Source organism: Centropristis striata, chromosome 19 (assembly GCF_030273125.1).
Source record: "Centropristis striata isolate RG_2023a ecotype Rhode Island chromosome 19, C.striata_1.0, whole genome shotgun sequence".
NCBI lineage: Eukaryota > Metazoa > Chordata > Actinopteri > Perciformes > Serranidae > Centropristis > Centropristis striata.
In genome coordinates, this window is record NC_081535.1 from 28,580,042 (window position 1) to 28,641,240 (window position 61,199).

General features: G+C 37.2%; 3 protein-coding genes and 1 non-coding gene across 4 annotated transcripts; all 4 read right to left on the minus strand.

Moving 5' to 3' along the window:
* Positions 1-1,870: 1,870 nt before the first annotated feature.
* june (JunE proto-oncogene, AP-1 transcription factor subunit) lies at positions 1,871-6,951 on the minus strand. Its single transcript, XM_059357289.1, has one exon. It carries the CDS (start codon positions 6,827-6,829, stop codon positions 5,798-5,800), a length of 1,032 nt encoding a protein of 343 aa, XP_059213272.1. The 5' UTR covers positions 6,830-6,951; the 3' UTR covers positions 1,871-5,797.
* A 12,718-nt stretch (positions 6,952-19,669) lies between these two features.
* trnae-uuc (transfer RNA glutamic acid (anticodon UUC)) lies at positions 19,670-19,741 on the minus strand. Its single transcript has one exon. It is a non-coding gene; the product is annotated as a tRNA-Glu (tRNA).
* Positions 19,742-23,506: 3,765 nt separating this feature from the next.
* On the minus strand, positions 23,507-36,359 carry LOC131991979 (leukemia inhibitory factor receptor-like). The gene is made up of 17 exons (XM_059357293.1): positions 36,225-36,359; positions 34,612-34,763; positions 34,351-34,501; positions 33,262-33,525; positions 33,027-33,159; positions 31,618-31,757; positions 30,200-30,336; positions 29,941-30,091; positions 29,792-29,853; positions 28,739-28,961; positions 28,058-28,228; positions 27,868-27,969; positions 27,605-27,769; positions 26,932-27,060; positions 26,699-26,792; positions 26,521-26,572; positions 23,507-25,759 (listed from the first exon to the last, which is right to left on the minus strand). Exons 1-17 carry the CDS (start codon positions 36,316-36,318, stop codon positions 25,274-25,276), a joined length of 2,706 nt encoding a protein of 901 aa, XP_059213276.1. The 5' UTR covers positions 36,319-36,359; the 3' UTR covers positions 23,507-25,273.
* A 6,031-nt stretch (positions 36,360-42,390) lies between these two features.
* On the minus strand, positions 42,391-59,361 carry crata (carnitine O-acetyltransferase a). The gene is made up of 14 exons (XM_059357288.1): positions 59,258-59,361; positions 56,435-56,731; positions 56,135-56,253; positions 54,899-54,952; positions 54,552-54,717; positions 53,707-53,881; positions 52,657-52,835; positions 50,391-50,491; positions 50,050-50,172; positions 49,815-49,937; positions 48,183-48,318; positions 47,751-47,813; positions 47,220-47,357; positions 42,391-45,262 (listed from the first exon to the last, which is right to left on the minus strand). Exons 1-14 carry the CDS (start codon positions 59,282-59,284, stop codon positions 45,047-45,049), a joined length of 1,917 nt encoding a protein of 638 aa, XP_059213271.1. The 5' UTR covers positions 59,285-59,361; the 3' UTR covers positions 42,391-45,046.
* Between the last annotated feature and the right edge of the window lie 1,838 nt (positions 59,362-61,199).

Sequence of the window (61,199 nt, forward strand, 5' to 3'; positions counted from 1 at the left end):
TAAACCACCCCAGCCTCCAACCAAACATGGGAATCCACCTTTTTACTTAGCTTGGCGGTGAAATGCGTAAATACAGCTCGTCTTCGCTGCCTGTACACACAACTCTTTAGACCTGGCATTAACATTAACATGAGTCCTTGGTGACTTTGGTGAACACAGTGACGACGCATTGAGATCCAATTGATCAGACAGCATGTGGAGGTGGTCTTTAGCAGTGTGAATGCAGCTATATATTCAATTCTTATATATCCAGGCTAACTTTATTTCTTTGAGTCACCCTAAAGCATTTTGACAAGATGTAATTTGTGTTGTGGTGGAATATGAAAAAGCCCTTGGTTACATATTGTGGCACCAATAGTTTCCCCCTTGGTCTTGATGTGTCTCTAAATTGCAAAAAATCCTAACAGATCTCGCTTAAGACAAAAAAAAATGCCTTAAATCACACAGACATATTTATATGGCTTGGTCACATATTGGTTAATACTAACATGATCGCCCACAGATAAACTGTAGTACGTCAATTAAGTTATAAATGTTGTTATTTTGAACTGAACTGAGAATGCATTGTACGCTGTTTATTTACACAAATGCCTATAACCTATACTTGTTTTTGAAATCTAAATTAAGTATGTTATGAATGCATAAAAGAGTCATATTTTGGGTTCCTTGTTGGAAGAAGGAGTGACAGAGCAATTCTGTTGTATTAATGGGGCTGTACACAACATTCAAAACATCAGTATAACTATTACACAAACAACAACAAAATGCTGTGGTAGCCAGTTTGACTGTTAGTGAGTAAGTGTATGTCCCACTCAACATGGTTATTGCCAATAACGCCTTTCCGACCCACATCGTTCTTGCAGAAGCCTAACACCTACCAGGTTACACTCTTAGCTCTGTCCACACTGATGCTGTTTTGAAGGCCATAATTTATTATTCCCTCTCACAAACACAAAAATTACCTCTCACATTCACAATTTTACCTCTCACATACACACTTTCACCTCTCACATTCACAGAAATACCTCTCACATTTACAGTTTCACCTACAGTTTTACCTCTCACATTCACAAAAAAATTGTATTTTTGTGTATGTGAGAGGTAAAATTGTGAATGTGAGAGGTGAAATTGTGAATGTGAGAGGTGAAATCGTGTATGTGAGAGGTATTTTTTGTGAGAGGTAAAATTGTTAATGTGAGAGGTGAAATTGTGAATGTGAGAGGTAAAATTGTGTATGTGAGAGGTGAAATTGTGAATGTGAGAAGTAAAATTGTGAATGTGAGAGGTGAAATTGTGTATGTGAGAGGTGAAATTGTGTATGTGAGAGGTATATTTTGTGTATGTAAGAGGTAAAATTGTGAATGTGAGAGGTAAAATTGTGAATGTGAGAGGTAAAATTGTGAATGTGAGAGGTGAAATTGTGAATGTGAGAAGTAAAATTGTGAATGTGAGAGGTGAAATTGTGTATGTGAGAGTTGAAATTGTGTATGTGAGAGGTATATTTTGTGTATGTAAAAGGTAAAATTGTGAATGTGAGAGGTGAAATGTTGAATGTGAGAGGTGAAATTGTGTATGTGAGAGGTATATTTTGTGTATGTAAGAGGTAAAATTGTGAATGTGAGAGGTAAAATTGTGAATGTGAAATTGTGTATGTGAGAGGTATTTTTTTTTATGTATGAGAGAGGTGCTAACTATCGTTGAAAGCTGTGTCCATGCAATCATTATGCTCTGAAATCTGTGTATTTTTGAAGAGCATTATGGCAGAATCACTTACCTGTCACTTATGGGAGGTGTGTGTATCCATTTGGGGAAATTGTAATTCATTTGCTTCTTTGTATCATGTATACATTACACAACAACGTGCAAAAAGGACATTTAAAGATATTGAAGATAATTTATGCTGGACTTCAACAGAAACTAAATATCACAATAGACAGTTGCTGTGAGTAGACTTTTTATGAACATCATGTTTCTTCTGTTGTTGTAATTTAAAGAATCCCTAAATTTCTCAACATAAAACCAACATCTTTTTTTTAACCTGAAATCATGGCAGTTTCAACAGTGAACATTACATTTTGATTGTTGAACTTTTAATCCTTCATACTCCCAACATGTGGCCATTGTCACATCGACAACTCTGAACTCTGATTTACAAATGGCAAACCAGCAGCAGACGAATATTTCATATTAAGATATATTGACACAAACACCAGCAGAACAGTGTGAAGGAAAATAAACTTACTGTATAACAAAACATACTCATAATAAATAGACACATTAAGTGTTTGATTAAATCAAACAGCTCGTACACAAACATCATTTCATAATATTAATAACAACATTTTTTTTATACATTTGTACAAAAATAGAATTAGAGACATCAAAAGCCTCATTCAGAGTCAAAAAATAAATATTTCTTTGACGCTCACCAACAGTATTTTTGAAAGTCTCTCATTAGACAAACAGAACACATGTAACTGCAACTGCAACTTTTTTTTAAATAATTAATATTCAGTTAAAGCTCTGATGCAATGTTTTCTAAGTAATGGGACTTTATATTTTTGTTTTGTTCTTATTAACAACTTTCTTTGCAGTTATATGTTTTTCTATTTGACAGTTAACATGATACAGACCTGCTGACTGGACAGTAAAGTCAGGACAAAACAGGGTCCAAAAATAGAAAGGGATCATCAGCTTCATGGTGGAAATAGTGCGAAAATATCAATAAACACACTGCATAAACAACACATTGACATTATTTTCTTTTGTGGATTTGCCAACATATTAAAGACCCAATCAATATTCATTTTCACCGTATAAATGTGTATAAATAAAGTTCATAACTTAAGTACAAAAATCCAAAACAAAATGTGCAGTTATCAAACAATAACACACTCTCAAAAGTAACTGTGGAGTGTTTTCATTATACAACAGTAACGGTACATCCTGCGCCCTGATTGGCTGCAATGTGTCTATTAAAATCTTATGTTTACCCAATATGTGTACTGAGTTCTACCTACCACGCCACTATCTACCTTTCCTGAGAGCCTCCTTGCTAGTTGGAGACCTGTAACCATGGTAACTAGTGCCGAACTCACCATCACTACCGTATTACATTGTGGTATACTGAGTATGTCCACTGTATGCATACAGTAATATTTCACTTGAAATAGTAAGCAATTCAAAAGCAGTTTGATATTCAGGTTTCACACAAATAGTACTAAAAAACCTAGAAACAGAGCGCCATGAGTCATGCTCTGAAGACCACGCCCAAACTATCGCTCTCCATTGACTTTGTATTGGTCCTCCGTACTACCAACAAGTTAAAGAACCCAGAACTAAGTTTTTCAAATCTGACAAACTGAACTTTTAAGAGGACAAAAGTGGCTGCCAATGCAAAACTTTACAGCCATTACATGCGCTGACTGGACCGCTGAAATCATCCGATATATATGATATATGATATATATGTATATATATATATATATATATATCATTTTGCAACATGGTGAGTATTGCGATACAATATATTTTGTTGTTTGTAACTGTTTAACTGCATTTTGTGTCCACAAAATTAAATTAGCCTAAATAGAGAAACTTTGCAGCGTTATTTCGACAACTTCCCGACACGATATCCTGACGCACATGGTGCCTATAGATTCCCTAGTATATTCCTAAAAGTGGAACGCTAAATATCGATACTTGGCAGCCGAAGCAATATAATATCACCACGCAAAATATTGCGATACTATGCTTAATAAGATTATCTTTCTTTTGATGACAAACAATGAAAATAATCTGGAAAAACATCTGGATGATTCACATTATTTGGTGAGACAACTGCACCGCTTGTACCGCTGGAGTAGCATCTAACCGTCACTTTCTGCCACCAGTTAGGCTCCGCCCACAGAATACATCATCAATGTTGGTAAACAGTAGTGATGCTTCATGAACCATTTTCATTGTTTTCTGAGCCCACTAGCTCTCTGTTCAACAAAGAGCTGAAAGCACAGTCAGTCACCAATTACAAGCCTTTCCCTTTAAACCAATAGCACCATCTAGTGGACTCAGAAAATAATATAAACGGTTCATGAGGCTTCATTGGCACATCACTAGTAAACAGTAAATTGGTCTATACTACACTGCAACCATGGCAACGGTGATGCTTCCGTTTCCGTTGAGCTCAACTCTCACAGCCTCCCCAAAGACCTCAGGAACCTCTTCAAGGACTCCTGCTACGTTCTCCAGGATCTCAGAAACCCCCTAATGGACCTTTATAACTTCCTCAAGGACAATTGAAACCCCTGCAAAGAACCCTATGACCTCTATGGAGAGTGCACTATGCTTCATAACAGCACATCTTGCAGTGGATTATCCTTCAAATACATTTTGTTTACATTTATGTTTACTGGTTGGTCCTTCAACTTCAGGTTCTTTAACTATAAGGTGGCAGTTTGTGTCATTTTACACTGTAAAAATATATTCAATGCATTAAAAACAATTTAACATGAAATTGCGTCTTGGTGGAACACATTTGATATTCCACTAAAATCATTTTTTTTGCATATAAACAAAATCAACTTTCTTAAGAAATTTTCTGTACACCAAAACAAGCAGCTTTTTAGAAAGTCTTTAACCTGTGGGAGCCCATTTCTTTAATAATGTGAATCATTCTAATATAATGTATCAATTATGATAAACCTTATTTAATAGTCATATCTTATATGCACAATACTGAAAAGAGATATGAAATGTTTAATCCTAATTTATGTTAAGTAATATTTCTTTCGTAGAAAACACTGAAGTCAGTCATAACATGGGAACAATTAAAAAAACAAAAAACCTGCCATTGAATTGAAAGTAAAAGACTCTTCCCACATCAGGATTGTATTTCACAAGTTTAAAAGTAAAAAAATTGCGTCAGTCCTGATTCCTGAACGATCCAGAGAAAGCGAGAAAAGTTTTTTTCCAAACAGCCAGTCAGCTGGAACAACAACTATGGAAATCAAACATTTTTTTTCAAAATCATAATTAAACTCTGAAGGTTTTTAACTTCCAGCAACAACAGACGAAGATATTACACAGAAACATATTTGAAAAAAACAGTCCCTGGATTATTATTACAAACCACAGCTCAGCTTTAATCTCAGAAAACACACATCTATTACAGTAACCATGCAGAGTTACTGTAAAAACAGAAGTGTTTTGTGTAAAGTGATTGTTCTTATGCTGTGTTGGATTGTAGTAAATATAAGTAAAGATATTACAATAATCAGATTACAAAACAAACCACAGCACAAGCTGTTAAAAAAAAATCGTATTTAAACCCATCATATATTCACACAATGTTTTACAAATTAAAAGAAAATCAAGGGTGGGAAATAATAAGTTTATTTACTGAGATGTATTGACACCTGAAGATAAATCTAATGGACTTGTTGAATATATGTGTAGTTTCTGTTCACACGTGCAGTGTCTTTAGATGCAATGTGCCCTTTGTCTCCTTTAAAAAAAATTCAATGTCAAAATTTGAATTCTGCTCATTTTAGGGATTTACCCCTCCTTCTGTCTCCTGTCTTTCTTCTAAGCCCCGCCCCCTCCGGCTGGATGATTGACAGTGGTCCACGGGGCTACATAAATCCCGTTAAACATCCATCTGTCCTTTTGAGGCGTGTTTGACGCCTCACTTTCTGCTCCTTCTGACCTTAGAGTGTGAGCAAAATGGCAAAATGGTCAAAGTAAACCCTCAGCCTCTCAGCTTGTTGTCACGCGCTTGTTCTCCTGATGTCCCGCCTCCTCAGCAGCTGGAGTCCTCGCTGGCGGTGCCTCCCCCTCCTCCTCCTCCGGACTTGGTGGCACCAACGGCGATCTGGCAGCCGTTGGTGACGTGACTCATGACCTTCTGTTTGAGCTGTGCGACCTGCTCTCGCAGCATGGCGGCGGTGGAGGCCAGGTCTGAATTCTGGTTTTTCAGGACCTTTACCTTCTCCTCCAGCCGCGAGATGCGCTCCAGCTTCCGTTTGCGGCACTTGGACGCAGCGATGCGGTTGCGGAGCTTCTTGCGTTCTGCCTTGATTCGCTCCTGTGTCTCCAGGTCGATCGGGGAGAGGGAAGGTGGGGATGTGGGGTCGCCCGGTGGGTGGGGCACCTCAGGGACAGTCTGAGGGGCATCCAGGCCTCGGCCGTGGGACTGAGGGGCTCCACCGCCACCGTGGCCTGAGCCGCTACCGTACGGCATCTGGCCCCCAGGGTACACCATCTGCCCCGGGTTGTAGCTGCTGAGGTTGGTGTAGACGGGCATGTCTCCGCTGGACATCAGGTTCCTCTGGTAGGACGCCTGCAGGGACACGGCGGAGGACGAAGGCGGGGACATGGGGCCGCCTCCCACCAGCTGGTTCTGCTTGTGGAGGTCGGCGAGCGCTTTGACAAATCCGTCAGCAAATCCTTCTTGCTCGTTGGTGGCCTGGTTGCGGTACATGAAGGGATTGTTGGAGTTGGACACGGGGCTGGTGGTGACCAGTCCCTGGTTGGACTGGATGATCAGGTGCTCCAGGTCGGGGGACGCCAGCTTCAGCAGGTTCATGTCCGCCCCGGGTGGCACCGATGTCATGGAGCCGTTGCCGAGCCCCAGGTTGTGGTGGTTCCCAGCCCTCCCTCCTGCTGAACCGCCACCACCGCCGGGGAAGTGATGGCTGCCCACCATCGACATGGCCTTCTTGGTCATCAGCATCTTGTTCCCCTGGTAACGGTCGTACTCTGCGACCTGGCTGTAGCTGGGGACGGCGGGGGAGTCGTCGTGGTAGAAGGGAGTCTCCATCTTGGCCGTCATTGATGAAGAGGCGTCTCAGAGGGAATCTTCATAATCAGATTAACCTGAATATCAGAAGGGATTGAAACGTTCCACTGACGTCGGCGGCTGGAGGATGAAGGCAGGATGATGAGAAGAAGAAGAAGAGAAGAAGAAGAAGAAGAGAAGGCGAGTGCCTGCAGGACAAAACAAACATGTCTGTGAGAGGAAAAGGAGGAAGAGGAGGACTGAAAGATTAAACTGGGAGCTGGTGCTGACACTTTTAATGCCACTGGTGTGTGTGTGTGTGTGTGTGTGTATGTGTGTGTGTGTGTGTGTGTGTGTGTCTGTGTGATTGAAGACAAACAGCTCTGATTGGACAATAAAGCTCTACTGTAATAAATACTGTAGCTTCACTGTTCCCTCTCTTTACCTTGATCAGCTGAATTCAGTCTTTAAAAGGGCTCATTACCATAAAGAGGAGAATAAAGACTGCAAGATATTTTTGAATGCTCTGAAAAAAAGCTGTGGATGCCTACATTTCCCTCAGTGCTGGTATCCATCCATCCATCCATCCATCCATCCATTGAATCAAACCTCCACACTGCAGAAAAAGGTGTGTCTAAAAACAAGATAAAAACACTAAATCTGAGGGAAATTATCTTGCTGCATGGACAGATTATTTCATTTGACAAGACTTCTTAAATTAAGATTATTAACTCTAGAAATAAGCATGTTGAACGCTTAAAATAAGAAATGAACTCTTAAAACAAGATAAATTACTTCTGACTTCTAAATCTAAAGTTTTTTTTTTATCTTGGTATAAAACAAATAATTGTCAGGTCACTCTGCTCGGGCCAGTTCATCGCTGCTTGCAGCTTTAATTTATCTTGTTTTAAGAGTTAATTTCTTATTTTAAGTGTTCAACATGCTTACTTCTAGATTTAATAATCTTAATTTAAGAAATCTTGTCAAGTGTAATTATCTGTCCATGCAGCAAGATAATTTCACGGATTTAGTGTTTTTATCTAGTTTTTAGACAAACCTTTTTTGTCAGTGCATCCATCCATCCATCCATCCATCCATCCATCCACCCACCCACCCACCATGTGAATCTGGAGTATTGTTATTCCCAAGGTAAGGGAGAGCTTTCATACTCAAGGATCATTCATGTTTTCCTTGTTCATTTTAATGCCTAGTACAACTAAAGGTACATTTTTTTGGACAAATATAATGATAACAACTAAAATAGCCCATAAGAGTTTAATTTAAGAGCTGATATCTAGACATTTTCCATGGTTTTATTGATAATAACCAAAATCATTATTAAGAAAACCATGGAAAATGTCTAGATATCCTCTCTTAAATTAAACTCTTATGGGCTATTTTGTATATATATAAATGGGGAAATAATGTATATGCAATTATATGAAAAGATCCTGAACCAGATGTCTTTGCCGAGCATATTTGCTGCATACATTTCTACTTCTGTGGGTTTTTTTGAGAATGCATACTACTTTGAATAATCAGTCTTTCTCTGGTCAATGTTTACCTTCTGAAAGGGAATGTTTGTTTGATCAACCAATGTTTAACAGGACATGTAATATCCCCATACAACGCTGCATGTACAGTGCTGTTTCCAAACTTTGTTTTCTTATTCTATATTTTCCCTTAGTTCTATACAGTGCGGTAAAACTGACTTATCTGTATTACAGCAAATTATATCAAATTACAGCCCAGAGGGTAAAGATGTAAACATGAATCTTTTGCAATCAGTTTTTCCCAAATACAATAATTTATATAATTTTATATTGTTACTAATATATTTACCATTCAAAGCCACATGAAGTGCAGTCTTGTGGATTTTCAGTCACTGTAATCAAAACCTTAGCCATCAGAAAATTCTTACTGTTATATTGACAACACTGCCATCATTTTGACTGTGTTGTTTGTAAACAATGACACAAGGACTTGTCATTCTGATGGCACTGACATGTTTATTGAGAGATAAATGAGAAGATGAATTGTTTGGAGATGCACTACCAAAACGTACCAAAGTCACTGAGAGTACTGTAAATAAGGAGCACATTTTCTTAGTTATCTTTTTTTTTTTATACATTATTTGCTAAAGGGCCTGTTAACATGTGGACAGGTGAAGGACCAACTCTGCTAACAGAGCGACACCAACAATGTTAAAAAAAATATGTCCATGTCTATATTCCTTTTCTAATGATGTGAATATGTGCTGGCATAATTAATAAAACATTTGTAATTATCATTGTTTTTATCAGTATATTTTTCGATTTGTACGTAAATATGCAATTCATGTAGTAAAAGCCCCTGGAAACATTAAGTATAAATATTTTAAAGATTCTGCGTTGAGGTTTTTTTCCTTCTTCTTTCAAACAACAAAAATAAACAAACAAAGGTTTTGTTTACATGCAATGTTTCTCACCAACACAATGTGTGTTTCTTTCAGGTCTCAAAATTTTTTGTGAATGTGCTCCCTTCAAAATATAAAATTTTCAAGGCCAATATTTGGAATATCTTAAATTGTGCAGAGCTCTCTGCTTGCTAGCTTTTTGCTAATAGGATTATAAATTCAGACACATTACCACTACCAATTACTCATCAGTGAAATAGTCTAAAAACAGTGACAGGACTGTGTTTTACATGTATGAGGGGCTGTATAGGCCATAATTCATTCTTCCCTCTCACATACACAAAAATGCCTCTCACATTCACAATTTTACCTCTCACATACACAGTTTTACCTCTCACCTCCACAAAAAATACCTCTCACATTCACAATTTTACCTCTCACATACACAATTTTACCTCACACATACACAGTTTTACCTCTCACATACACAGTTTTACCTCTCACCTTCACAAAAAATACCTCTCACATTCACAATTTTACCTCTCACATACACAGTTTTACCTCTCACATTCACAATTTTACCTCTCACATACAAAGTTTTACCTCTCACCTTCACAAAAAATACCTCTCACATTCACAATTTTACCTCTCACATACACAGTTTTACCTCTCACATTCACAATTTTACCTCTCACATACAAAGTTTTACCTCTCACCTTCACAAAAAATACCTCTCACATACACAATTTTACCTCTCACATACACAGTTTTACCTCTCACATTCACAGTTTTACCTCTCACATACACAGTTTTACCTCTCACAGTCACAATTTTACCTCTCACATACAAAGTTTTACCTCTCACCTTCACAAAAAATACCTCTCACATACACAGTTTTACCTCTCACATACACAGTTTTACCTCTCACATTCACAGTTTTACCTCTCACATAGACAGTTTTACCTCTCACATTCACAATTTTACCTCTCACATACACAGTTTTACCTCTCACCTTCATAAAAAATACCTCTCACATTCACAATTTTACCTCTCACATACACAGTTTTACCTCTCACATTCACAGTTTTACCTCTCACATACACAGTTTTACCTCTCACATAGACAGTTTTACCTCTCACATTCACAATTTTACCTCTCACATTCACAGTTTTGCCTCTCACATTCACAATTTTACCTCTCACATTCACAATTTTACCTCTCACATACACAGTTTTACCTCTCACATAGACAGTTTTACCTCTCACATACACAGTTTTACCTCTCACATTCACAATTGTGAAATGTTTATATGAGAGGGAAGAATGAATTATGGCCATACGGCCCCTTATACACATGCATGTGCATTGTTGCACATTTACAAAAGATTTACACTTAAAAAAACCTCCTTGTAAAAAAGCTCTTAATGGTGACCATGAATATTGATTCATGTGCAAATAATTATAATCAGCTTTCTCCAACTGAGCAACGTCGACTTCAACCCAGTCTGAATTGAGAGTAGCAGTGTTTGTGCTGCCTGCTGTGGAGGGGGTGGTTCCTAAACAGGTGTGATTCCTGTGATTCCCCATTTCTTGCTTTTTTGTCAAGTGTATTTGAATTCAATACTAACATTCTTATGAGTATACTGAAAGGTTTTTTCGACATTTTTTTCACATTGGCTACAAAGAGGTTCTTTCCTAAAGTGAGACAAGAGTAAGTGTCCCTCTTTATCCTTCAGCTGACAGTTTTTGGTTGATACCAGGGCAGACGAATGGTAACACAATGAGGGAGTTTTATACTAAAAAGACTGTACTGTAGCTATTTTATTACATTTAAAGCTTCTACTGAAGGTTTTGACTTAGGCTTTGATTATTTGTCATCATATTTTACAACATCATCACCCTGATGAAATCTTTAAATACAATTTGGATACGGTAAGTCATCAGAACAAAGAGCTGAAAGCACAGTCAATCACCATTGCTTCAGCCTTCTTCTTTAAACCAATAGCACCATCTAGTGGTCTCAGAAAATAATGAGAATGGTTTATGAGGCTTCACTGGCACATCACTAGTGACCACTACATATCTGTTTGTTTGTTTGTTTGTTTCTTGTTACCATTTAAAATAGATAAAATCTTATTTCAGTTTTGCAAATTCACCTGATCCAGCCCATCGGACGGTCATTGAAAAAGCCTTGTAGAACCCTATAATGTAATAATTTCCTTATAATGTAATAAAACCTGAAAATGTAATAAAATTTGCACTTAACTCGATCGAACATGTAATAAAACCCAATAATGTAATAACTTCACCAATAATGTAATAAAATAAGCAAAAGCATCATTTTTATAATTTAACTAGTGACTGTATAATGGAAAATCGGATATAAACATGTTACAGACATTACCAGCAGATAGCGTTGCAGAAATATGTCATGTCAATAAAACGCAATGTAAATCTTTATTCTTAGAATCAACATATCTGAAGCTGTATAAACACCAAAAAGGAGTTTGAAAAATAACCATGTCGGTTGTCATCAAGTGTTATCATTTTGATGCTGACATTTTTATTTAATCTTTATTTATACAAGTAAATCTCATAATATACTATAAGTATGACAGTATGTCAGCTGACCACTATGTCACTTGACATAGAATAAGATGTCAATTTGACATCGAAAGTGATATAACAACCAAATATCAGTCAGGATATTTTATTACATTATTGGTGAAGTTATTACATTATTGGGTTTTATCACATTTTCGATCGAGTTAAGTGCAAATTTTATTACATTATCAGAAAATGAATACATTATAGGGTGCTACAAGCCTTCAGCCGGGCCAAAAGTCTTCAGGTCCTGCAAAGCATAGTTTTTCAATGCAATAGCAATGCAATAGCTGAGTTCAATGCAATTAGATTAACTGTAGTTCAAGGTGCAATACTGCAAACCAAGGGCTGCTCCAGGAAGAGCACACAGAATAGAAATCTCAAATGAACTGAATGAAACCAATCCAACTCCTCTTTGGAACTTGTCCTTATCAGTTTAGATATTTCTACCATTACTACGTTATGAAACTTCTTCATAAAAAGGGTTTTCTCTAGTTAAGACATGTACCATAGGTCACAATGACCTGTACCACTCCTCAACATGCCCCATTGACAGGTCAGAGTGATCCAGACACACCTCATGGAGTTTTAACAATTACTCTGCTCCACCGTTATTTTAGGACTGTCCCAGAAGTCAATCAAATAATAAGTGGCTTGTGGTCTTTAATGACTTATTTTACCCTTTGGTTCATTGTCATGTTACTGTGATTGTTCTACCAATACAAGAAAGATCCTGAACAAACACCAGACTTTCACCTAAGAGAACGGCATTCATGTCCAATGTGAAAAAATTACGGAGGCGGGGGAGGGGGGTAGTAAAAAAAAGTGGCAAATCTAGGAGAAAAAAATTGCAATTTTATGAGATTAAAAGTGGCAAATCTAAGAGAAAAGAGTTGCAGATTTATGAGATTACAAATTGCAAATCTACGAGAAAAAAGTAGCATATTTATGAGATTAAAAGTGGCAAATCCCAGAAAAAAAAGTTGCAGATTTATGAGTTTAAAAGTGGCAAATCACCAAGAAAAAAGTAGCAGATTTGTATAAAAACAAGAAGAAAAATAGGCTAGGGTTTGTTTTTCATGGAGCTACATCACCAAAGAAGATGCAGCATGCCGTGTGCTCTGTCTGCTGGGAGAGACTTCATCAAATTATACTTTGCAATCAGATTTATCAATAAGGAAATACTCGTGGTTTTAGCCCAGAATCATGATATTATCAGAAGTATCCAGACTTTGAAGAGACATTGCTGTGAATTGGGCCTATTCAGAAGAAAACATTGTACTGATCTGGATAAGGTGAGAGCTTTTCTGCAACAGGAACTACTATGCAATGGACAGATGAAGGATATCTCTGATTGCATGTTTGACACTTCTTATCTAAACTTAACTAAACGTGACTTTTTTCTTGTAGATTTTCCACTTTTAATCTCATAAATCAACTACTTTTTCTCTCACAGATTTGCCACTTTTTTCTCAAAATATACTACCCCCCTCCTCCTTGGGTCCGTTTTTTTTTGTGTGGCCCTAATACGCCTTCATACTTCTGGCCTTTACAATCATTTATTTACTTTTTAAACATTTTTTTTAAAATAATGGCTTACCAGCAAGTGTTTGCCTCAAACCTAGATCAGTGGTTTTGTAACGAAACTGCAGCCTTTCCTTTTTTACAACTCTGAACCGTACGTGCGTATATTGACGTGTGTGTTATTTTACAACACTCTGCTCCGCTCTGTACCAGCGAAACGATCATAATAGTGGGTTTTAACAGAATGAATATACAATATTCATGCAAAAAAAGCTGCTTGGCATTGGAATGTTGCAAAAGGCTGTAACTTTAATTTGTCTAATTCATTCTGCATTTTCACACAGAACCAGGACTGTGCATTGTGTCCCCCATCGTTTCAGTTATTATTGTTTTAAGAAGCAAGTATGAATTGGAGAAACAGTTACAGTGACCAAAAGCTGTTTCAATGTACATATGGGCATGTGTTGGTTTAACCCTTGTGTTGTCTTAACTTTCTGTATGCACCACTTGTCCTAAGGGTCAAAAATTCACCAAACCACTTAAATAAAGCAGCTTGATTGAATTTTAAAACCCAAATCTATCTTGCATGAAGAAACAGCCTGTCACTCATCACAAACTTTGTGAATATCGAGGTTTCCCCTCTTTACGGTGCAGAAAAACTGGATTTTGTCATAATCTGTTTACTGTTTTACTAAAGGGGTTTACTTTTGTTATTTTTATTGCTAAAGGTACTGCATAAGGTGTAAACATATATTTTTTTTTTTAGCAAGCATGAATGTGTACGTGCATGCATGCATGTTTTTTTTAAAATGTTTTTGTGGTATGAAAATGGTTTTATAGCTGCCAGGTCGAAAATGACCCCTAAATCAAGATTTGTACCCTGTTGGTGAACAGATTTCATATATGAACAAAGACACTTATTTTTTCTCATGTTTGAGACATTCTAGGAAAAGTCATTCAATTTCAAGTTGAAAAAAGATCGTTAAGAAGATTTCCTCTGCTGTTAAATAGCGACAGGTCATTTTTATCCACTCAGACAACACAAGGGTTAAGACAGACTTAAAGAAAACTGAATCTTTCCTTTAACCTGAGAGTTAAAAGAGCAGAGTCAAACACTACGGCCACACACTCAGGCATCTCGTAGCTTAAGTGACCAAGAAAAGCATGAGGATCTGATTCATCATCTCTCAGATTCAAAGAGAAACTCCTCTGAGTTATGATGAAAAAAAGCCGAGACAAACAGCTCATAATACTCCTCATGCATTCCCTCATAAATAAGAGTATTTATGAGGGAATGCATGGAGTATTTTACAACACGAGCAGTCAAACACCAAGCTGAAGTTAGTTTCTATCAATGAACAAAGAGTTATTAGAAAGAAGATCCACATGTCTGACACTCACAAAATCTATATATCACATTTTTATGATTTTTTCATATAGCCAAAAATATTGTTATTGTAGGTAATAACTTGCATATCAGGATTTCATCATTCTAAGGCCATACTATTGCCACCACAGTCAGTGCTCTCTGGTGGACAAAGCATGTAATGGCAATAGGCTGCTGTTTTTAAATTACCTTCAAAATGTTTTACTCATCAGCCAACACTAACTCCAGCTGTGACAATAAGCTATATCAGCCAATATATATCACTATATATCACTTTATCAGTCTAATTCTGAACTTAAGTAGCAATTCTCAACATACTTCTACACCACAACACTTCAGAGGAATATATGTATAACAATTACTCCACTATATTTATTTATCATAGCTGGGATTACTTTTCAAATAAAGAATTCACATACAGAATAAATAAATATATGATGATTTATTATGAACTGAACTGTGTTAAATAGTTCAATCAGTTCCACCTCTAACTTGAAATGCTGCTTGCATATTATATATAATTTATGATAACATACCAGTGAACTTTAAATCACATCTAGACAGATTTCATTATTAAATTATTAATATAAAAATGAATCACATAATGGTTGTTATAGCGGTTTGAAACAACAAATGAGAATAACTGAGAGCTTCTCTGTAGATAAGGGAAATTCAAAGTCACAAAGTGGAAACAGTAACATTCACACATTGTGATAAACGGTGAGAAGCTGGTTTTTACGTGCTCAGTTTGGTCCGTCTGCGGCGCTCAGGACGCGCTTTGAACGCCTTAAAGTTCCCGGTACGGCCGTTAAGTTCACAGATGCGTTCACACAAACAATCATCTAATAAAAAAGACCAAAACAGCGGACTGTTGCACATCACAGACTGGCAATAAATGATACCACAAAGGAACAATTAATATGTTTGATGAAGGTTAATACTCACAGAGAGACGCAGAGAGCTGCTGAAGCACCGAGAACAGACAGAGTGAGTCAGACTCTCTCTCTCTCTCTCTCTCTCTCTCTCTCTCTCTCTCTCCGGTATAAAGTGACTCACTCTGACGTTTGATGTTAACACATCTCTAATGAAGTCATTTATTTACAGAGCCTCGCTTGAAATATGATATTAATATGTGTTTTTCTAATTGGCTTTGCTTTACTTCAGTGGGATTAGTTCTCCACTGAAATTGAGAACAACAGGACTGAAAATAAAAGTACGTCACCATAACAATAAGGAGCTGTCCAAACATAATACACATTTTCTTTGGGCCCTCTGCTCGACTAAACAAGACGAGGTCAAAACCTCATATATGGCCTATCACGTTTGGTTAATGCAATTTTGTGGGTAAAAAACACACACAGCCTCCTCGATTTTTGTCAAAATGGAGAAATTTTAAAATGCCCAAAATGCTTAAAATGGGTCAATTATAGTCTGTTGATACATGTGGTAGTATAGTCTTGGTTAAAAAAAAAAGCGAATAAAACACCATATTACGGGGAGCCCAAAAATAACATAAATAGCCTTGTAGCACCCTATAATGTAGTAATATCCTTATAATGTAATAATATCCTTATAATGTAATAAAACCTTAAAATGTAATAAAATTTGCACTTAACTCGATCGAACATGTAATAAAACCCAATAATGTAATAACTTCACCAATAATGTAAAAAAAATAAATTAACATGTCAAAAGCATAATTTTTTATAGGAAACTAGTGATTGTATAATGTAAAATCCGATATAAACATACAGACATTACCAGCAGATAACGTTGCAGAAATTATGTTTAAATTATGTTTTCTTTAATTTTAGAAACACCATACAACTTCATACAACCCCTCAAAAAAGTCGTACTAGCATGTCCATTTTTTTTTTAAAATGCCTAAAAATGCTTAAAATGAGTCAATTATAGTCTGTTGATACATATCAGAGCATGATATTGCCAGAAATGACAGAAAAACATCATATTATGGGATGTCCAAAAACTGAAAAAAGTCCTAAAATATATATAACATATAAACATACATGTAAATTGAGGGTATGAGTGTGTACGTGTGTGTGCATTTGTGATCTGTGTGTGTTTTTAAAGGGGGAGGGGCCACAAAAAGGACCTGATGTGAGGGGCAGAAAAGAAGTGGGACTTTAAAAAAAGGGGGGGGGGGGTTGAAGGGGAAAACTGCACAGCACACATGTCGATTTTTGTCAAAATTTTCACAAAATTGTCACAAGAATAGCGAATATGTTACAGGAATAGTTAATGGTAGTGTCTATGATACGAATTCTTTGGATATTAGTTAGTATGCTTTTGTGCTGGTTACAATCAATTAATCAATCAATCCACTAAATGGTATAATAAACCCTACATGTGTCACTCACTAAGTCAAATTCTATTCAATTAAATGTGTCAATCCACACTGTTTTAAACGTATTAACTGCATCCACATTGACTGATCCATGTTACCAGTCCGGTTGTGGTCCTGTACAGTGTGTGGGGTTATAAAATCAATCAATCAATTAATAAATACAAGCATTGTTGATTTCTTCCCATGAAGATGACATGAAGCTCACAGACAGACCAGGAGCCTACATTAATAAATAATACATTCAATATGAAATAGTACTAACTTAAAGATTCACAGAAAATACCTCACATTCACAAAAAATGTGTGAATGTGGGAGGTAAAATTGTTAATGTGAAGGTTAAAATTGTGATGAGAGGTAGTGATAATGCCAATGAAGCTTCATGAACCATTTTCATAATTTTCTGAGCCCACTAGATGGTGCGATTGCTTTTTTGTTTTTTTTAAAGAAAGGCTGAAGCAATGGTAATTGATTGTGCTTTTAGTTCTTGTTGAACACAGAGCACCATCTAGTGCGCTCAGAAAATAATGGAAATGGTTCATGAGGCTTCATTGGTACATCACTCGTGAGAGATAAAATTGTGAATGCAAGACGTGATATTATGAATGTGAGAGGTATTCTTTGTGAATGTGAGAGGTAAAATTGTGAATTAAATTCCGTTTATACAATTTCACAGTTATAGGAAGGTCTAAATGCTGTCTCAAAGAATTTTCCACATTCCCGGGAATAGTCCTTTTTAATCTAACTGAATTATTTAGGTTTTATTGCCAGCCAGTTGAGATACTGTCTCAAAACAACAACCTCATGAACTTAAAGAGAACCCATGTTTAAAACAGGTGTACATGTAGAGAATAAAGAGCCTATGTGCAGTGTTCAATTAGCTGATTGAGACAGATTAGATCCGGATTTTAATCGGTTTTATTTAGGTCATTAAGCTGAGGGACCACAATATCGAGTGTCCAAATAATAAACAAGTAGTACACTGTGTGTGTATGTGTGTGTGTGTGTAATGACAGCGCTGTGTGTTTACTTTAGCAGGGCGAAGTAATTACAGTTCTTACTGTAGGTGAAGCAGCCGACGCACACACACACACACACACACACACACACACACACACACACACATACAACAGATGAGTTCAGGGTCTATTCTGAAGGAGATTCATAGAATTGTGTATTTGAAAATAAAGGTGTGGGAGAAAATAACTGAACACAATATTAATTTTATCATAAAATCAAAAACGTGTTTTGTTTGAGTTCAGTGTCATGTCAATTATTGTTGAAATTTGATGATATTCTTCTGAAGTAACCCTACAAAAGACAAAGTTAATGAACCAACACAGTGTGTAAAGAAAATAAACTGCAGACAGAGACAGAAGGAATCTACATGCTGCTGCTGTATTAAATCTCTAGTGTGTTAAATGTGTTAATTTATAAGGACAGTAGAATGAGCTTGAGGTTATAGCAAAAAGATTAGCTTTGCATGCCACACAACCAGACTAAGACCCTCTATAGTATGTTGATTTTTGTAAAATGTAAAATTTAAATGCCTACAAATGCTTAAATGGGCCAACTAAAGTCTGTTAATACATACTACAGCACAATATGGGCAGAAATGACAGAAAAACAGTATTTTATGCTATGTCCAAACACTGAAAAAAGTCATACTATAGCATGTCAATTTTTTTTAGAAATGGTCAAATTTTAAAATGCCTTGAAAATGCTTAAAATGGGTCAGTTATAGCCTGTTGATACATGAGGTCATATAATGTGTGCAAAAATAGCAGAGATGGCCTTCTCAAAAAAGTCATGTCGATTTTTGTTAAAGATTGTTGAATTTTAAAAAGGATCACTCAAGTTTTACCCTTTATTAATACTACAACTGGGAATTTCAACAAATCATTGTCTTTTTTCACACAAGTGAAGACCAGTGCACCCAGGGGTCAGGGGCATGGCCAAGGGCACTTCAGTCTCTGTCCAACCAGTAACCCACTGGCCTGATTCCTAACCTCTAGGAGACCATAACTGCAATTCCCATACCGGGAGTCGAATCCAGGCCACCTGGGTGAAATCCAGGAATCCTAACCGCTCTCCCATATGGGAATATATACAAAAGCCCAAAATGCTATAGTCTGTTGATACATATCAGAGCATGATATTGCCAGAAATGAAAGAAAAACACCATATAATGGGATGTCCAAAAACTGAAAAAAGTAATATAAATGTATATAACATATATACATACATATAAATAGGGAGTAGGAGTGTGTACGGGAAAGTCGTACTATAGCATGTCAATTTTTTTTTAAATGGTCAAATTTTAAAATGCCTTGAAAATGCCTAAAATGGGTCAGTTATAGTCTGTTGATACATGTGGTCGTGTAATGTGTGCAAAAATAGCAGAGATGGCCTCCTCAAAATAAGTCATGTCATGTTTTGTTAAAAAATGGTCGAATTTTAGAATGGATCACTTATAGTCTGTTGATAAGTTTTGCCCTTTAAAACACAAGTGCAGCCAGGGGTCAGGGGCATGCTCAAGGGCACTTCAGTCTTTGAACTGTCAGTACTGGTGACTCTCTGGCCTGATTCCTCACCTCTAAGTCACCAACTACCAAAGAGTAGTTCCCATACCGGGAGTTGAACCCGGGCCGCCTGGGTGAAAACCAGGAATCCTAACCGCTAGACCATATGGGAATATGCACAGGGTTTCTATATATTCAATATCGATTTTTGCCAAATTTTAAAATGCCTATAAATGCTTCAAATGGGTCAATTATATTCTGTAAATACATGTGGAAGTATAGTTTGCGCAAAAATAGCGGGGAAAAAAACACCATATTATGGGATGTCCAAAAATTCCTGATTCTTCAAAAAGAAATGACATTACTATCATTTAGCTTTTACTATTATCCAAAGTGACTGACAATCAGTGCATATAATCATATGGATACAACACAAATGGCAAAGTCAAATGTGTACATCTTTACTGTCCAGATTTTGTTTAGGTGTAGCTTGGCCTCGCTCATAGAAGGGAGTAAAAAGTTGATTGACAGTAGCAGAGACAGACAGGCTAGGGTGCATAGTTTGACCATGTCCTGGATGTATGGTTGGCCTGTACCACAGATGTGCATAGGAGCTGAGTTGTGTGAGGGATCTTTGGTGGGTTGAAGGCTGCTGTACTCTGGATGACCTGCAGAGGCATGTAATGCACATGCACACCAGCTAGGAGAGAGTTGCAGTAGTCTAGGTGCAAAATGGCAGAAATGATGACCAGAACCTGCTCTGCCTCCTGAATGAGGAGTGAACATATCCTTGTGATGTTATGGAGAATGTATCTGCAGGAGTGATAGAAGGTCATCCAGTGTCACACCCAGGTTCTTGCAGTCTGAGTCAGACACACCAAAGAGTTCTCAATGGTGATAGAGAGGTCACGGATGGGAGAAGCTTTCTCTGGAAGGAATAGCAGCTCAGTCTTTTTGAGAACGAGCTTCAGGAGGTGTGCTGACATCCACTGAGAAATGCTAGCTTACAAGCTGTACTATGAGGGGACCCAGAACAGAACCCTGAGGGTCCCCAAGTAACCCAGTAAGGGTGGTGCTTAAGGTAGGCTGTGAAGAAATCGTTCTTGGAGTATGGGGAGAAGGATCCTTATTTTAGCCTAAACCAGTTATAATTACCTAACCAATTGGATTTGGTGCCTAAACCTAACCAAAGTGTTTTATTGTTGTCAGTGTTTAAAACAACAATTATACATTTCCAAAGTTTTGTCATGTGTTTGCAGCATGTTGTAAGTATGTGTCACAAGGACAACTGATTGCAGCAGTTCAGATATGTTCATATTCAACATATTTTTGGTTTAAAAAAATGTAGAGATTCAATGTTGACTGTGTTATACAGAAATGTACGGGGTGGAGGTATATGTGATAGGACAGGTGGCTATCACAGATGGGTGGGGAAATGAGGGATGTATGTCACATATCTGTAAATAAAAAGAAGTACACAAAGTCTGAAACTGAATCAAAGTGTAACCACTAGACCATATGGGGATATATACATATACACATACATATATACTATTTTGTCAAAAACGGTCAAATTTTATTAGAATGCCTAAAAATGCTCAAAATGATTCGATTATAGTCTGTTGGTACATATTATGGTATAATCTGTTCATAAATTACAGAAAAAAAATTTGAGATGTCAAAAAATGAAAAAAAAAGTCATGCTATATATAGCCTGTCGATTTTTGTCAAAAATAGTCAAATTTTAAATTGCCTAAAAATGCTTAAAATGGGTCAATTGTAGTCTTTTGATACATGTGGGGGTAAAGTTTGAGCAAAAATAGCAAAAAAAACACCTTATGGGATGTCAAAAAATGACTCCCTCAAAAAAAGTCATACTATAGGATGCTGATTTTTAAAAATTGCCTAAAAATGCAAAAAAGGTCTATTACAGTCTGTTGATACATATTATAGTATAATCTGTTTTTAAAAAATGGCAAAAAAACACAAGATTTTGAGTTGTCCAAAAATGGAAGAAAAAAAAGTCATACTAGTATGTCGATTTTTGTCAAAAATTGTCAAAACTTAAAATGCCTAAAAATGCTCAAAATGGTTCGATTATAGTCTGCTGATACATATTATAGTATTTGTCGGTTAGGCTGACACTGATGGGGAGTTATGTTCCAGACTTTCTCTTATCCACTCAACGATGATGGCAAGCAACAAAATAACTATGCTCAGGCTAAATGTATTGTGACAGAGTGAAAAATAAAGTGCAGTGTCAAGGTGCGACACACTGTGTCAGACTGTAAACTGACTTCTCTTTGAATGAAAACTCAGTACATGAAGTCTGCCGTCCCACACAGCAGATACTGTGAAGCTGACTTCACTCTGAGGTTATTTGGCTGTTCAGGGCGAGAGTCCATTGAATGTAATGGAAAAAATCTCCCTCACACATCTGAAAGTTATCAGATGCCATGACATCATCTGAACAAACAGGCATGATGACATCATACTGTGCGAGAGAGAGAGAGAGAGACATGGAAAGAGAGAAAGAGAGAGAGACACAAGAGAAGAGAAAAGAGGAGACCTAAAGACTTAACGCTTCATGAGTAAATCTTAAACACTCAAACAGGAAGTCATTTTAATCTGCAGGTGTTCCAAATACAAAAGCATAACAACACAAAAAAGGAAAAACTGCTTCACATCTATATAGAACAATCACCAAACAAAGAAAAAACTACATGAAGTGGTATAGGATAGGTCCATCTTAATACCCTCCCACCCTTCCTTTTTTCAACTAACCACTTCCTCACAAGGGCAGCTAACCAAGTTTCTATTTTAAAAGATGAGGCTGGTAATAGTCTACATTTCACTCAAAGTTAGGGTGGTTTAATGAAACCATCAGAGAAGTTCAGAGGCGGAACCATTAACAACTCAAAGACATCTGAAACATGACATGAGGCCCCAAATAGGTTTTATACGGCGTCACAAGCCCCAAAAGATGGAAACTGCAGCTTTAATTATGCAATGCAGGCATGCAAAACATATAATAAACATTATTTATTACACATAGTGGAGTAAAGTGGCAAGACCAATTGCCTACAAGATACAATGGAATACACGTATAAAATTGAGGTATATAACTTAAGTACTTATACTTTATAATTGCGCTTAATTACCGTATTTGAGTAATCATACTTTGTCACTTTACTGGCCTACACATTTCAACAGTTCAGTCTCAGTCCACATTACCATGTCATCAGTAATGTGTTAGCTCCCTCTAGTGCTCACTAATGAGATTGTTAGTTAGAATTGTCATTCATTCATCATACTTGAAATAAATAAGGATAAAATGTTCCTTTTTTTCTGTTTCTGTCAATATAAAGTGAAACCCAGTTAGTAACAATACACAGATATTTCTTGAAAAAGCTCAGCAGACGTTAAAAAAACAACAACAACAACAACAAAAAACAACCCATTGAGGAATCTGCGGAAACAAGGATGATTTAAAGAAGCAGATGGGGTTTTTTTGCCGGAGTGGATGAATGATTCAAAATTCCCCACAAATCAGGACACTGTTTAAACTGTAAAATTATTTACCCCCTGCATATTCTGCATTGGCTTTCTTCTATTCTGTATTGGCTCTCTAATATTTTGCATTAGCTCTCTAATATTCTGCATTAGCCCTCTAATATTCTGCATTAGCTCTCTTCTATTCTGCATTGACACATTAATATTTTGCATTAGCTCTCTTCTATTCTGCATTAGCTCTCTAATATTCGGCATTAACCCTCTTCTATTCTGCATTAGCCCTCTAATGTTCTGCATTAGCTCTCTAATATTTTTGCATTAGCTCTCTTCTATTCTGCATTGCTTTGTTAGAACTGAACTTTAGACCTACTGAGGTGATATAAGTACCAGAAATCCCAACATTATACCCAAAATAAAGACCAGAGAGTCTTAACCATTTTATTTCAAGGTAGATACAGTAGTTCACAAGTTATATTAAATGTATTTATGCATATATATATATCCCAACTTCATTGGCACAGCCATAACAGTCAAAACTGTTTTATTACACATAACTCACAGTGTACGTTACTTTATCAGTAATCATTTATGAGACAACAGCAGAACGTGAGGCATCCAGTTGATCAGATCCCCAGAAGAGCAAAGTCCAGGGGCACCTGAACTTGGTTTAGATTATTTAGGTTGTTGAAGAGGAGAAACAGGAGGATGTTCACAAACTGGACCATCACTAAAAGAACTAGACACACACTAACACTGCAACAGCTGCCGGATACAGAGAATGCAACAACATTGTCAGAAACTAAGCAGGACCTCACAGACTTTCATATTTTGCTCCCATCTGTCATCTGAAAAGTGACTTAAATAGTTGTTTTCAGTGCAATAGTGTGTTAGCATGCAAGTAAGTTAGGTTTCACAAACAACAAAGTACAGCTGAAGCTGATTTAGTCATAAACCAACAAAACATGATATGGAAAAGGCATGGCATTTCATGGCAATTCACACAATGGTTGTCAAGATTGTTCCATAAAAAACAAAAATGGTGGCACTTCATGAGGTCCTCTGTGTTTCCAATCCAAAATGGTGCACATTGCCAAGCCTAAAACTATGCTTTAAAAAAAGCATTGTAATATGTAAACGTATGCACATAATGAACATTGTGTCAACAGTTAATATTTTTTACTACCCTACTTTTCCTACTTTTAACATAGCACACAGCAGTGTTGTAGTGAGGACCACCTAAACCGAGACCAAGTCAATACCAAGACCACAGTGTATCGAAACCGAGACAAGACCAAGACCAGTCCCAGCCGTCTCTGTTAGCGTTGCTTTGCAGAATTTACAAGTTACTGTGTTTTCTTTTTTTTTGTAGTTGTACACAAAACATCTTCAGGTAACCAAATTTTATTTTTATTTTTATTTTTTTATTTTATTTATACGGTGACAGCCGTTAACAGTGACAACAATTTCAAATTATATATGAGTCATGTTATTGGTTGTACTTGAAGCAATACAATTTACTCAAAATCACAGTAATATAGTATATATTATAGTAGTATATTAACAAGTAAATCCATCAAGGACCTCATCCAAATCTATAATCCAGCGTGAATTGAGGTCGAAGGGCTAGCTCCAGCTGGTGGTGCCTAGAGCGAGAGACTTAAAACCAGGGGGGACAGGTCTTTCTCTGTAGTCGGCCCCAGACTTTGGAATGCCCTCCCCCTCCATGTCCGAACAGATCCACGGTGGAGTGTTTTAAGTCTCGTCTATTCCTTGGCTTTTTAACTTTGCATGAGTTTTGTGGTCCTCTGTGTCTTTTATTTCTTTTACTACTTTTAACTACGTCTTTTATTTATTTTACTATGTTTATCTGTTTGATTGTATTGTTTAATTTATAGCATAATTTTAGATTTATACACTCATTATTTATTGCTGATTGTTATATGGAAATGTTTGTTTTATTGTTGATTCTATGTGCAGCACTTTGGAGATGTTTTTGTTGTTTAAATGTGCTATACAAATAAAGTGGATTGGATTGATTGGATTTGTCCGAGACCGAGACAAGACCAAGTAAAAATGCGGTCTATTCTGAGACAAGACCAAGACCTTCAAAAAGTAGACTCAAGACCGGTCCCGAGACCAAGACCGATCTCGAGTACTACAACACTTGGCACACAGGCTGTGCATGCAGCAGCTATCTGGTAGGGGACTGAGGTAACAACATGTAAGAGGAGTCACAGGACATAGGACTGTCGGGGTCCCCTTGTGTCTCCTCTAAAGTGAAGGGTTCAGCGTGACCCTGAGGCTGGTATCCACTGGAGCTTCTCTCTATAGATGATTCCTTCTGAAGCTGAAGGCGCAAGATGGACAGCTGATCCCCAGGCTGCATTGACAGGTTGTATGATGGGTTAGGAAATACACTTCTGAATGGAGAGGATGGTATCCCTGGTCCAGATGGGACGGCTGTAGCGGGTACACTGAGAACTGATGGGGTGTCCTTTACCAGGGGCTGGTTGTAGTAACCGTCGGGTGTTTGTGAGAAGATAAATGGCATGTTCTCACTGGTTACATAACCATCCAATGGTGCTTCTGCAGGACAATGCACCTCTGGAACCACTGTAATATCTGCTTCAATGTGGTGGCTCTCAACGACGTACGGAAGACGACATCTATGTTCATCCTGGAAAAAAACAACACAATGACCTCACATTAATTTAGAGAGTGTGGGGCTGAAAATGCTTATAACCCTGGAATGATGATGCACCGCAGCGGTAGCACTCAACTTCATTTTTACTGAATATTAAAGGGATATACCAGCAATTTAGTTTTGTTCTTATAGAAGTTTTGCACCATAAAGTTGGGGGAACAATGGGAATGTTAGAGTTTTGCATTTCATCATAAACCGAAGTATTAGAAAAGTGATACACACGTATTTTTGTGAATGTGAGAGGTGAAATTGTTAATGTGAGAGGCAAAATTGTGAATGTGAGAGGTAAAATTGTGAATGTGAGAGATAAAATGTGTGTATGTGAGAGGTATTCTTGGTATACATGAGAGGTAAACATTTGAATGTGAGAGTTTTTTTTGTGTATGTGAGAGGGAAGAATGAATTATGGCCTATATGGCCCCTCAAAGTATTTCATTACAATCAATTCCTGTCTTTCAAATGTCCACGTCTTATAGACTTCACACCTTGCGTTTCTTACACAGGCCTTCAGTCAAAAAACAAGAGTCTCAAGATCCAGTTGGAGTTCATGCTGATGACATCACTGTGACATCACCAGGGTTGTTTCCTCCGACTTTAGAAAGCTCCGTGCAGAGCCAAAGAAGATATTGTTTGACTTTTCTTAGATTGAGTAGCCCTCCTCATAATCCTATAAACTTATCTGCATATGTGAAATGAGTGTAGTGCCCTTTTAAAACACGGACGTGAGTACCTACCAGTGATGTCAGTATTGGCTTTGGGATCGGAGGATAGATTGTCTGCTTGATACTGTTGGTTGTAAGAAAGGATGAAAATAAATCACACACGAATGACAACAACATGCACTTTTTTAAAAGCCAACATCAGCAACAAATACGCAAATTGCAATGAAAATGAATGTGTTAACTTGCTTACCATGCCCAGTTTATGTAGCAAAGGACAGTCATGAGGGAAAGGAGACCAAAAACAGTGCCCAGTGAAATGAAGACTGCCTTGATCAAGTTATCAGCTGGCGAGTTAAGACAAACAGCCCAGATGAGGAACAGGAGTAAATCAAATAAACTAATAATTACAGGATTTGTTTAAAATAGATCTGCAGTTCACACAAGGAGAAATTGTGGTTATGAAAGGGAAAAGAAACAACATACTGGGAGTAGTCAAGGTGGCAGTAATAAAGGAATCGCTGCATTCTCCAACTGCTGTCTGTGCCTTCACTGTGAATGTGTAGTGGCTGATTTTAAGGTCTCCTGCTGTCAGGCTGGTGGCCTTAGGATCGCCTGAATGAAGCAAAAAAGACAAATAAACATCCTGAAGTATGAGGTTCTGTATAGGTAAGGTATTTTTTGTGAATGTGAGAGATAAAATTGTGAATGTGAGAGGTATTTTTTTATGAATGTGAGAGGTAAAATTGTGTATGAGAGAGGTAAAATTATGAATGTAAGAGGTAAAATTGTGAATGTGAGAGGTATTCTTTGTGAATGTGAGAGATAAAATTGTGAATGTGAGAGGTAAAATTGTGTATGTGAGAGATAAAATTGTGTATGTGAGAAGTAAAGGTAAAATTGTGAATGTGAGAGATAAAATTGTGAATGTGAGAGATAAAATTGTGTATGTGAGAAGTAAAGGTAAAATTGTGAATGTGAGAGGTAAAATTGTGAATGTGAGATGTAGAGGTAAAATTGTGAATGTGAGAGATAAAATTGTGAATGTGAGAGGTATTTTATGTGAATGTGAGAGGTATTTTATGTGAATGTGAGATGTAAAATTGTGAATGTGAGAGGGAAGAATGAATAATTGCCTATACAGGCCCTCATACAATACCTGTGCTGGAGTGGGTGACTTTGCTGGTGTTGGTGTTCTTACAATACAGAACATAGCCTTGGATAAAAGCAGTCTGCTCTCTTAGAGGTATAGGGTCCCAGGATACGACATAATCTGAATCCTGTTGTTCCCCCTTTAACGATTTAAACAGGCCTTTTGGTGTACCTGACAAAGTGTAACACAGGGAAAATGCTATCTTATGGCACTGACACATTTATTGAGCAGACAATGCTTCACAGAAAAGTCAAACAATTCAATCTTACATTGCTCACTGACATAGCCCTCTCTTCTCTCTAGCAGCACTGGAGCTCCCTGGGTGAGAGCAGACACAGATAAAGAATATCTCTGTCCATCTTTGAAGTTGTCTGGAGAGACGGAGGAGAGATGTGTTGTAACTCAAGGAACTGTAATGTTACATGGAGAGCTGTTTTGTTGGCAAAGAATAAGACTTACTTGAAAATATCCTGGCATTGGTCTCACTGGGAGGCACTTTCAGCCACTCCACAATGTCACACCTTAAGGTGGGACACCAGTCCACTATGTAGCCGCTGGCTGTAGGACTGGCAGCCCAGGACAGGTTGAAGCTACCGTCGCTGCCAATGATATGAGAACTGTCCACTTCGTCTGAAAACAAAGACACTTTGGAAGTTAGATTTGACATAAATATGTACCTGTAATTAATTAGCAGTTTTTGTCACAGAATAGCTAATATCTTAAAAGGAGTTCTATGATGCCACATATTTAGTTTACGCACAAAATCTATTATATATCGTTGTGGCATAAAAAGCATAAAAGGCCATTGCTTTGCTGATCTAAGCCTAATTTATTCATAACGACTAGACTTGGACTTGAGGAACTAGATGTTTAATTGTCATATAGTGAGCAGTTTAAGGCGTACACACTACTCCATAATCATAGTCTCCCTTCATACATGCCAACTGGAAAAAAAATTCATAATGACAAATCCAGAGAGAATTATCACCAACTCTACAGTTCCCTCCAGCTCTATAGCATTATAGGGTGATGTGTTAATTTTGTGTGTACTGCTTCTCATGCTGCTGATAAATTGTCAAAATCAACCATCACAGATTGAAAACTGAATCCTTCACTAGCTTTAATGTGTTAGCTTCATACCTGAACTGAAGCTAGGGATTTTGAGGGCTGACGGGGATGAGCTGCCGTTGATGTTCCTAGCTGTAACTGTGATGATATACTCCTCAGTGGTGTCCAGACTGAGGGCCAGTCTGTCGTTGTTAAAAGCCACTGTGGTTCTGTTGGGTTGGTCTCTCTCTGTAGTCTTTGTCCAGGTCACTTCATAGTCTTCGATGTCTCCATGACTCTGGTTGGCCAGTGGCTTCTGCAGAGATGTACGGTAACATCAAGGAAGAATAAGTATGTACACACAAATAAAGCTCTTCATTACACCTTATAAAGCCTTAATAGAGAACCGTTAATGGAAATTTATAAGGGGCCGTATAGGCCATAATTCATTCTTCCCTCTTACATACACAAAAAATACCTCTCACATTGACAATTTTACCTCTCACATTGACAATTTTACCTCTCACATTGACAATTTTACCTCTCACATTCACATTTTTACCTCTCACATTCACATTTTTAACTCTCACATTAACAGTTTTACCTCTCACATTCACATTTTTACCTCTCACATTCACAATTTTACCTCTCACATTCACAATTTTGCCACTTACATTCACAATTTTACCTCTCACATTCACAATTTTACCTCTCACATTCAAAATTTTACCTCTCACATACACATTTTTACCTCTCACATACACATTTTTACCTCTCACATTCTCAACCTTACCTCTCACATTCACAATTTTACCTCTCACATTCACAATTTTACCTCTCACATTCAAAATTTTACCTCTCACATTCACAATTTTACCTCTCACATAAATATTTTTACCTCTCACATACACACTTTTACCTCTCACATACACAACCTTACCTCTCACATTCACAATTTTACCTTTCACATTCACAATTTTACCTCACATACACAAGAAATACCTTTTTTTGTGTGAATGTGAGACGTAATTTGTGTTAATGTGAGAGGTAAAATTGTGAATATGAGAGGTATTTTTTTATGAATGTGAGATGTAAGTTTGTGAATGGCAGTAAAATTGTGTATTGGTGCCCATTCATGTGACTTACTTTCCAGATGATCATAATTTGGTTGTCCTTTCTCTGCATCCACACATCAAGAGCATCTGGAACTGTGGGACGAATAGATAATCACTGATCAGAAAATGGAAAAGGTTCTGTCAATTTTTCATTGTGGGTTTGAAAGTTTTATTACTTACCATCACCCTTAGTGATGAATTTAAAACTTTTGCTCCAGTCACTCCATTTCCAGAAATGTGGCACTGTTCCACATCGTATTATCACATTATATGTCCAATTTGGTATCAAGTCATTCACAGCTGAAAAATGAAGACCAACTCCAGTTTCACTCTGTGAGCACAATATGGACAAGAATGATAACATTAGTGCAGATAAGAAAAGGATCCTAAACATTAAAATCCTGGCTAATGTTTCACCCTCCTTCTTTTGTCAACTCACTATGGTATTTTCACCAATGTTTACTTGGCAGGTTATATTGAGATTATAGTACTGTTGAACTGTCCACCTCCACCTCAGGCTGACATTCCTGGTATTCACAATTGAAGCTGTCACTTCCACTGGAGGGAACATGTGTACTGAAACAAAGACAAACAACAATCAGCTGAATTTAATGATTAATAACAGATGTCAACAATCAAATAAACATTTTATGATACAAAAATGCCAAAAAGTTCTCCAACTTAAACGACAGAAGAGGTTGTGTGTCAGTACCACAAATTACGACACGTATGTACGTATTGTGGTAGCGCGACTCAAGGTACAGTGTTGTGTTCTAAAAATAGCGAACACGTCTCGTGGTTGTAAAAAAGGCCCAAGGTAAAAAAGTTTCTGTGTATTTATGTTATAAAACACTGACCTAGGTTTAGGGCAAAAAACTTCCTGGTAAGACGTTATAAAAGACAGTTAAACAGCAAATAAATGTACGTAAATGCCGAAAGTGAAGTAACGTAACTGTATCCCAAATCGAACACTGTTCGGCTCAGATTCTATCAAAATTTCACATTAACTACTAATATAAATTATCATGTTATGCTTCCAATAAATTAAATGGTGTGAAACTAAAGTCTAACTTCTTATCTTTCGAACCGTATATTGTTTTAACCGTGTATGTTAGCCTCAGGTTTAACAGAGCCGGCTAAAGGACGCTAACGCCGGTGAATTAGCCTAGCGCTAACTGTATCGCACATCAGACACTTGGATCTCCTGGCTGTAAAACAATGGGGGCTGCTGAGTTTTTCGAGGGAAATTGGATGTTTCTGGGTAAGCCAAATAAATAACACCGTTATCAACCATCGTTATCAACACACCCGGACCGTACTTCTGTCCTTCACAATAAAATACAGAACAATAAAAATACAGATGTACTTTTAAGATCGTCGCCCAATCTTTCTCTCATCAGATTTACTTTCATATTGTAATTAGAAATTTCCTTGTACTTAAATGAAATTTCACACTTAGATTGTTAAACATGTATAAATCAATTATACCTACACTGGTGGTGGCGATCTTATTCGCAATGACCCTGAAAACACCGGAAAGTGCGGCATTGCAGATTTGATACAGGGGACGTGACTACCACAAGTTACGTAAAAAAAAACAAAAAACGTAAGTTATGTTCAAAACTGAAATAAACAATGTAATTTAAGTTAAAAATCATTTACTTTTGTTTTCATAAAGGACTTGAACCCCGCTCTCCTGGGTAAAAGTCCACCATTTGTTTGAACAGTGGACAGTGAAATACGTAAATATAGTTTGTTTTTCGCTGCCTGTACACACGACCTTTACTGTCGTCTTTGAGGGGAGAACAGGCTGGAAATGCAGATTTTTAAAAAAAAAGAAAGAAAAAAGGTATATACCTCTTTTAGTCAGGTCTGCAGTGTCTGAAAGCTCCACCGTCCCAAAGCTATTTTCTGCTGTCAACGTCCAGTTTTTTTCACCAACATCTATTTTCACTTCCTGTGAGCATTTATTCTCAGACAGATGATAATCACATGTACTGAAATACAAATACCAACAGAGTTTAATTTTTCATTTGCTAATACAAAGTGCTTCATTCTTTCTCACAATATAAACATACAGGCAACCAGGACCAAGGCTATAATAGTTTTGGATTTTTCACTAGTTTTTGTATTAATTTCCTTGTGAATTTTTGTTTTCAAATTCAGTTAGATTTCATTTGTTTTTAGAGTGAGATTGCTAGTTTTTATTAATTTAATATTTTTTTCAATTGCTTAGTTTTAGTTTAGTTTTTTATTAGTTTTAGTTGTTTTGTAATGGAGTATTTGTTGGATGCAAGATTCAAGAAGGTCACAATAAATGTTGCCTTCATTTCATTTCCCTCATCCATCTCAGCCCCAATAAGGTGATTAAGTCTCGCAGCTCCAGGTGTTTTGAATGTTGGTTGGAGTGAAGTGCTGAACTTTCTGAAGGCGATCGACTCACATAGTCGTGTAACAGTCTCAATGAACCGATTCACCAGTGTGTTCCTGCATGTTCACTAACCAGCAGCTGGTTGGTTGGAGCTTAATAAATAGATTTCATATCAAACAAAAAGGTTTATGTATGAAATAAATTGCGAAAGATGAAAACGAAGGACATTTTAACTATAATTGTCATTAGTTTTTGTTAGTTTTGTCACCACACAATATGCTTAAATACACAATACTTATCTGTCTTTGATCATGTGACGGACAAAACCGACCAAATAAAACCAAATAAATTTTCAACGATTGGATGACAAGCACTTCTGTTCATCAAACTGCTGAGAAACCCCGTTATTGTCAATATACCTAGGAAAGCTGCATATACTCTGAATGCTCTAGGTCTCTAGTTTATGGTTGTAATCGAGACTCAAGAAATGCCCTCACTGCATTGAACTGGCTACTACTGATGACTAACATCATCCCACATAAAGAAAACTGGACTCATTGAATCCACAAGAGTGTCAGCTTTCACCAAAATAGCCTAACTTTGCAGAGTTTCTCTCTAGATTCTTTAGATCTTCTAGTTTCATTATTATTCAGTATTTTATATAGTATAAAATATAGTATTTTTGGCCTAATATCTAGTCCAAGTTGAGCAACAATTTTTTTTTTTAATTTAACTGGAATTCTTAGATTAATTCATGCTCCTTTACTCTGCTGCAGGCTATCGTTAGCTGCTACTAGATTAACATTATGAGTCTGACAATGTGTTAGTATTGCTGTGCTACATTGGTACAGGCAGATTTATATGCTTTCATACTCCAGTTTTAGTTGCAACATACCTTCCAAGTAGCTTATGCTCGGTGGGTTTTCTTGATGACTGTGTTTCGCTTCTTTCTCTTACTACTGTCCAATAACAATCCACTGATTTTAGATCCTGGGTTTCACACTGAAGGTCACTGTATTCAGGCGGGTCTGAGTCACGGCAAGTATTAAAAGAAAAACAAAATACAGACAACTGTTATTAACAATACATAACGAAGACTTAAATTCAGCACAATACTTAGTCATACTTACAGCCAACTAAAGCAGAAGCCCCATTTTTTTCTGTAGTTGTTTCACATCTCATATCAGTGAATCTTTTTGCCTGGTTCAGGTGGGCGGTCAAGGCATATATCTCATTGGTGATCTTGGTAGCGTTTATATCAGGACTACCATACTCATACAGATACATTTTTTTAAAATCTTGTCCCTCAGGCAGAACGCAGCAGAAGGTAGCTCTACTGCCAATTTTGAAGTCTTTGTCCTTTGGATAAACCTCTGGCCTTTTTGTTTCTTTCACTGCAAAAACAAAAGGGACATACTGTCAAATGCCACAACCTACGGTGGCCCTGAGAGCTCACAGCGTTGCAACTTAAGAAAACACAAGTACACAAAACACAAGCAAATAGAGTAAACATCTTCATCAATTTGACAACACAAGCGCAGCATTTAGAAAAGACCACAACACGACACAATAAGAAAACGCACAACACAACAGTGTTTCCAGAGGACACTAAAAAATGTGATACACACATCTAGACACATATGACATTATCACGTTATTCCATGATAATTATATTTTCATGTTATAATGTGATATATAGCATTAGCCGGCTAGCCCGTATCAATCACATTGCAGTTAAACAAATCAAATAAATGAATGATACACATTTTAGTTGGTCTCTCTCAATGGCACTCAGTTGGTCTGGGTCTTGTTAGCCCATTAACGCTAGCACAATATTGATCACTGGCTAACGTTAGCATGCTATTGATCGGCCGTTATAGTTAGCATGCTATCGATCGGCCTCTAACATTTGCATGCTATGTTATAACGTGAAATTATGATTATCTTGAATGTGTATCACTTTAAGTGTCCTCTGGAAACACTTCTGTTGTGTTGTGGTCTTTGCAGCGTGTTTTCTAAATGCTGCGCTTGTCTTGTCAAATTGATGAAGGTGTTATCTCCATTTGCTTGTGTTTTGTATATTTGCATGTTTTTCCCTAAGTTGCAGCACTGTGAGCTCTCAGGGCCACTGTACACAACTGTCAAATGTGAAATAATAATACCAGATTTAATGTTTTTATGCTGATCAAGACATGGAGATAAGTAAGCTAAATATTAACCAGTATTTGTCGGTTCTGTTTTCCATGGGCTTGTATGGTTTTTATATCGGGATCTGAGTCTGACTGAATGGGATCCGCAATCCAATGCCAATGATGTCCAGTTCCAGGAGTGAGTGGATCCTATCTGGTCAGGCGCCACAGCCACTTTATCCTAAAACATTTCCATAATCAAATTAGAGGTGTGTTCATTTAGCTACACCGGAAGGTAGGCTTAATGTTATGGGAGTCAGCAATGCTGTTGTAATACAAATGAAGTCTTACCTTATGTGCTTTCTTGTCTGCGATTCGAACCACCACATCATACATCAGCACATCCTGTACTGCAGAGCACGAAGGCTCGTCTTCCCATGTCACCAGGATCGTCTCTCCAAAGCTGCTAAGTGTCAGATTCTGAGGTCCACAATGCAAAACACCTGAGGAGAATGATATTAGTGCATTTTAAGAACCGTCCCCTTTATGAACAGCAAATAGACCAACAATTATATACACTATCAGCTGCACAGACTTTAGACAGTGTGAAGGAAATTTGGTGTTTCCTGTCATGAAGTAGGCGGCAACCTACTTGATATTCAAGACGCAAGGCCTTGTGGGAACTTAACTGTGAACTTAACTCTGATAACTTAAGTGAGAGGGGATTGTGTAAAGTGAGGTCTGTCCTGATGTGACGTATAGGGCGGAAGTTTAGGGCCATATTGCCACTTGCTGAAGAGCTAATGCTGGAAAGTACAACAACCACAAGTTGAGCGGTGTACGAGACTTTGTTGCTTTGTTAAATAACCATCCGGGACTGAGTATTGAGTGAGTGTTGACTGAGTATGGATGTGTTAATAAAAACCTGGAGAACCGAGTATTGTGTGCTTCTTGTTTGGCCAGCTCACCCATTAACTTAGTGCAATTAACAAAACTGCCACGACAACGGATATGAAAAGTCAGGATTAGCGAGTTAATTAAGGTTTGATAATAACCAAAATCATTATCAAGGAAACCATGGAAAATATCTGGATATCTTCCCTTGAATTAAACTCTTATCAGCTATTTTTGTTGTTATCATTATATTTGTCCAAACAAATGTACCTTTAGTCGTACCAGACATTAAAATTAACAAGAAATTGAGGAAAAAGGGTGGTCTAATATTTTTTTTCCATGACTGTATATGTCAAAATGGACCCTAACACTATAGATGTTACTTTAGTTAATAATATTAAAAAATAAATAAAACTTGTCTTCTACTAGCCCTCAGCAATAGTCAGTTACCATAACAACTATTACATAACAAATATTTTATTTTATTTATATAATTCTCTTGAGGGTCCTTTTTTAAAATTGAAAACGAGGGATATGCTGTCAAAAGAAAGGACCAGGGGGCCACGCCAAAAATATTAAAACCAATCTTTTCGTGGATGAGGAAGCCTAACAAGGTCACTCAGAGGTTAAAAACAAATTGGATGATAAATAATTGTTTTGAGAGTATTTTATGAATCATTTAAAACTGACCCGTTAACATAAGAGACAGTAACAGAAATATATAAAAATAAGAGGAAGATGAAACAAAGTGTAATAATAATAACCAACAGCATGTCAGTCCAAGTTGTGCAAACCTTTTAAATGATGAATTGTTTTAACCCCAAATGTTTGTGTTTAAACAATTATTATTATTATTACAGTAAATATGCTGCATATACATTTATAATCTACAGTAAACTAGTATAGCGTATAGTTAAAGTATTGTCTTTCTTTAAATACAGCGTAATTTGCTAAAACATTTAATATCACCTACATGCATTCTCATGCTATTAACACAGTAAACAATGCAAAGAATATGCTATTGTTGGTAAACATGCAGGCTAATAGAAGTTAAAGGATGACTCACTCACCGTTGTCTTGTCCATTTCCATCTTGTGTGCTCATGCAGAGCAGTGAGGCCAGTAATAACCATGTGACCATCACAATCCCCTTTACAGTGACCATTTGTGCTCACTTGTTGTTATTCCGTAAAGGTAAACTTGTTGGCAAGTCCTTGTGGATTACTACTATCATAGAAAAAACATCCTCTAATTACAATTAATACCTGTGGATATATTATCCCGTCCTTCAGTGTCAAAATAATATAAACTCCAAGCTCTATAAAGCGTAATCTAAGTACTTACATGAGGAAGTCTGACTGGTTGTTAGAGATCTTACAGAGGGAATGAATTCAGTTTGAAGTCTATGAGTGCTCAGAATGAAAAGTCACAGTTTCAAGTTACTCCCTGAAGCAACACTCCAGTAGCCAATGATGCATTATTTGGAAATCTATTTGCTGCTAGAGCGGATAATGATTGTGAAATCCACAAGGACTTCAATGCAGGAAATGAGGAGGCTGCCTTCTGGTAACAATGCGTCATAGTGGCCAGATCAGACATGTCAACATGCACTCAGGATGTTTTGATTCTTGGAATAACTTTTAAACCTATAAAGCCAAGTGTATCATATTCGATACATAAGTTTTTGAGACCTCTACATCAAAAACCTGATGAATACATGAATTGATGATTAAAAAAACTGAGCAACAAATTTCACAAAAATACCAGATGTAACAAAAATGATTTGCTGGTTCCACTGGTGGATCTGTCATTTCTGCGTGAAAACTTCATATCAGCAGATGTATGACGTTGTTTTATATGGAAAAAAATATTTTGTATGTTTGAGGAAAATGTTAAAAGGAAAGTCAAAGTTTTATTTGGTTAAAAATATTAGGTTTTATATGATTATGTGAGTTCAGGAAAAGCAAATTGTGAGCAACAAATTGCACAAAAAGACCTGATGTATCAGATATGATCCAAATTAAATTCATATATGAAAATTGATATTGAATTTAAAAAAATGTTAGCCAGTTCAACAAACACTCCAGTTTTGAAAATGTAGAATTTTCTGGCAATTATTTCACGGTTCAGGCTTTATAGGGTTAAAGAAACTAGTTTGCGGTGTGGTGTGGCTTTAAGAAACCAGGGGAAAAAATCCTCTTTGTTAGTAGTATTTTCAGGGAGAGGCAGAAAACCCAGATGGGCTTATTTAAAGCCTCCACCTAAAAGTTCATAGTTATAAGAAAAGTAATAGCATAACTGATAATAGAAAAAACATATGTATAACATCAACAAGTTATAATGACAAATAACAAAAATAACAATATAAAAACAAAAATATGAACATGATATAAAAGTGTATTTGTGTGTGAATTAGAATTTAAAACAGCAGGATGAAGATCTAGTCTTAAAGTGCTCTTGAAAGTTTCCATGATCTGAATATACCTAATAGATAAAAACACATTTTAGAGACATGTCATGTCATGTCATGAACAGTAAGTATCTGAAGTTTCTGAAAAAGAGGTAAAGTTGAGACATGTGACTGAGATCTGATTGTCATCCTAACAAAACAATTCTAAAGAACCAACCTTCTGTGGAGTGTAGTCAGGAATATCTGCTGTTTCCTATTTTCTTAATGAAAACAGTTGTTATCAGCTTTTCCTGTCCTGTGACACAGACAGTGCTTTACAAACACATGTTCACACCTAGAAGCTTTAAAGAAGCACAATTTTCAAATACCAGAGTCAGACATTTTTTTCTGTCAAATGTCTGACATCCATCCGTTTACTGAATTATATGTTCCTTAAAATATAATGATGTCATACGAGTGGTCAGCTTATAGTACAAGAGTATAAAAGGAAGCTTGCACCACAGAGAATTGCAACAGGAGGATATTTCAAGAGGAAGTCATCAGTTTGTGGCAGTGACACGACATTTCAGAATACACTAAATCCTACGGAGGCCCAAATTGGTCAATGTTGAAAAAAAAAATATATTATGTTATTATTATATATTGTAGCAGTATGAAATAGGTTCCAAAAGGTTTAAATTTTGAATTTGCAAGTATTTCAATGAGTGCTCTATTAAGGGTTAAAGTGGTGAATCTGGGAGAAAAAAATTGCTTTTTTCCCACTTTTTTTTTGTAGATTTGCCACTTTAATCTAGTAAATTTGCAACTTTTTTTCTTGAAATATTACTTAAATGCAGTGGCGGGCGATGCATTTCACACTTAGGCCTTCAGTGATGTCCATCTTAGTCAATAAATACCTTTCATTATGCCAGCATTTATAACACCAGGACTGGAGAGCAGTTAGAAACACACTTAAGCACTACTAGGCATTGCATCACCTCAGTTGTGTAGCCTACAAAATGGTCTATTATCCGGCGCATCAGCAATTAAAACATATCTGGTATGCTACTGTCAAAACTTAAAAATAAAAGGGTCTTAAAAATTATCTTTCCAAAAAGTTTTATTAAATGAGTCCACAAAGAATATGCAAACAAGATTGTACAATAAATTGCAAAATCGCAGTTTAATATCAGAAAGACACTAACAAGACGGCCATACTTTGGCGACAGCGACACAATAAACAAGTCTTTTTGTGAAAAAACTTTTTCATGTCAAAACGTGACGTATCACGACTTTCTGTGACCTGTTGCTTTGAGTACAACCACACAGCTGCGCCAATGCGCCAGATTATTTACATACCGTTAACAGTCCCGGCCGGGTGTGACTCTGTTGATCTGCATAGCACTGCCGTGGCTCAAACTAGTAAGTATCCAATCACAGGACGCGTAAATGTCACGTTCAACGTGAGGCCAGCTAGAGGGCCTTACTGACACAACTCGTGATCTGATTGGCTATCGCAACTATCTATCAACTGTATTTGCCCGTTCACTTACAGTGCACAGACGCCCGCATTGTTGATTCTGAAGGCCCGGGCAGATTTCATACAGCCTGGCAACATAAGATAGAAGATTACTTTATTAATCCCACAATGGGGAAATTCAACCTCTGCATTTAACCCATCCTTTTTTACACACAAGTGAACACACCATGCAAGGAGCAGTGGGCAGCACATTACTGCGCCCAGGGAGCTGTGCAGGGGGGTTAGGTGCCTTGCTCAAGGGCACTTCAGTCCTAGACCTGTCAGTACCGGGATTCGAACCGGCGACTCTCCAGTTGCAAGCCCAATTCCTAACCTCTAGGCCACTGATTCGATAAAAACTCTAACCTAAAAACAACAGCACTGGAAGGAGCATAATATGACATTTAGAGAATATGAAAACTTTTAGATATTTAGGGAAAGAAAAAAAAAATTAAATTAACCTTTATCATAATTATGATCATGATTTCTGGTTATGTTAGGCCAGCAGACGGCCCACCACTGCTTAAATGTTACCAAATATAGTTCTTTGCCTGATAAAGGGTTAAAGTGAAAACCTTTGAGGGTTTATGTGTTAATGTGTTTCATACAGTATAACAACAAGATAGTGGAGGTGAAATCTGTGGTGAACACACATTTGATCCGGTCTACTTATCTGGAATTCTTCTATTCAAGAGAAATAGACTTCCCGGCCTCACAAAAGCAATGAACCATGTGTTTTTCACCACTTGGTTAAGTGCCAGCGTCCCACAGTCACCAGTCATGGAGGTTCATGGGAAATTCCAGGGAAAATGAAAGCAGACGGAGCAGCTGGAGCTGAACGGAGGGGTGGAGCTCATAGAAGGGCTGAGACTTGACACATGCAGCAGAGTTCATAGTGAGTCAGTCTTCAGCCAGCAAAAAGAGAAGTGAAAGGGTAAATCGAGTGTCCGTGCACACATGTTAAGGCTTCCTCCACCTCCACATTCTTCACAGAAACACAGCAGATCATGTTTGGCTGCTCTTAGCCTCGCCTGGATCCCAGTTCCTGTCCAAACTCTGCTTTCTCTTGCTTTTCCGCCTTTTCTTCCTCTTTGGTGGTTTTTGGTCTCTGTGCACTTTTCTTAGCATGTTAACCTCATGGGGAAGGAGCCAAACACTCGGGGGACTTAACCCCTTCATGTTCCCCAACCCAATTCTATAGAGAACCGGGGTAGGGGGAGAGAGCAGGTCAGCATTAGACGCCACATAGAAGTGGTGAACATCAGCTAAAAGCTGAGAACCTGATGATGACTTTAAGATGCAGCTCAGCGCTGTGTGTCAAGTTGTTCTTCAGAAATCTCTAATATTAATCGGTATGTGAAGGCTATCATTCCCATGCTCAATTATGTCTCATAAGTTGCAATTTTGGGGTTCATATTGGCATTTTGTAACACATTTTGCTATTTTTTAAAAACTCAATAAATATATATATATATATATATATATATATATATGGAAAAAAATGATTAGACCATTTTTTTCTTCAAGAAATTGAAGAAAACAATGGTCTAATATTTTTTTTAAATGCCTGGTACAACTAAAGGTACATTTGGTTGGACAAATATAATCACCATAACATTTCTTTATAATAACCAAAATCATTATCAAGAAAACCATATATTTGTTTAAAAAAAAAAGTACCTTTAGTTGTACCAGGTATTAAAATGAACAAGAAACTAAAGAAAACAAGGTGGTCTAATACTTTTCTCCATGACTGTACATGTCACATGAATGTACATATCCTCAAGGTCCTTGAGGATCATCATAGAAAAGTCCATGCTGTGATATTTGGTTTAGAATTTTTTTTGATATTTTGGAGTTTTCTGGCGATTTGATATTGAGCACTTTCATTCTATAAACTGCTGAAAGACCCCCTTTTTCTGTTAATGTACCTATGAAAGCTACACATCCTCTGAATGCTCTAGGTCTCTAGTTTAGGGTTGGACTATGGAAAGAAATAGGCAAAAGTAACACCTTTTCATTCAGAGGACTTGAGGAGGTCAGAGGTAATTTATGGTACCACTGTTGTAAGGGGCAAAAATACCTGCAATAAGTTACAATAAATACTTTGAAAACAAGCATTTAATTAGGGAGGAAGTGAACCGGCAACTACATCATGTACACATGTTCAACTGCCTGTTAACACAAATATCTCATCAGCCAGGCATGGAGACATGGTGAAGACGAGCTGCTGAAGTTCAAACTGATCAGAATGAGGAATAAAGGTGATTAAGGGACTTTGAACATGGCATGGTTGTTGGTCTGAGTGTTTCACAAGCTGATCTAACAACCATCTCTAGGGTTTACAGAGAATGGTCTGAAAAAGAGAAAATATCCAGAGAGCCTTGATGACTTGTTGATGCCAGAGGTCAGAGGAGAATGACCAGACTGGTGCCAGATGATAGAAAGACAGCAGGAACTCAAATAACCACTAGTAACAACCAAGGTCTGCAGAGGAGCATTTCTGAAGACACAACATGTCCAACCTTGAAGCAGGTGGGCTGCACCAGCCTGTTCTCTTGAACCCCAACTTATTTAACCTAGTTAACATACTAAAATATATTTTCTCCAATGTACAATGTCTGTAAAATGCAGAACAACAACAATAATATATATTAATAATACCTGTCAAATAGCAGAAATGTATGTATATAATGTGTACAGAATGTATATACACGTCTTATTTTTTATATTCTTATATCTATGTGTCTGTACCTTGAGCTGCTGTGACAACTAAATTTCCACACTGCGGGATAAATAAAGTCATATTTTAACCCCTCCACTAGTTTTGAATTAGTGAACAGTTTTCCTGTTGACTACACGGATGTACAATAAAACATTCATTCATTCATTATCCATTCATATATCTGAACTCGAGCGGGGGGCTGGGTCTGATCCCAGCTGACATTGGGCGAGAGGCGGGTCCACCCTGGACAGGTCTCAGACTATCACAGGGCTGACACAGAGACAGACAACCATTCACACCCACGGAAAATTTTGAGTAACCAAGGAAACCTTAGTGCATGTTTCTGGACTGTGGGAGGAAGTTGGAGAACCCGGAGAGAACCCACGCTGACACAGGGAGAACATGCAAACTCCACACGGAGTTGAACTGGCGACCCTCTTGCTGTGAGGCAAGAGTGCTGCAGTAATACATCACTGGATTAATAAAAATCTCACTGTTCCAAGACTTCTATTGGCATCGAACACTGCAGTAGTAGAGACGCATGGTGCTGAAATACATATTCTACAGTAGAATCTACTGTAAGGACAAAAACCCAGCAATAATGTAGAGCGGGTGTTTTGGAAAACATGCATTTAATTTGGAAAGTGTTGAACAATTTGAACAACAAACCATCACTAACATCCCCAACACATGCTCCATGTTATTATGCAGTTTTCCAGGTAGTCTATCCTACCAATGTGATTAGCTTAATTTCTGCATTCAGAATAATTACACGTCTTCAATTAACCCTACTGCATGCACAACAAACATGGATGAAAGGCTTCTGTGGAGGCACCTTTTTCACAGATTTAGACAAAAGAAATCTCTATCTGAGGAAGATTAATTGATTTTGCATTTACAAATGTTTTGATAAGACATTTTGAATGCAGTAAACTATGTTTCTTGGCACATAAACAAAGCAATATTACATTTTTTCAAAAGATTTAACAAAAAATTTCAAGTGATCATCAAGAAAAATTCAGTTTTCAAGAATAAATTCTGACTTTTGTCTGGCATAGTATGAAAAAACAAATACTCAATAGGTGCCACATGGTAGTAAATGTAATGATAGATGTGGAAATCAGAGCACAGGATTAATAAAATCGAATAAAAGAAATTGAATAGGCTGTACTGTACTGTATACTGTATGTATCCATGTTCAAACTTTTGACACTGCCCTTCAAAATAAAAGGCCAGGGAGAGGTATCTAGGTAAAAAGAGAACATAATTTGTTATGTAATCTCTGCACCCATTGAAAGACACTTACTGTCATGGAAAAATTATTAGTCAATTGTTTTCTTCAATAACTGTTCATTTTAATACTAAAGGTACAGCTGTTTGGACAAATAAAATGATAACAAAAATAGCCCATACGAGTTTAATTTAAGAGCTGATATCTAGACATTTTCCATGGTTTTCTTGATAATGATTTTGGTTATAATCAATAAAACCATGGAAAATGTCTAAGTATCAGCTCTTAAATTAAACTCTTATGAGCCATTTTGTTTTTATCATTATATTTGTCCAAACAAATGTAACCTTAGTTGTACCAGGCATTAAAATGATCAAGAAATTGAAGAAAACAAGGGGGGTCTAATAATTTTTTCCATGGCTGCATTCATCAGTGTCACAAAAAAGTGACATAAAATGTATAAAATCCATCTCACTGCAATTAATAGACTTCACTGGCACATCACTACCATCAGGTAATGTCATGGTGGATTGCTAATGCATAATTTACATGTGACAACAAAGGAAATGCAAGGAGAGGTCTGGGAATATTGTCTGGAACAATAAAAGACTTCATCTGTGTGCCTGTCATTTTCCACCATGTGACCTATGGCGCACCAATGGAACAATCAAAAATAAACCACACTGGCCGTGTTCTATGCAATGAAGCACAATGTCACCTGATACAGCAATGTGGCTCTGTGGTTTAACTGGTTTTAAGACACTAATTGAGGTCTAAGGCACAGAGTAAGGCAACCAGTTTATAGCCACAGAGGCAAATCTTCTTCAGAGAATCAAACTCACATGCCTCACTAGTGATGTGCCAGTGAAGCTTCATGAACCATTTTCATTATTTTCTGAGTCCACTTAATGGCGCTCTCTGATCAACAAAGAGCTGAAAGCACACTCAATTACCATTGCTTAGGCTTTTTCTTTAAACCAATAGCTCCATCTAGTGGGCTCAGAAAATAATGAAAATGGTTCATGAAGCTTCATTGGGACATCACTATGCATCACCCAAGAATGCAACCATTCATTTTGATTTTTTAACAACTTTTCATTGAGCTCTCTGAGTGCCCTTCTAGTTGATGTTAAATTATCAATCCATATCCATTAACAAGTGTATTTTTGTTAATTATATTTCAATTTTAGACTTTAACCCTTATACCCTCCTCGGGCTCCTCACACATCACATCACATCCCCTGGTACTCATAAAGCTCCATATTATAACTGGCAAAAATACAAGAATTACATGCATTGGCCTACAATGCAAAAAAATTGTGTAATTTGGTGGAATACAGTGAAAATGTCAAATATCACAAATTTTCTTCAAAATGATATGCTGACATTACAGAATGAATGGTTGTATGGCACAACATAAAAAATGCTAATGCAATCAAAACAATCTTTGACATATCCAAGACTAATCACCACCAAAGCCCCATTACTATTAATTATATGGGAAATATATATATTTTTTTGATAATTCAAATATAAACTGGCATAAAAAGGGTTAAAATACTGAAAATTATTGATTGTTTGGTAGTTTTGAACACGTCTGAAGTTGTTTAAGAGATTTATGGAGAAGAAAAAGCAGAAAAAAATATTGATGGTGACTCAATAGCAGTTTTTGTGCGCATGGACATTTGTCACGAGTGTAAATTTGAGGAGGGCATAAGGGTTAAAATGAAATGTCTGAGAAACTGCATCATTATTAATTTAATGTGCGTGTGCATTATATCACCAGAGTAAGAGCGGCTCCCAATCATTAAACAGCAGCTATCACAGACTCATTTAAAGTGCACGATGATCAATAAGATGAGGAGAAATCACTGGTTCAAGCTACCAACTGGAGCAAGTCTTACACCAGGTGTGGGGTCGAGTCATCCAAATGTTACTCATCGGTCGTCTAATCAGATCTGACTCGTAGGCGCCACCACTGAGACGGGCCCTGTCATCCATGAAGAGGTTAGCCCAGTCTGGAGAAGCTTCACAGTTTGGCTCTTGGGGTTTGTTCCAGCAGAGTCCTCATGTCCAACAGTGCTTCCTCCATGGCCTTGGCCAGATGCGCCGCTTTCGTTTCCTCGCAGGTGTTGAAAGACGACACTGCAAAGTTGATGTGATCGTTCATGGGATTGTAGCACACACCGTATCCATCGGGGACAACCGGGCCGAAACACATGACGCAGTCGGTCTGGGACGGTACCTTGAAGAACGTAGCAGGTAGTTAGCCAACAGTTTTGGTAATTGGGTAATTATAGACTGTATCATAGAAGCTGACTAAGCCACCATGACCTCAACCATTGGTTTGTGGTTGGTTGGTTTGTTTTGATGCCTTGAGTTTGAGGCATTATGGTGCTCACTGTCTTTGCTGCTTTGAGCCAAATGACCATATTTGTACAAGAGCGTGGAGCTAAAGGAGGTCACAGTGATTATTATTATTATCAAACCCACAGACTGACCAACAAAGTATTCAGTCAAACTGAACTGAAATGATATCAAACATGTATGGACGACAACAACTGCAGCATTTTATCAAACTTTCACAAACAACAGGCTTCACCGCTCTATATGTTTTTGAATGAAACATAAAAAAAGCCAAACTTTACAGTATTATTTCGACAACTTCTCGACATGATATCCTGGCACATGGTGGCTATAGATTCCTTAGATCTTCTAGTTTCATATTATATCAGTATCTCCAGTATATTCCTAAAAGTGAACCTGCTACGGCCTCCAAAAAAAAAATGGTGAAAATACAGACAGCCGGTAGTAACGCTAAATATCGATACTTGGAGGCCATGAATCTAAATAATATTGCCACGCAAAATATAGCAATATTATGCTGTATCAATTTTTTTCTCCCATCTCTACAATTTAATGTGGAAGGGTTTCATATTTTACATTAAATATAATATTGATTTTAGTTATCTCTCCCTTTTGCAGGCGTATGCTGACTACATGGGCTTCGTTCTGACACTGAATGAAGTATGAAGTATATAATGAGTATCTCCAGTACATTCCTAAAAGTGACCCCCGCCAGCCATCAGAACGCTAAATATCAACACTTGGCGACCATGAATCAGATTAAAAACATACACTTGAAACTGGTGAATGAGATCATAAACTGAAGTATTAAGTCAAGTGACAAGTAGGGCCAAAATTATGACTTGTTTGATTCTGACTCATGGAGGTTTAAGGCTTCACTTATTAGAGGAATATTTGTATTTGAATATTTGTAATATTTTTTAGGTCTTAGTCAGACGTGGATATTAATGTGTTATACTGATTTCATTACATCACTCAAGTATCTTTTATTGAGTTAAGTTTTTTTTAATGCTGCACGCTTTTTTACTTGAGTATTCTTTTTTGAGAAAAAGCATTGCTTTTACTACATTACATTTGTATGCATTAATAGTGCTACTTTCATTTATTACTATATGCAGTCATGAACCGTTTGGAGGCACGTGGTCCTGCTGGGTAAAACAAAAAACAGTAAATAAAAGTGGGGTTTAAAATTAATCTCAATTTTAAAATTAATCTTAATTTAAAAAAAACACAAAGAACAAATAAAAACAAAAAAGAAAACAGAGCAAAGGCTCATGTTGAGTTAAAAGCCAGTGAATAAAAATGGGTTTTAAGATTCCTAAGATTCCTTAAGATTCATGACTGATATGTGTCAACTACAGATGTCTTCTTCATGTTGAAACACCACAGCGGTGTTATTTCAATTACTTCAATAAGTCGTCTGATAAAAGGCATTTTTCAAAAATATTGGAGACACCAAGCAAAACGTGTCATTTTAAACTCTGTTAAAAATTGGTTAACTTACTTAAGAGTGTACCTATTAATGTAAAATGTGGTTTTTAACTTGAGACATACAGACTGGGGATATGGTGTGATGCATATGTGGCAACTTATGCAATCAGGATGATGACTTATCATTTCATCATCAAAAAAAATTCCATTTTCCATTGTATTTGTTGCAATTTCTTAAGTTACTCGTTACTCAAGCTTTCTTCAGGAAACACTTTTGTTCGTTCCTCAAGTAGTAACTTTGACAACTAATTTTACTTCAACTTGAGTGCAGTTTGTAGCTACTCTACCCACTTTTAGTCCTAATATTAGATGGTAAGATATAATGCAGCAGTGGTTTCCCATACCTGACTTGTGGAGAGCTTGTAGTGTAAGGCTTTGGCGTAGGCAGAGTCTGTGTAGATCTTAGGTATGGAGAGTTTTTCTTCAACAGCCACCATCTTTAGACCCAGGAGGTGTCTGTCTATGGCCTGGCCACCGATCGCCTATGCGGAAGAAAATATTCATTTGTTTGTTATGTTAGTCTTCAGATGGTAAAGTCCGGGTAAAGTGAAATCAAAGATTTTTGTGAAAACATATTATACAAGTTACAAAAAAGGAAGAAAAAAAACAATTTTTCTTTTCAAAAAATCTTTTTTCTACTAGATTTTCCGCTTTTAATCTCATAAATCGGCTTCTTTTTTCTCCTAGATCTGCCTGTTTTAATTTCATAAATCTGCTACTGCTGGCTCTGCGACCCAGAGGAATAGGACATATCAGGCTTTGATACACACACAATACTTGTTAGTGAATACATTGTGTTTGTTTGGCTCTGCACTTGAACATTTATTGACAATGATAAAAACCCAGAATATCACCAGACGGATCCTCATACTCACTATGTTGGTATATGACCTGTGTGCCTGTACTGCTTTCTCCAATAGATCCACTTTCTCTGTGTTCTGCAAAAAAAAAGAAAAGAAAGAAGACAGCAACGTTACAACACATCTAGTATGAGTGTTTAAGTTTCAAATATATATTGACTAAAAACTTAATGTGTAGCATTGAAATTCTGAAGATTAAAACAATAGAGTTCATTATTGTCATCATTTTGTCTTTGGCTACATCTCTGGCTTTATATTTTTCTAATGAGGATCCAGTGATGTTTCGGTTATATGGACGAAGGCTCAGTGGTCATTTGCTACCAGTTCTCTTTGAACTCACTGTTGTAACACTGACCAGTTTGGGTGGGAATCTTAGTGGGTGAATGCCGTTATATGTGTGCTGTAAATACAAATATGTCACATCAAAATGTTGCCCCCTGATCAGACCTGTTTGCTGGGATCATCAAAGGCCTTGACAAAGGCAGCTGAGGCACTGGAGGCTGATCGGATGGTGTCTGTCCGTCCCAGTCTGAACATACGCAGGGAGGCGCTTTCATATGTGGCACAGCAGTGCTGGTACATCCTGCCGAGAGGAGAGGAGAGGCGGTGTGAAACAAGGCTACATCAAAAATAGACAATAAAATGCTAAATAGACAATAAAAATAGAATAGAGTCTCTGAATACTAAACATCACTATCACACAACATGTATTCTGTTGACAGAATAAACCTTCAAAACAGACAATTATTAATCTAAATCTTAATTATTGAAAACATGGCAACTCCAGTTACACTGTGCATGTTTTTCCTTTTACCCCATTTGACCGCATGACTTCTTCCACGGTATTTTTACTCTCCTTATACAAGCCTAAATAAAGGCTTGATTTATGACTCAATGGAAAGGCACAGCTGAGCATTATGAGCGGCACCCTACTTATGAAGGTCATAAAATAATAACACGGAGGATCCTTTCTCTGAATTTAGACAGCCATCTCTTTGTCTGCCACATGGTCAACAACACCGATTGCAAAAGCAGTTCTTATTCATACAAAGTGCTTTTTTAACCAAGTCCCTAAACAGAGAATGAATCCACATTATTTCTATTAATGGAAAACAGAACTCTGTTGAAGCCTAAGTGTACAATAAAGGTTTTTTTTAGCCTTGTTCTAGAGCAGGGGTCGGCAACCTTTACCAACAAAAGAGCCATTATTGGCGAAAAAAAAGGAGAAATCTCAGAATGGAGATTTTATGATTTTTTTTTAGCCTTACAATGAAGATAAAACAGCCTTCATTGAAGCCTAATTAGCCTACCAACATTACTAATAAGTCACAATAAGCAGTTATTAAAATAGTTTCATCAGAATGCAGTGAGCAGTGGTGTGCCAATGAAGCTTCATGAACCATTTTCATTATTTTCTGAGTCGACTAGATGGCGCTGTTGGTTTAAAGAAAAAGACTTAAGCAATGGTAATCTTAGCCATCTAGGGAGCTCAGAAAATAAGGAAAATGGTTCATGAGGCTTCACTGGCACATCACTAACTAGCAGTGAGGACCCAAGTGCAAATAAAGGCTAGACTCCTGAGAAATATCTCAGGAAAGCTAGCCTGGTGAGGGAAACTCAAAACTAGACTTGAAACTGGCTAAATTTAAGGTTAAAGTATCGGACTGTAGACTTTCATAAGCTATGATGCACATTTTAGTTGACTAAAATGTTTTAAAAAAAATGTTTTACTGCTGTTTACAAACCACATTATTATAATTGAAGAATACACATTTATTTGGGAATACATCAAGGATAAATTAAAATTAAAATGTAGAGAAATAACTGTTATTATTTCGCATAATTCTTTGGTCATCTTCTAATCCTCTAAATTTTGCCAATTAGGTCCAAGTATGAAAGTTGCAAATTTATGAAATTTAAATTGGCAAATCTAGGAGAAAAAAACGCCACAGATTTATGAGATTAAAAGTGGCAGATCTAGGAGAAAAAAGGGAGCCGCTGTAGATTGCCTGGTTTAGAGTGTAAGGACTAAAAAGTCTGCAAACCCAAACAGCTCCACATGACTTTTCATCAACTCACCTGTAGTAAGCCAGTTGTAGCGCCATTTGTATGAAAGCATCAGGGCTCATCTTGTGGGCCTTTGGGACATTTTTCCCAAAGTGGCTAAACACATAGACCTTCATATCCAGGTCCTGGGCCAGTCTGTGGTGGAAGAGATATCAGGACAGTGAGATCTGACCTATCTTTATGAAGTTAAAATGTATATTTACTTATTATACTGGTTACTGAATGGCATTATAAAATCTGCCCTCACATGTTCATGGCGTGCTTGGCCTCCTCAATATCCTTCTTGATCTCAGGCGTGATGTTAAAGTGCAGTTTCTGGGGCATGGGCAGAGGCACCATGGGAGACCGCACCTTTTCTTCTGACTTCCTCCTGTTATGACAAACAGGAAAGAAAAGAAATAATGACACAAGGTGAAATAAAAACCATACTCAACAAAGCCACAGTTTTTTGTTTCTTAATCAACCTGTCCATGCCATAGCAGAAAGTCTGTGTACTCTCTGACTTGTTGCTGAACTTTTAAAGGCATTAGAACAAGAAGAATTCCAAATAGTTAGCAGCAGCGTCTAAATAATCTTTGACCTACTTACGTGTATTCTACAACATGGTCGATCAAGGCCACTATGGGGGGGCCCTCAGCTGGAGCATGCTCGTAGTTCGCACCACATACCCCGTCTTCTCCAATAATAAACTGAAAGAAAGGGCAGAAAAAAAAATTAAGTTCTAATCTGTTAATGGCCACTTTATTGTGAAAGGGTGAGGCCAGGCAACACATTTTACAATCCAGTTCTTTTTGAGAGTTGAAATTGTTCTGCAGCTTAAATACTTTAGTGGAAAATGCTGCAGAAACCTCTAGGGGACTGGGAAGACCAGCCCTCCCAATCTGAACCAGACAAGTGCTTTATTATTAGACGTATAGTCATGAAAAGTCCTTAATAAGAGTGTTTGAGTTAGCAGTAGTTCCATAGTACTTGCTCTGCTTTCACACATGCACCGCTACACTAAACTTATATATTGGCTATCCATTAACCAGAAGAGCTGTAAAGGAGAATGCAAAGGTCAAATTTTAATTTAGTACATGAAATGTTTGATTGAGTCCATGAAGGAGGTCATTGTGTGAACAATTTACAGCTAAGAAGCGGGCGTGTTGCTGATCATGCGACTGGTGCAAAACCAGAAGAAAACAAACATCCAGGGTTAAAGCAGAAGGAGCATTTAGAAAAGAAGTCCAGTAACACCGTCTAACTGGAGAGACCAAAAGATTTCTGTCTGTAAGGGGCCAATTCCAGTATGGTCATGAAAAAGCAAGAACAGCATGTGACTTGGTTGTTTTGCGGTCACATTCTGAACTGTCTACGTGTCTATGATTGCCACAGTATGGGTTTACATCATGTCCTGCCTTTTGCACGATCTACCCACACACAAACCCCCTACTCCCTCGCAGAGACCAAACTGAGTATTTTTTAGGAAGTGAGAATACATCTAACACAAACAACGCGTTCAACTACGGAGCCCCTAAAGGGACATAGTGAAAATAAAATAAAACTTTGGTTTCCCGTGAGCACGAGAAACATTTCTGGTGAGCACGAGATACTTTCTGGTGCTCACCAGAAAGTATCTCGTGCTCACCAGAAAGTATTGCATGCGTGCATAGTGTCTGTAAGAACACCCTCTGCATTTCAGCTTGTTTCTGTGTGAAAATGACATAACAGGAGTTAGTTCGGCTATATTTTGACTGGGACCTCATTATAAGGACATTGCTGCTTTACTTGCAAAAAACGACAGTTGTTTTCCCGAAATAACGATATAATTAATTCGAGATCTTGAGAAACCAAAACAAAAGTGTAGTCAGGACGAGTAGCCAGTAATGTAATGTATTTGTAAGCCGGCCTGTGTGGGACAAGCCTCTCCACACCCTGGGACTCTGCGTTGTGTTGTTTATGATGATAGAGGGCGGAGGAGGGACCAGTCGGACACAGGTGGTCGTTATATTGCGGCTCGGACCGCGTCATGCTTTCTCACAACGGCTGGCCGCTCAACCTTAAACAGTACAAGTAAACACTGGCGTGAGACAACAGAAAGTCTAAAGGCATGGTTTCCACATTAACTGGTTGCCGTAGGCTATGATCTGCGCATTTTCTGTTACGCATGAGCTGTCCGTGGTACTGAAACAACAATCGCCGTTAATGTGAGAATTCTGTCTGATGCAGGTCTATGTTATGCTGTACATTAACACCTTATCTAGCCTACTGATTGGGTTTATCTGTAGTCGGCACTTTGTGCAATAAAATGATTTATTGTGCCGTGTGATAGAGCCGATACGCATGTTTTATCTTTACTGTTGTATTGTATACAGCCTTTATAGAGCTCTGTTTTCGGACTGTTTCCCTCAGTCAGACATTCAAGTTGCCCTGCAGCTCTGAGAACTATCAGGAGTCATTTCAGCAGTTAAGCAGAATTATCACAGACAATAGAACAGAACAGAGATGGTGCATTAATTACCTAGAGACATTTTTTGATGCACAAATTCGGCAGAGGCAAAACAGACCGCTTTGGACAAGACCTGGGAGAACCAGGACTAGATGTATGAGAGACGAGAAGTGTCTTTGATGTGTGACCTCTTGGTGGTGTTGTGTGTTAATGCTTCAGTACCATCTAGCCACATTTGCGTGCATTATACATCGAATTTCACAGACTTTTGCGTCACCATATGCACACAGATTCCCCCCTAAAGACGCTCGTCTAAACACGGAATAAAAAGTAACAAAGCAAAACCACTTTTGCGTTTTCTGTCCAGATCGTCTGCATCTAAACAGGGCCTGAGTGTACAGAAAATAAAAAGCCTCAGTGGATCACCTGTAACGTCTTGTCAAACCAGCGGTTGCCACTGTTCCACTGGCTGCCTCCTCCATGCAGCATCTGGACGGCTGCACAGCTGCGGTACATGTCATCAGACACTTGAGGCATCGCTCCGTCCAAACACACAGTGAAGATGCTCCTTTGGATGGCTGACACAGATGCTCTGTTGGTTTTATCTGGACAGATCAACAGACACAAAGCAGACATGATGTTTTTCAGACTGTCACAGTTTCATTTAATTCATCAAGATATTGCTACACACCAGGGATGGGAACAATTAATTGATGATCGAGTAATGTTTGTTAAGATTTTGGTCGATCACGTGGAATTTTTAATCGATCGTTCAGTTGTGCTGCAGTATGTCAATAAGCCAGTGAGCTGAGAATTAAGTTGCATAAAGCTACAGTTTGCAAACTGAAAGTTGCAATAACAATTATAAAACACACAGAAATACAAGAGGATTAATTGGAGCAAAACTATCTTACTGTATTAAACCTTACTAGCATTAATTACTGAGTTTATCCAAGTTTGAGTTTTGATCCAAAACTTATTTAAACACAAAACATTTAAATATGCAAGATTACTGTGAAAACTAACCTCATGCCTCTTTGGGGGGCTAAAACAAAAATAAAAAAATCATAAAATAAAATATTGTACTCTTTGATGTTATCTTTACAGTTTAATCTCAGTTGATTTAATTTACCGATTGACAGGATCGAGTCTCTTTTCATCCTTTCAAAATAAAAGTGTCCGTTATCAAAACAGGCCTTTGCACAGTACTTATATATATATATTTTTATTTTTATTTTGCCCATGTATGCATGCAGCGATTAATCGGTTAATTGATTGTTAGCGGTAATTGAGTTAGCAGGTTTCTTTCAAACGCACATCTCTATTACATACTGTCTCTTTCTAGAATTTACATATTGGAGATGCACTTGGGTAACAATTCATCTCTGTGTTAATATAATTCATCCACATTCTGGTAGCGGCCCATGCACCCAGCTATTCATCTATCTGAGAAGACACAGAGGTCTTCTAGCTCACCCTTGGTGAGGTTGACGTAGGCCTTGCCCCAGGCGTCCCGGTGCTGGGTGGTGAGGATGCCGACAGGCTCCATGTCGGCCTTTAACGAGTCACTACAGATCCTCTCCAGCTGAATACAGAGCTGATCAGCTGTCAGTGGAGTCCCATCACTGTTGTACACGGCCAACGAAAAGAACTGATTCCAAAGTGGAGGAAAGACAAGAAAAGGTTCAGTAAGTCTTCTCACTTTTAGTTCACAACTGTCAGTTTGCAAAAAGAACAACTGTATCCAGTAAATGGTAGCTGTGGGGGGTGGTGGTGGTCTGTATCTGCAGAGGCCATGCCCTTTTCCTTTTTATTTTGCTATGTTTCTTGATAATAACGAAAATAATTATGAAGAAAACCATGGGAAATGTCTAGATATCAGCTCTTAAATTAAACTCTTATGAGCTATTTTTGTTGTTTTCATTATATTTGTCAAGAAGAAAACAAGGCTGGTCTAATAATTTTCCATGACTGTGGGCAAGGATCTCAAGGGGAATTTAAGAAGATATTTGGAAATCATCTACTGGAACCCACAGCTTTAAATAATCCCAAAGCTGACCTGATGAAGTATGAAAATCTCTGAAAAAGATCAATAAATTACTTTTAACTGTGTTCACTTATACATACTTTACTTGTTTCATAAAAAAAACATCCAGTTGTCATTATACTAGCCAATCTAGACTGACCTACTGAAACCCAGAGCTATTTGTTGATACCAGTTTTCCTGTAGCACTAAAGTGAGACCCAGTGAAGTCAGGAAACCCTAACAGGGTCAAAATAAATTGAACTTGCGTTGTACAGCCCCTTCGTCCCCTCCTCACCTGAAAGTTGTGTACTACAGTAATATGTATTGGGGGTCTGGAGCTCTTGGCATGGTTCACCACTGAGTCGCGCGTTCGACCGGGGATCCGGCAGGACGACAGGACTTCATAGTACTGATTCATACACAGGGGCTTCCCTCCCAGATACTCGACAGGTATTGCCTCACTGAAAGACAGACATGTTCTGCCATTAAAACACAAACTGTGTCTGAACCAATCAGCAACTGCAACTTTGTACTTGTGTTCGTGACAGGCAGTGAAAGCATCGGAAGGCTGAGAGACAAAAAACATAAATACAAAAGAACGGCTGGAATGCAAAGGCCAATAAAGACAATCACAGTACTCACTTGTCAATCATTGTCTTAAAGTCCAAAACACCTGCTATCAGTTTGGCAGCAAACCTAAACAGAGAGACAATATATTGTTTTAAATGTTAGCTTCAATCCTTGTGTTGGAAATACAGTTAGCGCTTTCAGTAAACATCTCGTTTGAAAAGCAGAATTAATCATGACACAGTGGAGCTGAATGATATGGACAAAAACAGTATTTGGTGATAATATGAAGCAAAAAGTAATGAAATTGTGAATATTTAACTATAGTTGATTTGACTTATAGTTGAATTCTAAGTGAACTGTGACCAACCAGTTCAACAGTAACACAAACATCAATGCCACCTGTGTCTTGTTAAGGACCAGGGTTGGTACACATTGTTAAATCAGATTTAATGCTTTTTAGGACCTTTGTAAAGGCTAATACATACAAACAGATACATGTGTTCTCTCTCCCAGGGCTGCAAGAACACAATGATGTCATTTTATTCTTGCAGCCCTGGGAGAGAGTATCTGTATCTGTTCTTGACACATCATCTGGGCAGAACTTTGTTCTTGTGTGGTGTCCAAGAACTATTGTTTGATTGGTCAGAAATTTGAATTTGAATGAGACGTGTGCTGCAGTGGGAGGGCCCTAAGAGGAGTTCTGCAGTGGAGTTTCTCATGAAGTATGGAATGTCCTACCAGAAAAACTTTTTCTTGCAAGCTCAAGAACAAGAAAAAATAATTATCTGTTCTTGTGGAGTATGTAAACGGCTTAAGACCTCAACAGATAGAATTAAAGGAGCTTTCCGCAGCAAAACAAACACCTTAGGGCTGACCGACAGCAAACATAATGAGTGGGACCATTTCTTCAATGATGGTTGTGTAGATGACAATGTATGAACAATGACTAATGAGGTGAAATGTTCTTTAGAAAAGTTATTTGCCTGCTGAGTACAATTGCATAGTCTTATCAGTGAAAAATAGTTGCACAATCAGTATAGAAAATCTTTTATCTGCTGCAGAATAGGTAATTGGTGAATGTTTGGTTTCTTCTTTAAACCTGTTGGTTAGAGCAGATGGTCTGTGGCGAACAGTAGGAGAAAAAGAGCTGGACTGAGCGACAACCAAAGACCAAATCATTTTATAATAAATGAATCCTGTGGCTTATGACCTACCATTATATGACATTTTAAGAAATTAAATTCTAAATATCTAATGCAAGACTTTTTAATGATAAGCAGGACTGGACTTGACTGTACATGTGATCACCTTATTTGTCCCTGCTTATCACTGAAGTTCATGCGGGGCAAGACCAACCCAGGACTGGAATGAACCACCACAGGCAATCGGTATTCAAGGTAGGCAACCTGCACCCACCACTGAGACAACTACAAGGACAAAGAGATATACAGATACAGACAGTCAGTAACAGGTCAGCATAATGGCAGAATAAACCTGTTTTTCTAAAAGTCAAATGACAGTCGTGTTTACACTGACAAAGAAACATTGTTACTTACAAAAGTTGTAAATTCACACATCAATTTAAAAAAAAATAAATGAAAGTCTCACCCAGTTCTCAGTGTTTCGTGCTCTGTTTTCCAGGCCTTTCTGAAGCCTCTCTCCAACCCCGCCAGCTTTCTGAAACTCATCCACCAGCTCTTTGGTGTGTGACAGCTCATCCACCTCCACAATGGGCTCCAGGGCACAGATGTAGCGCTCACAGGTCTGCTGCAGAGGGGGGACAGGCAGACTGGGCAGTCCCTTCTGGTGGGTCAGGTATCTGCCCGTCACCCGAGTCACTGATACAGGCTTCACTAGGTGACAGGGCTTGATTAAGCCACAGGGTTTCGCCATCCCCACCTTCACCTGAAACAAAAGAGTGACCATTTAATAACCGTTTGTGGTGTCATATTTGAGTGTAAGTGTGTGTTGGCAGGCCTGTCACAATAACTTATTTCTGTTGGACGAAATATTTTCCAAGAAATAATTGTGATTTTGTCATTTTTAGAATGTGTACTGCCTCTGATATAATGATAATAGCTAGTACACAATTTTAAAGAGCAATTAACTTGTATTTCTTAATAATATTTTGACATAAAATTAAAAAATATCCTTAATAAATAAGGGGAAAAAGTACAACCAAAACAAGAAAAAAAAATTAACTCTCAAGCTGTAAACAAAAGTTGAATTGAAAAAAAAAATGACACTTGGCACAAGGGTCTTGAAAACCCTGCTGTTTATTCTGCAATTCCTTAGGCACGTTGGCTACAAGGTTGATTCTTATGTAATCAAAAACGCATGTAAACAGTCAATATCGTTCGATATATAAAAACATATATATATACACACACACAACATTAAGCTGTATTTTTTTCTGAGTTAAGAATAATAAGTCGATAATGTAATTTTTGCAACAGACCTATGTGGTGCTGTTGTTATTTCCCCAGTCAACTGTGGAAAAATAACTCACCAACAGTAATTATATTACTGCGAGAGTGTGCTCTTTAATACCATTGTTGTTTTAAAGCCATTTTATTTTGATGCCAGGGATAGTCATCTTTGTTTTTAATCACCTTTAAAAATGACTCCCTAATTTATAGTTAATGCAGGTTGTTGACATTAAATACCAGATCATGCTGAATCTGGCTCCTTAATGTAAACATTTTTTTATCTGTTAAAGACTTTTAGTTGCACTATCTCTGTTTACATCCGACCACATTATGCATTCTGTATTTTTTCTATATTATATATATCATATACCACTTATACTATACTGTGTATATCTCTGCATACATTTATTCATTGATGTTCATACTTCTACATGCAACCAGCTATTTAACCTATTTAATATGCAAAAATATTTTTTTCTCAGATGTGCAATATCTCTAAAATACAAAGTACTTTCAGTAAAAAAACAGACAAAAAATATATATTAATAATAAATGTCAAACAGCAGAAATGTATGTATATAATGTGTACAGAATGTATGTACAGTAGTGTTGAATGTATGTTTATGTCATATATTTTGAAATGTTTTTATTGTGTTTTCTATATCTATGCGTCTGTATCTTGAGCTGCTGTGACAACTTACTTTCCCCACTGTGGGATGAATAAAGTCTTATCTTATCTTAACCTTTTTGTGGCAGGTCTAAGAATATGTTGACCTTATAAACGACATGTCACCGGTAGAGGGCTCTCTGTACTTATTTTCCAGTTGATTACGGAAAGGACAAATATATCAACAAAAACACTAATAAGAAGTAAATTGGCAAAACAGAAATATTCAGAGACTAATTACAAATCCTCCCAGTGCAGTCCCCACTCATCTTTAGTTCCCCAACACTTAATTATTATGCTAAAGAATCGAAGAATTAAGCATGTCTCCTGCAGCATTTACATTATATATATACATATATATATAAGTGCTGTATATATATATATATATATACAGCACTGTTACATTATGAAGTGCCTACAGGCTAGAGAATAACTGTGTGATGAAACAGACAATATTAGCGTTTAAAGCTTTGACAGGTCATTGGACTATCTTCAAAGTCATATTAAAACAGTCTGCAGACATGTGACTGACTGCAGCAGATGTTTTTGCCAATTTGTTTCCAATATCTGCCACATACGACCCCTGACTTACACTGTTTGCTATCTTTAGTTAGCATAAGTAGCATAATCCGAATATGTCATTAATGTTAAGACCAAATAAGACTAAACATGATAGTGTGGATAAAGCTTGTCCTTCAATATATTCTGGCTGTACTGAACCTTAGCTAACCACAACATCACCTTTGACACAGTTAGCTTAGCTAGCGAACTGCTAACTAGCGCTACTATTAAACTTCAGTTCATGACGAGCTAAGTTAGCTGCTAACAGCTAACAGTATTAGGTTAGGTTAGATATACAGTTAGATATACATAGCTTCCGTTAGTCAGCTAACTAGCGCTCATTGCTAACTCCCCATAATCATTATAACTCAAAACCACCACAATATATATATATATATATATATATATATATATATAACATATATATATATATATATATATATACATATATACACACATATATATATATATATATATATATATAACACAAAATCACCTTTGACACAGTTAGCTGAGCTAGCGAACTGCTAACTAGCGCTACTATTAAACTTCAGTTGATGACAAGCTAAGTTAGCTGCTAACAGCTAACAGCTAACAGTATTAGGTTAGGTTAGATACAGTTAGATACACATAGCTTCCGTTAGTCAGCTAACTAGCGCTCATTGCTAACTCCCTATAATCATTATAACTGTTGTTAGCAATTGGATTTCAATAACTTGAGCTCAAATTGGCTTTTGGCCAACATAAACAAGCAGATAAAGGTGCGTTGCTTACCATAGTTCTGCTCCAAATACCCCACATTTTACTCCCAGTGACCCGCCCACAGACTCAATTGGACAGCAAACAGAAAGTTACAGAGTCCGATAGTCTAAAACTCTCTGACTCCTCTAGGTCACACTCACACTTCACTACACACACACTCAGGTAGCTGCTGCAGCTCTACATGATACTGATCTCACTGGGTGTGACATTGACTGATTGTTAGTCTACTCACTCATTGACAGAGCACAATGAAATTATAATATTTCGTCACCCTGTTAAAATAATCGCCTAACTCATTTTTTCAAGTTTTGCAGGAAACACAAAAAACTTCACCAAAAGTGTAACATATGATATTTATTGATCACTTCAGTCAAAAAGGATGTAACAAAGGATGGCTATTTTTACTGTGTACTGCAAATTGTGGATGACATTAACCTAGTTGATAGATCTAACCAGGTTACACATCAATGGCACTATTTTCCTTTTGCGTTTGTGACATTCTCTGTATTTAATTACTTGCCTTTTGTATTTTTATTATTTATTTGTTGAGTTATTTTCAGTTATATTTATTTCATTTTCATGTTTTCATTGATTTATTATTATGATTTGCCGTGTATGTGTGTCAAATCCCAATAAACATTTGATCACAAAAAACAAAACAAAGGATGGCTATTGGCATAGTAATAACACTGTGTGTAAATTATGTAACTTAAGAGAAATAAATGACTTAGGCAATTTTTTGAACATGCCTTTGTGACTTAAGCAAGATATGGTAACACTTTATTTTGAAGGTGTCTACATAAGAGTGACACAAGCCTGTCAGAAACATGACATGACAAGTATCATGAGCATTAATGTTACTTCAAAGTGTCATTAATGTTCATGACACAGCCCATGTCATGTTTATGACACGCTCATGTCACTCTTATGTAGACATCTCTTGGTGTTGGTTAAAAGTCTAGCAGCTGCATTCTGCACAAGCTGAAGCCATGATATGTTTTTTTTGCATTAGTCCAGAGTATAGAGAGTTGCAATAGTCTAGCCTTAATGAAATAAAAGCATGTAGGGCCTTCTCAAGATCAGGCCATGAAAGAATTTACCTGATCTTAGAGATGCATCTTAAATGATAAAAACTTGACTGCACAACAGGTGAAACTTGTTTCTCAAATGTGAGATCATTGTCAAATGTAACACCTAGGTTTGTGGCCGTGGGTTTGACAGTATAAGACAGGGATTCATAGTGGTTCTGTAAGGTAGGAATGGTTGTAGTGGGACCGAAAAGGATTTTTTCAGATTTGTCTTTGTTCTTGTTCATTTCAATTGCTTGTACAACTAAAGGTACATTTGTTTGGACAGATATAATAACAACAAAATAGCTGATAAGAGTTTAATTTAAGAGCTGATATCTAGACATTTTCCATGGTTTTCTTGATAATAACCAAAATCATTATCAAGAAAACCATGGAAAATGTCTAGATATCAGCTCTTAAATTAAACTCTTATCAGCTATTTTTGTTGGTATCTTTATATTTGTCCAAACAAATGTACCTTTAGTTGTACCAGTTACCATGTACCATTAAAGTTAACGAGAAATTAAATAAAACAAGGGTGGTCTAATAATTTTTTCCATGACTGTATATGAGGGATCATGGGGGACTAAAATAGGGGCATTCTGCCTTGTGAGAAATTTGAAATTACATACTTTCAGTCAGTGGTCGACACTGACTGAAGTACAGTCAAGTACATTTACTCGAGTACTGTACTTAAGTACAATTTTGAGCTACGTGTACTTGAATATTTCCTTTTATGTATTACATTTAGAGGCAAATATTGGTTTAATTAAAACAACAAAGTTGAATCAATTTAAATGGATATTTTTTTTTAATGTTAAATCTTGACCTGAAAAGGAACTAAAGCTGTCAGCTAAATGTAGTGGACTAAAAAGTGCAACATT

Coding starts and splice junctions, on each gene's coding strand:
- june (XM_059357289.1), bottom strand. CDS start 6,829: ATGACGGCCAAGATGGAGACTCCCTTCTACCACGACGACTCCCCCGCC.
- LOC131991979 (XM_059357293.1), bottom strand. CDS start 36,318: ATGGTCACTGTAAAGGGGATTGTGATGGTCACATGGTTATTACTGGCC. Junction 26,573..26,698: donor TGCTACATAAACTGGGCATG/GTAAGCAAGTTA, acceptor TACAACCAACAG/TATCAAGCAGACAATCTATC. Junction 25,760..26,520: donor AGCCAATACTGACATCACTG/GTAGGTACTCAC, acceptor GTTTTTTTCCAG/GATGAACATAGATGTCGTCT.
- crata (XM_059357288.1), bottom strand. CDS start 59,284: ATGTGGGGTATTTGGAGCAGAACTATG. Junction 49,938..50,049: donor GCCAAGCACGCCATGAACAT/GTGAGGGCAGAT, acceptor CTTCCACCACAG/ACTGGCCCAGGACCTGGATA. Junction 47,358..47,750: donor ACAGGTCATATACCAACATA/GTGAGTATGAGG, acceptor TCTTCCGCATAG/GCGATCGGTGGCCAGGCCAT.